We start from the raw sequence: 72089 nt of genomic DNA on the forward strand, positions 1-72089 counted from the left end.
AAAAGCAGTGATGAAAGCTGCTCCTTGTGAAACGCAGATGGATTCAAGAGAAAGGCTGAAATTCCCTGGGACAGAGATGCAATAAGCTGCTTAAAATACGATCAAAATATTCCCCCCACTCTACTCCTCCCCAAAGATGCACAACCCAAAACAAACCAGTACTCTAAAGTAAATATTTATATTATTTATCTAAAATAATAAACAAGTGTTGAATGAATACACATTGTTTTCAAAGATGCTAACTGACCCACTTCAGAAAAGTGTGAGTGTGTAGTCGTGCCTGACTCTCTGCAACCCCATGGACTGTAAACCCCAGGCTCCTCTGTCCGTGGGATTTCCCAGGCAAGAATACTAGAGTGGGTTGCCACGCGCTCCTCCAGGGGATCTTCCCAACCCAGGAATCGAACCCGTATCCCTTATGTTTCCAGAACTGGCAAATGGGTTCTTTACCCCTAGTGCCACCTGGGAATCCCTGTCAAATACAGGTTGTAAACATGAAAATAAACTTGTAAAAGACTGTTACCCTTTGAGTTCTAAGAAAAATCATTAATTCTTCATTTATTTTTTATGGTAAATATAAACCCAGTAAGTTAAACTTACTTTTAAGGTCTTATTTATAACTGTTGAATAGAAATAAAGGAAAAAATACTCACTGGTAGGATATCATGGGGAAAAAGGAAAAATAAAAAAAAACAGGACTATGAATCTGCTGAAGGTAAGATAGAATATTGCATAAAGCTAACAAAACATTGAACTTGGATGGAACAAATAAAATATTAAATGTACTGATTGTAGAATTTTTGTCTAGTTATGTGAATAAGAGTAAGATTTCCATTTGCTTTATTTGAGTAAGTATAAAATAAGTCACCCAAAACTCAAGCTTTATAAGGTTTTATGAATTCCAAGGACAACCACTTCACAATTTTGTCAAAATCAGTTCAGTTCAGTCGCTCAGTCATGTCCGACACTTCACAACCCCATGGACTGCAGCACGTCAGGCCTCCCTGTCTATAGCCAACTCCTGGAGTTTTCTCAAATTCATGTCCATTGAGTCAGTGATGCCATCCAACCATCTCATCCTCTGTCATCCCCTTCTCTTCCTACCTTCAATCTTTCCCAACATCAGGGACTTTTCCAACAGGTCAGTTCTTCACATCAGGTGGCCAAAGTATTGGAGTTTCAGCTTCAGCATCAGTCCTTCCAATGAATACTCAGGACTGATTTCCTTTAGGATGGACTGATTGGACCTCTTTGCAGTTCTAGGGACTCTCAAGAGTCTTCTCCAACACCACAGTTCAAAAGCATCAATTCTTCAGCACTCAGCTTTCTTTATAGTCCAACTCTCACACCCATACATGACTACTGGAGAAACCATAGCCTTGACTAAGCAGACATTTCTTGGCAAAGCAATGTCTCTGCTTTTTAATATGCTATCTAGTTTGGTCATAACTTTTCTTGCAAGGAGCAAGTGTCTTTTAATTTCATGGCTGCAGTCACCTTCTGCAGTGATTTTGGAGCCTCCCCAAATAAAGTCTATCACTGTTTCCACTGTTTCCCATCTATTTGCCATAAAGTGATGGGACCAGATGCCATGATCTTCATTTTCTGAATGTTGAGCTTTAAGCCAACTTTTTCACTCTCCTCTTTCACTTTCATTAAGAGGCTCTTTTAGTTCTTCTTCACTTTCTGCCATAAGTGAGGTGTCATCTGCATATCTGAGGTTATTGATATTTCTCCTGGCAATCTTGATTCCAGTTTGTGCTTCATCCAGCCCAGCATTTCTCATGATGTACTCTGCATTTAAGTTAAATAAGCAGGGTGACAATATACAGCCTTGATGCACTCCTTTTCTTATTTTGAATGAGTCTGTTGTTCCACCTCCAGTTCTTCCTGACCTGCATACAGATTTCTCAAGAGGTAGGTCAGGTAGTCTGGTATTTATTTGTCAAAATAAAATGAGACAATTTCACTGGTAGGATGTTAAATGAAATAATCACCATCATGAGTAGCTATACCTCCTCCCAAATATAAAACCACATTAAAATTTAGCATCACTTTACTTTGCTAAACATTTCACTTTGGCATTCATTTATTTAATAACAATTTATATTTGTAGAGTTCTTAAACTTCCCCTTTTAGTTATTCATGATATGTGATTATATACTATTTGACTTTAATAGAATTCAATAAATGTATCTAATTTTAGCTGCTAATAATTCCTGCTTGATTGAGATTCTTTTAAATTGCTTCTGTTTTCTATTAAAAAGTTATCAATATTGAAGGAATGACTTTCCATAAATATAGGCTGTAATTTTTTTCATATAAAAGCACCACTGATCATATAAACTTAGAGGATCAGTCAAAACAGATTGGACAAGAAAAATGCTTCATGGGATTTCACCAGGGAGCAAGGAGATTCTGTGCCAATAATTACCTATGAAAATATGTAAATGTTATTTTTATAGTTTCCTTTTAAATATTTCTCATTAATTCATCCTTAACATTCTTTCCTTCCTATCAGAGTGCTATGAGTGTTTAACACAATGTCTGTGTCTTACTATTGAATAACTTTGGGTTCCTTTTATTCTTATGCAGAGCAAAATTATTATTTCAAGTTAGATTGCAATGTCAGGATATTAATGTTGAACAATACATATGGCACTGAAAAAAGCTGATGGCTAAATCTGAATATTTAAAAATGCACTTTAGAGAGTTATTAATTTCTTTACATATACTCTTCTTATTCTAACAATGCAATGAAGGAAATATTAATAATTAACAAACATGATATTTCCAATCAATATTCAACATTTCCAGTTTTACTGTATCAGGAATGATTTCTGAAAAGGTAATAGGATTGTTAGATTTAGGAAAGATTCACTTAGAGAAAAATTATTCAAAGCCTAAAATGGAGATTTGGTGGGGCAGTAAATGTTAACATCAGGAAGGATAAACACTATCTATCTTACAGTGTCTTTGTAATAAGGAAGCAGAGTAAGTCCTCGATATGACTTTGAATAGTCATTCTTGTGTGCTTATTTCAATAGTTTACAAATCTAATTTTTCCTACTTGTTACTTTTGCTAAACTCAATTCCTGTAAGATAAGTAATGAAATAAAGGATAAAGCTAGTACAATAATATAACTCCTCAGAGAATGTCTATAGGAGACCACCTTTGTCTCCTCAATCACAAGCAATGATTGCTCTTATTTCACCTTCATTGCTATCTATTTGCTGCCAGATGTTTTCATCAGTCCAAGTCATGTCACTTTGGTGTACACTGCGCTGAGGGACATATCTTTACTTCTTTACCAGCTGAGTTACAAGGAAAGCCCTTTACTCCAAAAGGTTAAAATTTAAGCTAGCTTTAGAAGACGAGTCAGATTTTGACAGATGAAAATGGGTGGAAAAGCCTACTAGATATTCTGATATTTTAAAAAATTGACACTGCAACATTTTTGGCAGCTTTTCTTTATTAATATTTTTTCCCTGAGCTCTAGTCAGACATTTAGCAATTAATCTTGTGGAGTTACAGTGAAACAGGCGAGTGTGATTGGAATCATGAAAAGCTCTGCGTGAGGATAAAAGATAAGAAAGACAGAAGTGACAAGTCTAAGACCATAAAAGCAATCACTCATCAGAGATTAGAATTACTAAATTCTAAACTTTACTATGTAGGCCTTAGTCCAATAGTAGATGTCACTGGCATTCTTCCATTTACTTGCCATGATGGTGTCTCAGGAAAGAAGAAAACTATAGGATTTTAGTCTTTTATCAAGTATACTACAGTCTAAAATACTCTGCTTCTCTGAGGGGATTAAAATAATATTTTCATAATGTTTATTTATTATTTTATTATTAATTAATGCAAAATGCATTCTTGGTAAAAGTCAAAATATCAGGCATTTGTTAAAGTCAGGACAATATTCTCTAGAATCAGTTAAACCATAAAATTATACATATATGTACATATATATATGTATATGCAAAGCATGCATTTTTTAAAATTCACTGTTAGTAAAGGATCAAAATACTATACACATTTTAAAATAAGAACTTGAAAGAAAGCTCCTCTTTTTGAAAACTGTAAGAAAAAGACACAATATAAAGAGCAAGTAAAGTTAGTGTTTCACATTTGGGCTATATAGCCATTGTATATGCATGCATATGTTTATAACAACTTGGAATAAAAGACATTTGACTACTCTGTAAGTTATAATAAGTATTATCTTTTCATTATTTTCATTCCTAGGAAAGCCTATCATAAGTCCAGGTCAAGAAGCTGAACTTCACTAAAGAGTAAAAATATCAAAAACTAATAAATATGATTCATAAATTTTAAACAGGATCATGTAGATAAAAAGAGATGTATAGTAGAGGTTTCACAGTCACGGAAAATTTTAGTTAAGGATGTAAACAAAGTTATGGTGGAAGGTCATGGACTAAATACAGAAATCATTAATATAAAAGCAGAAAGTGTCTTTATTGGCTATAGTCCAAAATAGACTGTCCACGTTCCCATATTCAGACCCAAGAATAGAAAGCACAAAGTAAATGTTAAATGGGTAATACTGATTGTTATAATGGAGGGTTAAAGGTAGTACACTAGCTATTTTAAGTAAAATATTCTAATTTAGTAAATTCAGAGAGACATCCATTATCAGAAGAACTTTGTAAAGAAACCAACAAATGAAACAGAGAAACTTCAGAATAGTTCTTACTTAGTAACACAAGAGTGAAGTGATTTGGGATCACGACTGAAGTTTGAGTAAGTGTAGTGAGAATCCACTTAATATTGGTGTGTGAAACGTCCATCCTTGTTGTCAAAAATCTGATTTAGATCATTTAAAAGTTTTAAAAATTCACACTTAAAGACATGCAAAGATTTCCATTTTGAGGTAGACCTGTAGAATATTACAGAGTGGATTTTTGCAATGAATGAAGAACAAGATTATGACCCGGGCCAGCAGTAGAGAAGAACCCGGATGTTGTACAAGCTGCAAATCTGATCTCTGTGCTCTGCTCCATCACAGCTGTGTATAACTCAGCAGAAGTGTGTATATTTGTTCAACAAGAAATATACTAAAAACGTTCAAGCATAACAAATTGTAAAATCTAAAACTGGAACCACCCAGTTCATCTGATGTTCAGCAGAACGGCTATAATGTGAAGTATTCACCAATGGGACATTTTTCCAATCATACTTCATGGTTGCAAAGTATGAAAATGTGCATAAGGAAGCATACTAACAAGTTCAGAGCATCATTTTTATCATAAGACCAACAAGAACCCAACGAGATGCCCACAATAATAAAATGGAAAATTTGTAGAATATCTATATGATAAAATATTATATAACCACAATTGTGAATGGATCAAAGCTACAGGAAACAACCCAGTGGGTTGTAAAAGCTTTAAGGTTTAGTAAAAAATTAAATGCTATATATTTCCACTTGCATAATTCTATAATAGTTAAAATGGAACCCTATTGTAAAGTATAGAGAAAAACAAGGAAGTGGTTTCTTTAAAAGTCAAGTAGTACTTATGAAAAATACTTATGTATATAACCCCAAAATTTAACATATGATCATGAAAAAGAAAACACAGCTTCAACTAGTATATAAATAACAGCATCTGTATCCATGCCAAAAATAACTACAGCCAATGGTATGGTTTCTAGTAGGTAAAATTCTAGTGGAAACAGAATCCTGGCATAGTGACAAGCCACATTCTCGGATATTTTACAGGTTACGAGTTCAATATTGAAAGAATTCTTTGTGGCCACATGCTAAGTCACTTCAGTCATGTCCAACTCTTTGCCACCCTATGAACTGTAGCCCTCTAGGCCCATGCATGGGATTCTCCAAGGCAATACTGGAATGGCTTGTCATGTCCTCCCCAGGGAGTCTTCCCAACCCAGGGATCGAACCCAGGTCTCCTGCATTGTAGGCAGATTCTTTACGGAATAAACTGCCAAGTCTCTTAAGTCTCCTACATTGGCAGGCGGGTTCTTCACCACTAGCGCCACCTGGGAAGTCGTCTGTAACTGAATAAGAGGAACTAAATTTTTGCATTTCCAACCTTAAATCTCAGGCTTTCACAGTCTCTTGATTTGAAATCTGTAGTCCTTTGGCTGCAACAATTGACTGGGAGAACTTCAATTTCTTAGGAATTCTGGGCTTTTTAGTTTCTGGTTTTTTACTTTAACACGGAGTCTGTGAGTGCATGCTTCCCAGGTGGCACCTGTGGTAAGGAATCTGCCTGCCAACGCAGAAGCAGGTTCAGTCCCTGGGTCAGGAAGATCCCCTGGAGACGGAAATGGCAACCCACTCCAGTATTCTTGCCAGAAGAATCCCATGGACAGAGGAGCCTGGCAGGCTACAGTCCATAGGGTTGCAAATAGTCCAATACTACTGAAGTGAATTAGCATGAATGCATCCTATTAAATGACCACAGCATACATTTTAGCTTTAATTTTAAATTTCTATTTTTATACCAATACATTCATATATTTAATTTTCTTTTTTGAAATTAACATGGTATATTTGTTCTGTGACAAGTCAAGTTAGATAAAATTTATAATTTTCACAAGTGATAAGTTGAGAGAAATGGTGATTTTATATTTTTGTTAAATAACTTAAAATAATAAACCATGATGATTCACCAGGGAACTTTTTTCCTATTCTAAGGACTTTTTAAGGCAAGATGATGCTTGAATATGCTTTCTGAAATTTGGAGAGAATATCAAAAAAGGATGGAAATCAAATATATAGTGATTTTTAAGCATCCTTCAGAACCTACAACTCATATGCAGTGGCTGCAGTAAGACTGACTGGGAACATTGCTCTTCATTTAAAGGTCACTCTCAATCAAATGCAGTTTCATGCAAATCCTTGCTCCACTCTTAGTTTTCTCTCTCCAGAAGCAAATGACTGTACTTTTTCTTTGCTAATTAGTCAGAGAGAGAAAGAGAGAGCAAGTTAGCTCCCGTTTATTTTTGGAATATGTCATTTTATGCCAGATGCTTCTTGAGATCTGTGCCATAAACATCTGAAATTTAATTAGAACATTCATCCTTTAGATTATATCACTGTGATTTGCCCTCTTGTACATTTCATATGCTATGTATCTGACACAGAAAAAGGGAAAAAATCATTTTGGTAGTGCAAATACAATTCTGTTGCCATTTAGAGGTATGGGATAGAAGACACCAGAGAGATAATTGGCTGAACAAATGCTTCACTTTAGAGGGTAAACAGTCAGACTGTAGAACTGAAGTGTCAGCTCACCAGACATTAAATTTTCTTACAGTTAGCTGGTGATTACAGCATATGTAGTCATGATTCATTATAACATGGCAGTCTTAGGGAAATTGTTCTTCATGTTCATATCTCTCAGTGACTTGAATGCAATTGCTACAGAACAAAGTAACAACACAAAATAGTCTTTGAATAATTTTTAAAAATCTTAATATTTCACATTGCAGAAGCAGCTTGTTTTATGACCAAGACCCTTTGGAATCTGTTTAATGATGTTTCAAGTTCCTGCAGTCTTGGGAGGTTTGATCACAATTGAAGCCACAGCGCTATGGAAAAAAAGCTGCCACTGTTAATCTTGACCCAGAGGAAATATTCATATGATGTAATGTGTCCCTAGATTGCCTGCCTGCCCCCTACAACCTCAGAAATCACCTACCTAGATAAAGGCTCTTACCTTCACGGCTGAATGAAAGATTTAGGAGAGCCAGCTAGAAGCAAATGGGCTACTTATAGTCCCTTGGGTTAGAGGAAGCCAGGCAAAAGAGAGTTAGTCCCAAGGTTATTGAGATTGACTTTTCCAAAGTAGCCATAGAAGCAAAACACTGAGATGATTTGTTATCAGAACCAAAAACTATTGAAAATGTTTAGAAGGGTCATACCTCTGAAATGACAATGAGAAACCTTGTTTTAAGTAGCTATACAAAAGCTACCCCATCTTATTGTCTTGGCGGGATTACATGTCACATTAAATGGAATATCTTGGACCACTCTGGGTATTTGATTTATGAGACTATCATATGCTGGAATAATTGGGAGAATCTCAAGAATATATGAAGGCTTTGGGTAAAACAAATAAAAGAATTCTTCCCTCCTAAGTTATGAACATTAGACTGAACATTCATCATTGTGGGCATCTGCAGATATATTTCTGAATCATAGAACTACTGCTGTCCTAGCAGGCCTGTTGCCATGTGGAATGGGGAATTTTGTTTCCATTAGAATTAAATTCAAAGATCCCAGGAATTTTGAGGATTACAAGATTTGAGAAATACAACATTATGAGGATACACCTGTTACCTTCTTCTTACACCTGAAGGAAACAGTATTAATATTAAAATCAAAGAAGGCACCAGCTGAGAATCAGCATGATGTTTTCATTGCATGGTAGAATGACTCTCAGAGCCCATTTCTGAAGAGACGCTAGTAAATTGAAATATTAGCTTCTGGGATTGCAAAATGATGCAAATTTTCATTTTACTTTTTGCATTTTCTTTTTACTTTTCTAAGTTTTAAATCACAAAATTGCAATATAAATCTACAGATAAATTCACTTTCACTGGTGTTATATTTTTGTAAAGGCATTATGCTTATACTTTTACATTAATTGCTATAAAAGATCAAATGTATATAAATTTATATAATTTAATTTATAAATTATAAACTTATTTTATACTTATACAATTTAATTTATAAAACTTTATACATTTATATAAATTTATGTAATTTAATTTACAGAGGATGAGATGGTTGAATGGCATCACTGACTCGATGGACATGAGTTTGAGCAAGCTCTGAGAGCTGGTGACGGACAGGAAAGCCTGGCATGCTGCAGTCCATGCGGTCTCACAGAGTCAGACATGACTGAGCGACTAAACTGATTGGACTGAAGATCAAATATAAAGAAGTACCTGAATATTTGTTGTAACTTCTTAAATGAAACTCTAAATTATACTACCTATACTTCTTCAGTTTTAATGACCTCATTCAAAGAATCTGTGCAAATTATTCCTCCAAATCTTTTGTTCAGTTCAGTTCAGTCGCTTAGTCACGTCCAACTCTGTGACCCCAAGGACTGCAACATGCCAGGGTTCATGTCCCTCACCATCTCCTGGACATTGCTTAGACTCATGTCCACTGAGTTGGTAATGCCATCCTCTATCATCCCCTTCTCCTCCCACCTTCAATCTTTCCCAGCATCAGGGTCTTTTCCAATAAGTTAGTTCTTCACATCAGGTGGCCAAAGTATTGGAGTTTCAACTTCAGCATCAGTCCTTTCAATTAATATTCAGGACTGATTTCCTTTAGGATGGACTGGTTTGATCTCCTTACACTCCAAGGAACTCTCAAAAGTCTTCTCCAGCACCACAGTTCAAAAGCAACAATTCTTCTGGCACTCAGCTTTCTTTATAGTCCAACTCTCACATCCATGTAAGACTACTGGAAAAACCACAGCTTTGACTAGATGGCAAAGTAATATCTTTGTTGGTAAAGTAATGACTCTGCTTTCTAATATACTGTCTAGGTTTGTCATAGCTTTTCTTCCAAGGAGCAAGTGTCTTTGAATTTCATGGCTATAGTCACCATCTGCAGTGATTTTAAAACCCAAAATAATAAAGTCTCGCACTATTTCCATTTTTTTCCCTTCTATTTGCCACAAAGTGATGGGACTGGATGCCATGATCTTAGCTTTTTGAATGTTGAGTTTTAAGCCAACTTTTTTACTCTCTCTTCTCTTTCTCTTTCATCAAGAGCTTGTAGTTCTTCTTCACTTTCTGCCATAAGGGTAGTGTCATCTGCATACCTGAGGTTTTTGATATTCCTACCAGCAATCTTGATTCCAGCTTGTGCTTCATGCAGCCTGGCATTTCACATGATCTACTCTGCATGTAAGTTAAATAAGCAGGGTGGCAATATACAACCTTGACATACTCCTTTCCCTATTTGGAATCAGTTTGTTTCATGTCCAGTTCTATTCCATCAAATGTTTGCATTTAAATGCAGTATTTTGCACTTACTATCTTCTTTTTGCTTTGAGAAAAAATTAAGCCATATTGAGGTCTTGGAATGTATTAGCATAAAAAGTAAACAAAAAATACAATTTATCTTTACATATAGTATTTAAAAACTTTAAACCAAGTGAAAAACTTTTTTTTTCAAACAAAGAATGGAAATTTCTGTTGATAATTTTGTTTGGGTAATTGCAAAGGTATATCATTTTTTATTATCAATTTTAAAAATGGACAGTACTAAATTTAGGTAAATATTTGTTGACTTTGTCTTAAGCTTTGTGAGAAGTATACCACATTTATAAGGATGCTTCCATTTTTGTAAATGCATGAATAATTTCTATAGCAAATTTAGCTATAACTATAAGCTAAAGGAAATGAAATTCTAAAAAGGTATGATTACATTAATAAAGTCAATCAAACATATAAAAGTACTATATCACTTCTGTACTTGATGATAGCATTAATATTGCTTTCATTTAAATACTTTAGTAGCTGACTTTCTAGAATAAAAATTCTATGAGCAATTTATGTTTAATCTTTCATTTAAATAGTAGAAGGCAATTCGCGAAAAATCATGGATCAAGATTTATTTCCACAAATAATTTCACAGCATGTCTTGTGGATGGTGCCTATGTGACCTAATCACTTTCATTTCTATAACTATATCCTGTACTATGAGAGCTAAGAGGGAGAGAGAGCTAAGTCCTCAAAGAATGTAGCAACTTATTTTAACAGAATTAACCACTATGTCATGAAAAGCAACAATTTAATTTTAATAAGACTTTCAAAATAAATTTTTAGGGGGAAGTCTTTTTTTTTGGTTAGTTTCCCCCAAAATCTAATAAGGAAATTCGACCCTATTGCCTGATCCAATATAAGGTGATCTATATGTCCCCAGCAACATCTTCATCTCATGATATGCCCGCACTGGCACTTTTAGCACCTACCATTTGATCAGGAAGGGCTTCCCAGGTGCTGCAGTGGAAAGAATTCACCTGCCAATGCAGGAGACTCAAAAGATGTGGGTTCAATCCCTAGGTCGGGAAGATCTGCTACAGGATGAGATGGCTGCCCACTCCAGTAATCTTGCCTGGAAAATTCCATGAACAGGGGAGCCTGATGGGCTACAGTTCTTGGGGTCACAAAGAGTCAGACATAACCAGCATGCATACATTTGAGCAGGGCTTCTTATCCCAAGTGTTGTCTGAGTGGTTTTAATAAAAGTTGAGGAACAGCGGCTACAATGTCATAGTCAAAAAATGTCTATGTTCTCTGAAGAAGAAGAAATGTTTGTTATCAACATTCTCATTGCTTTTCTAATGAAAAAATTCATAAGATTATTTTCACTTTCAAAGTTCAATATAGCAAGACTCCAATAGAATGAGAACATAAAAATTGTATATCTTGGAATAGTTAATTAAAGTGATATAATTTTATTTACATGAATACATAAACATAGTGAAGGATCTCCACCATTGAGTTAACATGTCCATCACCTCATGTCTATACTTTTTTCCTTTTTGGTGAGAACACAAGTCTATTCTCATAAATATTCAGCTATACAATATAGTATTATTAACTATAATCATCACGTTATACATACGATCCTCAAACATTATTCACCTTATAGCTGAAAGTTTGTATCCATTTATCAGCCTCCCTGTTTGCTCCATCCCCAGCATCTTGCAAGCACCATTCTACTGTTTCTATGACCGTTTTTTTCCAGAATTCACATAGAAGTAATATCTATCACAAAATATTTGTAGCTCTCTGTCTTATTTATTTCAGTTGGCATAATATCACCAGGGTTCATCCATGTTGTTCTAAATGGCAGAGTTTCCTTCTATTTTAAAACTGAATAATGTTCCACTGTTTACATATAGAAAGCTTTCTATATCCACAGTCACTTAGATTATTTTCATACTTTGACTATTGTGAATAATGCTGCCATAAACACGGGGTACAAATATCTCTTTGAGGTAATTGTTTTGTTTTCTCTGGATATATACCCAGAAGTGGGATAGTTGAATCATATGGTAGTTTTATTTTTAATTTTGTCAGGTACCTTTATACAGTATTTCATAGTAATTTTACCATTCATTCCCACTAACAGTGCACAAGGGTTCCTTTTTCTCCACATCCTAATCAGCATTTACTATCACTTGTCTTTTTGTTAATAGTCATCCTAACAAGTGTGAGATGATGTCTCATTGTGGTATTTATTTGCACTTACCTGATGATTAGTGATGTTGAGTGTTTTTTTTCATTTTTGGGTTTTTTTTTTTTTTTTTTTTATGTACCTATATGTCTTCTTTGGAAAAGCATCTATTCAAGCCCTGTGCTCATTTATAAATGATTTGTTATTTTGCTATTAACTTGCTTGAGTTCCTTGTATATCTTGGATTTAAATTCCTTATCAGATATTTGGTTTTCAAGTATTTTCTGCCATTCTTTATGTTAACTTTGCGCTTCATTGATGATTTTCTTTGTTGTGCAGAAACTTTTGAGTTTGATGTAGTGCCACTTGCTTATTTCTCTATGTTACTTTTCCTTTTTGTGTCTAACCCAAAAAATCATTCCCAAGACTATGGTGGCTTTGGTGGAAACCTTTTCTTGTAATAAGACAGAGTATTCAAAAATAAGTCTGTTTTATGTCAGTCCTATAGATGTCAGTCCTATAGATGTCTAGAATTTCCGTATTTCTTCTGAAATTTGTAAATAATTTTCATGAGTTTAAAAAGCTATATTAATTTACATGAATTTTAATGCTATTAACATATTCAAATATTTTGAACACTAGTTTTATTCTTACTGTTTCTTCATTCTTTTAGCTTTAGTTACCTAATATAAATAATGTGATTTATGACAGTGCTTTCCTGAAAGGATCACATAGTAATTTACATAGCAAATTAATTTAATTAAATAATTATGTATACTGTTACACATAATAAATATGAACAGGTTTGTTATACTTCCATAACCATTATTTTTATTTTTGATTAATTTCCACATATATTTTCTAAGATGCAAAGAACTTTAGGTTTTTTAAAATACCCTAAAATTCATCTAGTACTAGAGTCAACTGGGAAGGTATAGACCCTGGAATAAACTTTTTAAAACCCAAAGAAGCAGATCATAGTAATAGTTTTTAATGTATAACTAATATATATGGGATCATCTGTGGTTCTTACTAAAAATGTGGTCTTCTGATCTATGCCATAGATCCCTCTGGAGTTCCTAGGAGATACTGATTCTACATTTTTCAAGAAACTCTCCGGGTGATCCTTAGATTCACCATAAATTGACAATCAACATAAAATAGACTAATCAAGCTGTAAGAGATGTGTTGTAAGAAATGAGAAGTCATAATGGTGGGGAAAGAGCAAATTAGCCAATATGGTGTGTTCAGGCTCTCTTGCCCCACGTTTTGTAAATGACGATTATGTCACAGCTGAGATCACTAACAGCACTGTGGATGCGTCATGAGGTACTGGCTTGGTCACCAGCTACTGTGTGCAGTACCCCTGTATGAGCCTCATCATGAAAGCCCTGGCTGCTTCTGCATTGGAGCTACATTGAAGAGACATCGTGGTTATGTTTACAAGGCTAGGTTATGGCTATGCTATAGCTATGTTATGGCTATGCTATAGCTATGTTATGGCTATAACAGTGTTATATTATGTTGTGTTACAGCTGTGTTACTCTGTGGCTGTTATGTTATTGCCATGTTCTGTTGTGGCTATGTTATGTTATAGCTATGTTCTGTTGTGGTTGCTTCTATGGCTGCAGTCCCAGCCAGGAGAGAGAACTGTGTCTGCAGTTCCTATGGCTCCTCGGGTTCTTCCAGCCTCTTAGCTCACACCTTGCCTACCCTGGGTTCAGCGAATATTGTGAACAGCAAGACAGTTGGTGTCAAGAGCAGGGTCAGCAATACAATGGGGGAAAGATTAAAGAGTATTGCATAAGCAAGCATTCAATAGAGGACAGAGTGTATGGTTTGTTTCTTCTAAGAGTACACAGCATTTGCAGAAAAAGCATTTTTTTCCCCCCATTTGTAAAGACTAAAATGCAGAAATAGGGATTTCCTGATTATGGGAACCAGTATGTTGGGATAGAAACACTTGAGATTAAAGTCACTGTGTTCTGGGGACATAGATAATGCTTAATAACTCTTTATCACTTGAATAAATTAATAAGCCCTTAAGTGAAGGACTGAGTTCAAAGGTGTTCTCTGAAATAAACAATATTATTCATTTGTTTCAAATACTTCCTATAAAACCATTTGTATTTTCTTTCCTTCCATGCATAAAAAAACTCTCAATGTGAATAGATACTCTCATAAATAACAGAATAGTAAATTCAGGCTAAGAAAGATTAAAGTAACTGACTTGACTTCCTGTAGCTACTCAGTGAACCCAGATTTTCTTCCTTCCTTTGGACATTGCCTCTTAAAATAAAATAATCTCTACAGCTGGACAGCATCCTGTGCAAAGTAAATTTAATGCTACAGTGGTCAACACTATCTGGTTCTTTGTGAATCTTATTTTCTAAATGAAATTGCTTGTGTTCCTTTAGAATACATATTGTTCTATAGGAATTAATTTCTATTTTCTGGGGAAAGAAAAGTCTAGTTATTTCAATAAAGGCTGTGTTTATATTGTTGCATAAATATAGGAAATGCTATTTGGTGTTTTTTGTAAGTTTATACTGGAAGCTTCAAGTCTCTACATATAATCATGACATTGTTTTTAAAAGTGAAAAATTCTTTTATCTTTCCAAAGCTCAGCCAGTTGATCTTAAGCCTGCACTAACCAACAATCTATAATTATTTTCATGATTGGTTTGCTCAGAAGCTTAGAAAATTACTCTGAGGTGAGGATAGTTAATGAGTACAACATGTTAACCTATATTTAATGCTTCTTTTCAAAAATGAGATTGTGATTTCAATTTAGATTACAATCACCAGGTCTGCACATCACTGAATCATCATCAACATAATCTGCACTGATAGCCTCAATGGTATTAAAACAACAACATTTCTAAACTGAGACTTAAGAGTCAGAAATAAAGTCTAAAATTCTCATATTTCAAAACTGCAATTTTAAGAAATGAGAAGGGCTTAAAAACTATTATCAAGCTGAACTTTGTAATTTAGCCTACTTTATTGGTTTTCAAAGTTTCTCCCATCATTTTTCAATAATTCTCAAATTTTTCTCCAGGTAAGTTATATACTAGTTCTTATTACAAAGCAGAAGGAAGAAGGGAAGGAAGGAATGAGTGAGAGAGAAATGAAGGGAGACATACTAATGTGCTTTTTATAGTATTCAAAAGGCTGAATCATCTGGATAATTAGTAACTTTTCACCATCAGTTCCTCTTGTTTCCTTGTGGCTCAACTGGGAAAGAATCTACCTGCAATGTGGGAGATCTGGGTTTGATCCCTGGGTTGGGAAGATCCCCTGGATAAGGGAAAGCCTACCTACTCCAGTATTCTGGCCTGGAGAATTCCATGGAATCCATGGAGTCACAAAGAGTCAGACACAACTGAGCAACTTAAAAAAAAAAAAAAATCAGTTCCTCTTTACAACTTAGATGAGTCCTAAAGAATTCACACCTCAAAAACTAAACAGAATTGAATTGTTATAATTCTTCAAAACATGGTCAAAAAAAAAAAAATGATGCTTCTAATTACTGGAATACCTTACTGGTTGTCATCTTTTTTTTTTTTTTTTCTGTAAGTGTATATAGAATTAAATTTGGAACCATAGCTAAATTACCTGAAAGATGTTACCTCATGTATTGAGGGCAAGGAAATATGTGCATATTGTATTATTTCTTGGTTTTAATCATGGCAGAAAAGATCAAAATACCTCAAGGTTTCAGGATATTGACTAATTTGGAATATATCATATATAAATGCTTCAAGAATGTAGTGATTTCCTGAACAATAAAGATAATGAAAACAACATAAGACACATACAAATTTTCACTTTAAAAATCACACATCTACAATATTTTGCTGAAAGTATGGTGAATTATTCAGACAGTGGCTTCAAATCTTCATTTCGGTTTTCATATGTAAATAGCATGTCAATTTAATTTTTTCTCAGTCATGATTGCCTATGTGAATATGTATTCAGATATGCAAAATCTCTACCCATAACCAGGAAATAAGGTAGAAATTGAGGTATTTCAGTAATCAAATACTGAGCAAAGTATAACATACAAATGATTTCTTCAGATTTTGTGAATAAGATATACCAGAACACTTAATAAGATAAAAAAACAATATTTTAGTAATAGTGAAAACAGAAAGATATAAATTGTTGAAGGCAGAGAAATATTAAGGTTTGTTGATAGAATAGAAACAATTTATGCTGGCATGGTGTATTTGAAATATTTTATATCCTTTGTCTATTAAATTGAATAATATATAGACATTAAAATCTAAGGCAATATTTCAAATACCAGCTTACAGGATTTTGTTTATTTCATATACTTTAATAATCTATGTGGATACAAGACCCCTGTAAATAAGAACAGGATAATCTGTATTGTCAGTGCCAAGAAAGAAAAGAGGCATCAACCAACATTTGCTGACATGGATTTTAGAATAGAACCCCAAGATGAGAGAAGCTCAGGTTGACCCTAGGCTAAATTATACAGGACATGTAGTTTGTCTTACTACCTCTCCTACCTTCATTTTTTTTTTTTTTTAATACTGGGAAGCTGTATGTAACTTAAAATTTGCCATCTTATACATTTAAGTGTAAAATTCAGTGACACTGAAGATGATATCCACAATCTTGTGCTACCATCATCACTATTTAAAGAATTTTAATCCCACCAGAGAGTTGCACCCACTAGACAATAATTCCCCATTTCCTGTACTCCTAGCCCCTGACATCTTCTAATCTGGATTCCTACTTCATTTAGATTCATGGATCCAATTTCCAGTGTGAGGAGGGGGACACCTCCTATTCTCTGGACACCGGGTGGAAACCCTACAATTGAGCTCAATCCTCTTGCTGTCTGCCTAGGCATCCTATCAGGCATGACAGGTTAAGGGTTCAGTACAAGACTGTCTACCCCACCACCACTTCAGATACCAGTCCCCAGCGCAAGTTACCCCTGTGCCTTTGACTTACGGGCTCCAGATCAGAGATTCTAACAACATGTGCTTTGGACTTCAGGCTCCATTTGCAAATCCACAGTGTCACCTGTACTAGCCAAACAGCTATAAATCAAAACCTCCCATAATGTCTCCCTTGGGTTTGATTAATGTGCTAGAGTGAAGAGGAAAAGTTAAAATTTTACGTAACCTTCTTCTCCTTCTGCCTCTGTAACTCAGCTTGCCCCTTGCAAAGTCTAGATCACATAGGTCACCTAGTCTCAGAAAGTGGGGACTTGCAGTACTAGGAACTGGAGGTTATCTCACGCACCCTTGTCCTGCTCTTTGCAATCACCCAGCCCCTGCAAGCCTGCTTAATCATTCCTGTCCAGGTCAGACATCCCCTCCCATCATGACTGCTATTCCCCTGCGTGAAACCCTTTCGTTTAAACCAGCGTATTAACAGCTAGCGTTGCCCACTACAGTCTGCCTGTTAAAACTCTGTAATCCCTTTGTTTGGGGCTCAGAGCTTGGAGTGTTAACTCCTCCGGGCCCGCCGGCATAATAAACCTGAATTTTCCAACTCTCCAAGTGTGGTTTTTGGTTTCTGCAACAAGAACACCTTACAGAACTCAGAGAAACACTTTAATTACTAAAATATTAGATTATTATAAAATATAGATTATATTTTATATAAATATAAAAGAATATAATGCAAGAAGAGTCAGCTGGAAGAGATACACAAAGCGAAGTAAATGGGAAGAACCATGGAAATTCCATGGTCCACTTTTCCCACATCTTCGCCTGTTCAGCAACCTGGAAGCTCTCTGAATTCTGCTATTTGCAATTCTACTGAAGCTTCATTATGTAGGCATAACACATTAAATCATTAGCCACTGATCCAGACTCCAGCCTCTCTCACCTCAGGAAGGTCAGTGCGGGACTGAAAGTTCCAATCCTCAAACCCCAGGGCTCTGGCGATCAGATTCCACCCTTAGGTGAGGTCCAAATTCACCTCATTAACGTATCAAAATACAGCTTTGCTGCTCTCCACATTTAGGACTTTCCAAGGAGTTTGGACATGCTGAGTGACTAACTTCTTTCTTTCAAGGATTTTAAGAACGCTGTGTTCTAATGGAAAACAAAATATGCATTTCTTATTAGAAATCAGGGTCATATAATGAATTTGCTATTCTAGATATTTCCTATAAGTAGAAACTGTATTTTTCTTAACTTTCCATTTTCCTTCCTTTTCTTTCAGTCACTTAAGTCCACATTCAATAATTGTTGTAAAATCTCCACATGTATAGTGCCTACTCCATCCCAACCACCCAAAGCTCCAGATGGAATAATCAACCATTTAACTCATGTATTTGCCACAAAAGAATCTGTCTTCAATCAAGTTGTGTGAAATACAGGCCATTGTCTTAAATTAGTGTCTACTGAATTGAAAAAAAAAGAAAAAGTGAATTACATTATTTCTTCCAGTTTTTAATTTGCTCAAAATAAACATATATATCCTTCTAGATGTGCCTGTACCTCAATTCAAGAAATAAATCACTTTCTGTTTTTGGTTTGTTTTTTTTTTTAATTTTGTTGGATGTGTTCATCAGCATAAACAAGATTGGTCTAGTCATTTGTTCAATGGCCCCATTTCCACTGAGCTTCTGCCTCAAAGGTATAAGTGTTGCTCTTACTGGAAGTGTTTACCAGCATGGACAAAGCGGTCTTATTAGCTGCATCATTCCCAGCTGGGCTTCCCTGGTGGCCCAGCAGCTAAAGAATCTGCCTGCAAAGCGGGAGACCTGGGTTTGATTCCTGGGTTGGGAAGATCCCCTGGAGAAAGGAAAGGCTACCCACTCCAGTATTCTGGCCTGGAGAATTCCATGGACTGTAGAGTCCACGGGGTGGCCAAGAGTTGGACATGACTGCATGACTTTCACATCACAATGCCCACTTCAGTGAATATTGTACTGATGTCTTGGAAGCTTCATCTTAATATCCCATCAACTGGACCTAAAGTTAATGGTCTACATCTCAATCTTTTTATGTAGTGACAAATGATGCATAAACTATTGCTGAATATTAGAATTAGAATAAGATCTTCCATTTCAATATGGGAAAAGTCCCAGATTGTTCCTCTTATTTGACAGATTTCCAGCAATGTTTCATTGACAATCATCATTATTCCTAAAAGTTATTTGCATATAGTCTTCAAATACCTCCCTGTTATTTTAATTAGTGTTTTTTGTGCACACAATAAAAATTCAGAATACAGATGTTAGATTCATGCAGTTAATTAATAATAGCGATGATGTGGAGAAAGCAAATATTTTGAAAGACAAACCTAGAACATGCACTGGTAAACGGTGGAACTAATGTGGCACTGCTATATATCTGCCATAATGCAGTAAATTCTTGTGGAAATTATTTCAGTCTATTAAGTTTCAAGATCCCAGATATTCTTATTGCATCTGAAGGCTTAGAATAAAGCTTTGGTTCATGAGTCCTAGATATTTAAGTATTACCAATGAATCTGTCATTTGATATTATTTTTTAAAGTTTATATTGATCCAAAAAGCAACACTGAAAAAAAGGACATGCCATCTTAACTTTTTTATTCTAAAAAAAGTAGGGCTCTGAATTGGATTTAATTACCAGAAGATTATTAAATTATTTTCAGAGAGATAAAAAATATTTTTTCAGGGTATGTTGCTTTTGCAATATAATAAATATATCTAGATACTATAACTACATCCTAAATGTTATATATGTATATTAATGTGTATTATGCTAATATGCAACTGCAAGCAAGCATAGCGAGCAACTGCAAGTCTCTCAATCGTGTCCAACTCTTTGTGACCCAGTGGACACCAGGCTCCTCAGTCCATGAGATTTCCCAGGCAAGAGTACTGGAGTGAGTTGCCTTTCTCTTCTCCAGGAGATGTTCCCCATCCAGGAATTGAACCAAGGTCCCTGGCCCTGCAGGCAGATTTTTTACTGTCTGAGCCATCAGGGAAGTCCTGAGCTAATTATATCAATATATTTAATATAATATTGATATTATTATTATTGCCAATAAATAGCATTATCTATATTATTTTTAACAATATATAGTGCTCTAAATATGCATGCTTATAAATTCCTGTCTTTCAAAGGAAATTTTTACAAATATTGGCACTATAAGATGAATTGTCATATCTGAGCTCAAATTTGTCAATTAAGTTTAATTCTGTCATTATATGTTATTTGATTTGCCTATGCATAGAAAATTATCTTAGTCTAGTTGATATGTAATATGAAGTATTTGATATGATAACCCCCACATAAAGAAAAGTATATGATGTTTCTTTATAAAACTTACTAAAGAAGTTTTTTAAAGACTATTCATTGGCTCCAAATTTCTTCTCAGAACAGTCTTCTTTTTCTGGTTCCAATCTTTATTGCAATTTAGATTTCTACATCTAGCAAAATATAAGCAATCCATAATAGGATTTCCTTACCAACTTGAAGAGAAAAGAGAGAATTTTGCAAGAGCAAGTTTTGAAATGGAATGGTAATTTGATAAAGAGGTATGTCTTTGCTCAAGATAACCAGCCAAAACAAAAATTATGTATGCTATTAATAAACATATCTAGTTTTTAATTCATTGCAGAAAAATATGAATATAATTTATTTTGTTTACTATCCCTACTAATATGAAATTTATTAAATGACAATTATCATATAAGGTTTATTTCTATTTGCTTTTAATTAAAGAAAAAATTTATATCTGACTTGTGAGTTAACTTAAATGACAGTTTGACTATTCTATCAAAGAAATTCAATATTCACTTAAAAGTCTCAGGAGAGAAGCAGTATAGAGGTATGTTCTCAAACTTTGTAGATTGTATTCCCTGCTTGTCAAAGCTCAGACTGCTGAGCCCACTGCCAAAGTGTCTCATTCGGTAGATTTGGGGTGGAAACTGAGAGTGTGAATTTTCCCCAAACTGTGAGAGATGCTAATGCTGCTGACCTAGGCTTCAAACTTTAAGAACACTGGATTAGTATAATTAAAAGTTTGCCTTTATGAAATGAAAATATCTCCTGCCATATCAATAAACAAGAAATGTCAAAGCCATCAGCGATTTCTGGCCTCTGAATGTGTGTGTGTTAGCCATTCAGTTGTGTTCAACTCTTTGCGACCCCACAGACTGTAGCCTGCCAGTCTGCTCTGTCCATGATATTTTTCAGGCAAGAATACTGTAGTGGGTTGCCATTCCCTTCTCCAGAGGATCTTCCTGACCCAGGGATCTAACCTAGGTCTCCTGCATTTCAGCCAGTTTCTTTACCATCTGAGACACAAGGAAAGCTAGGGCTCCCTAAACTGCAACCCAGCAGATGCCGCCAACCTCCACTGTGATTACTGAGGAGCTCTTGGGAATTTACGAAGTAACCATCTTACATTCCTTAAGCTGAAAAATGAAACAGGATTTGGCCCCAAACATCTGAGGTGCCTATGAAAGGAATGAATTCACTGAGCCCAGAGGCTTGCATCTTCCCATATACAGAATGCTAAATTCCTTAACTTGATATCTGATCTTTGATGTTCAGACTGCTTGCTCCCTTAGTTGCAAACTTGTATATAGCCTGACTATCCCTCTGGCCTCCTTGGAGAAGTTTTCTCAGAAGTATTAAGATGCTGTCTCCTGGTCTCAGAGTCCTAAACAACTATCTTCATGAAATAAAATAACTCTACTTTCAGGTTGTGACTGTATTTTTTAGTTGACATCTTCGCACTTTATAATGCAAAATGTTTTTGTTTTTAGAACAAGTCATTTTAACATTGGGGTCTATTCCCAGGTGGTTCAGTGGTAAAGATTCCACTTGCTAAGGTGGGAGATGCAGGAGACAAAAGTTCGATTCTTGTGTCTAGAAGACCCCCTATAGAAGGAAATGGCAACCCGCTCCAGTATTATAACCTGGGAAATCCCATGGACAGAGGAGCCTGATGGGCTACGTGTTTGATGTGATTGAGCACACATACATTTTAACAGTAGACATTAATCTAGAGTTATAATATCTGTCTCTGTAATCTCTGTGCCAGATGAAATTTATATTAGATGGAATCCTAACTAGTTTGGTATCTGAAAATGTTAAAGTAATTTAGGTTGCTCTTAAGTTACTCAAGTTTGAGATAAATGGATTTAATATTTGATCATGAGATTATTTGATATTTATGAGGAATAACAGATACATGGAAATTCAGATTATCCAAACCATTGTATTTGCTAGGGTCCACAAGGGGCTCATGCATATTATTTAGAAATGGCCCACTGTGGTGACCTGACAAACGAGGGATGAAGTCACAGTGCCAGATTGCCCTGGTGGCGTCCTGTTTCTTCCTTAAGATGATATCCTATTTTCCCTGCTGGTGCCAGCTTCTCAGGACTATATGACCCCCTGAGTGTGAGACCCCTCTGACTACGTGATCACAAGACCCCAGCTACGGGCTAAAGATAAACCAAGGCCCCTCCCTTCGGGACACAATTTCCCATGATAGGGTATAAGAAGTATTGGCCCTAAAGGTCGAGAGCCCTGGTTTCTCTCTAAAGCCAGTCACTTTCTTTCTTCCTACAATAAATCATTCTCGGCCTGAATGCCTGACTCACTGTCTTCTTCTCTGTGTTCGCCTTACGGTATTTAAGCCTGATATTTCTTCAAAAATACTCAAAGTTAAGTTTTCTTAGTCAGTCCTTATGACTTTTGCTCTTATAGGACCACACTGGCTCATTTGCTTCATCCTTAGTGAGAGCTCGTTCTTACTGAGAGCTCTTAGGCACTTATAGGAAACATCTGAAAAAGAGAAAGGAAGGAAAAGGAAGGGAGGAAAAAGAAGAAAGGAAGATTGATTTTTCATAAAACACAGGATATGTAGAAAATGCAGCATCAATGAAACCTCACACCTAAAAATCAAACATCCTTGAAGTGTCTTTCAATTGGTGGTACCATCTTGGTGACAGAGCTGGCTTCATGGACATGTGACTTGTATAGTCACACAGGGCCTCCTGCTCTGAAGACCCTTGTGCTTGGTTGGATGATCTACTTTTTTTTTACATTGGAACTCTTAATAATTTACTTAAAAGGGCTTCATATTTTCCTTTTGCACTGTAGCCTGCTCTACATTCAGGTAATACAGTTAATTCAAACATTGTCTTTACTTTTCTCCCAATGTAAACTTATACTTGGTAAGCATATGTCTAAAAGTTTAAGCAATAACTCTTGGTATATTAAAGTCACAAATACTTCTAAGCATATCTATGCATAGAAAATGTACTAAGTATGACAAAATAATTATTATAGAAAATAACTAAACCTGGAGAAAAAGAAAGTGAGCATGTGTGCCGTGGGAATAGATTCACAATGAAACTAATCCAAAAAGAGAAAGAAGAATTTGAGCCCAAGGACTTGCAGGCTTTTGAGGGGCACTCCATCTCTGCCAGGGGAAGGAAGTCAAATTCTTGCTTGAGTGGACCATATTGTTGAGCAAACTAGGTTTTGGGTGTGTGTGTGTGCGCTAAGTCCCTCAGTTGTGTCTGACTTTTTGAGACCCCATGAACTGTAACTTGCCACGCTCTTCTGCCCATGTGATTTTCTAAGCAAGAATACTGGAGTGGGTTGCTATTTCCTCCACCAGGGGATTCTCCCAACCCAGGGATCAAACCCACATCTCTTCTCCTGAGTCTCCTGCATTGGCAGGCAGATTCTTTGCCACTGTGCCACCTAGCAAGCCCATTAGCATTTAGTCTATAGTGAAATACACACAGGCCAATCTAATACTTTATAAATTGAGCTTGGAGAGGTTTCTGGCCTGTATGACCATAGATAAAATCCTCCTAAAATTAAAATCTACTTAATCCATGTGGACCTGGCTTCTATTAGGAAATCCTTGTTAATTATTAAATTGATGCATATTCTTGTGACCCAGAGGAAAAACATTTAGCTTAATCAGATTGCACAAGTAGTCAACATCAAGAGACAATTCAAAAAATATTTGTGCTATTTTCAAAGGATCACCTTAAGAGAATATCTCCATGTAGGACAGGGAGGCAGAGTTGACAGATTTAAACAGATATTTTGTTGAAATTATAGTGAAATTTCAAGTCTCAGAAAAGCAAAATGTCTAATACTTTCAATAACTTATCCTTTGTTTTAAATAATAGCAGAGTAAACATGAATTAACCAAGGAAGAAAATTTTCTAAAATAGAAATTTGTTTCTCCTGTTCAGGAAGGAATTATTATCATTAGAAATAAGTAAATACAATATACTGAATTAAAATTATTCTAGAAGTTGAATAGAAAAACTATAATCAATTAGCAACATAGACGAAAAGTTATTCTGTGAAACATCCTACATTCCTATGTACATAAAAATTTACAAATAAGATTCTAAAACTTCTAAGTTTTAGGCAATATTAATGCAAAAAATAATTATACTAATTCATCTATATTATTGTTTCCTTGAATCATGAGACTGGAGAGCAGGGTATATAGTTTTTATAAAATTAAGCAAAATGTACTTGAGAGACAAATACTTGAGAAGCTGCTAGGGTTTAAATCCTGACTCTCTCTCTTTGTAGCAGTTGAGTTTGGGAAAATGTTTACATTCTTTGAGTCTCGCATTGTTCATCATTTGCTAATGATAATGGTAGCAAAATTCTCATCGGACTTGTCTGAGAATTAAATGAATTTGCAGATATAATGTGCTTAAAATGGTGTCTGGTATTTGGTTAAAAAAAAAAAGGTATTATTATTGTTTTATTATCATAATATAGCAGACCTTGAGACTAACATAACAATCATGAAAGGCCACCCAGAGGAAGTGATTTTTGAAACTGAAAGTTAAATCACCCAACAAATGCTACATGCACGTGTACTATAACATACGTTGCTTGACTGGCCTCATATATAAGACTTGCAGAAAACAGAGTCTGTGCTTGACTCACCTTTGCATTACTTATGCAAACTTCCGTCTCTAAAAATACTGCTAAATTGAAATTTCCATATGACTGCAACTATCTGCATCCTTGTTTCCAAGTATTACAGAAAGGCTATTTCCTTCCCAAGCGGCTCAGTGGTAAAGGATCTGCCTGCCAATGCAGGAGATGCAGGAGGCACAGGTTAGATCTCTGGGTCCCAAGAGCCCCTGGAGGATGAAAATGGCAACCCACTCCTGTATTCTTGCTGGAAAAATCCCATGGACAGATGAGCCTGGTGGGCTACAGTCTACTGGGTTGCAAAGAGTCAGACATGACTGAACACACACACACAGATTCTTTAAGAAAGGGTAAAAGAAGAAGTCATTAAGATTTCAGTAAGATGAGGAAATCTGACCAGAGAAGTGAAATTACAGGCCAGAATCTCTAGTTGGGAATGCCTACACCGAATGCTTGCATTGAGATAGCAACTCAAGTTTCTTAATCCCCTCATCAATGAAGCTCAAACTAACACTGGGGATCAGGAGAACTTCTAGTTTCAAATCCCCACCTGTACAAGGATATTGTCTTTTAACATTTATAGTAATAACTTTCTCTCCACTATTAAAAAATGCCTAATAAAGGGATAAATCTCCAACCAGTTGCCTTGCTCTGCTGTTAGAAAAACGACACCTTTACTCTCTCAGAAGTTACGATCATTTTTTTAAAAAGGAGAATCGATGTCAACCTTACAGAGGAAATGTCATCCAATTATATTTCATCATTTTAAGTGTTATGGGTATAGGAAATCAAGTAAAAGCCATGAAAATTATATAAAAGTTATAACTCTAAACATTATGAAATTAGGAGTCGAGTGAATAAAAATGTGATGTCATTTTTTTTTCAATAAAAACATTGTGTCTTCGCCAGGATCCAATTAGTGTTAGCCATGATGATGAATGTTTGCTTGAAACCCTACATCTTCTTCTGATGACTAAAGGACATTTTGCTTTAGAGTCTACATATATTTCTAAAATCATGTACTTCCTTTTAGTACAGATCCTCACCTCTCAAACAAAAAAGAAAAATCTTCTCTATGACTCTTTTTGATATAAATAAGTACCCTGTTTTTGCAAGTTGGAAAAATAAATTCTAGAGTTATAAAATAAACATTTGGTACAATGCCTATCAAATTAGGACACATCTAAAAGCTTTGAATATAGTCCACATACACAATGAAATTCTCTTCTGCTCATGTCCATTTTCTTAAAATAAAAACAATATAGTCATCCAAACCTTAGCAGGCTCTACTGAGATGCCTATCTCTCTGGGGCCCCTATTAGACTATACCACATTGACAATATAAAACCTCTAGTTCTTCAGTGTATTTCCAACTTTTAGTACAATACTGGAAAATGGTGAGTATTCATAAGCATTTTTTAAATGAATGAATAAAATAAATGAATGAACGAAAAATCTATGGAAATTATCTCAGTGATGAATAATTTGCAAGTATTGTGCTGAAAACAAAGTTTTTAAATAAAAGTCTGATCTCAACTCTGGAAAGATAATAGATAATGAGCTTCGGAATTTTTTTAAAGAAAAAAAGTTAAATAATAATATGCATAATGTAATACCCTTGTGTTTAAAGAGAGAGAAAATTGAGGCAAACAGTTACATTTGATATTTACTTATAAGATATCTAGAACTATTTCTCAGAACTTATAGAGATTTTAAGTTAAAATTTTTACAATAAGAACTTTACAAATGGAAATAAAAGTGTTACCTGCATCTGCTGAGTGAGAGTGAGGAATGTCCATGGAAACACGCAGATGTCAGGGAAGGAAGATTCTACTTCTTCTATCTTGATTGAGGAAGATTCTAGCTCCTCAATCAAGATATGTAGAGTTTGATTTATTTGGGGTATGTTTCTAAGAGAAACACTTTCACAAACAAATTTAAGCTACCATCTACTGCATAGTGACTTTTGTATAAGATTACCCTAAGGTTCTTGCCTACTGCTCCCAGAGACCATTCATAAATAGGTTTATTTTTTGTGTGTGTTCTGATAAAAATAGTTTCCCTCTGCTAATCTTTACGTAATTGCTCCCATGTGGATTTCTACAAAAGTAGCCATCATATCTCTCTGTAGGCTACAGACACCTCCTAAGAATCACCAACCTTACTTTGTGCACTGGAACCTTGAAATACAAATAGAAGAGTTTTGCACTGCAGACCACAAAGTAGACTAGATAATCCAGATAACCAGATGAGAGCACCTACAGATTTTATGTTTTAGGTAACAGAATTAACATTTTTTACAAACTTCACTGAAATGCTGTTTGATCAATTGCCTCTTTATGAAACCAAGTAGTACCTTTAACTGAGAAAAAAATTGTTCAACTTGATTTACCACAATTTCAAAAGACAGCACGATTTAATGCAGGGTTTCAATCACATCAGATCTTACAAGAGCTCATTTGTGCAACTTCATTGACATTATAAAGCATTGAGCAACCCTTGGCCCTGGAGGAAAAAAGAGACTTGGAAATAAGCTCTTACATGGACCATAGTTCTTCATTCTATTTTAAAGAAATTTTACATGAAAGAGACAATGCTTATTGCTCACAGTTTAATGCTCTTTGAAACAAATGAATTCACTTTGTATTGACCCAAACAGAAGTTTACTTATTCTTTTTACTCTGGAACTTCACTCCTCCCAGAAAAGGGAACTATGTTTAAAATAGATTTTTGAGAAAACAAAAATTTTCATATGTTTTCAAAAACATTAATTTAAAAGTAATCTAACAGTACAGAAATGCTACTTATCTGACTGGACCATCTGCTCTAAACCATATTTTTTTGACTTTAGGAATACTATATAATTAAAACATATTGAGACTGAGAATCCAAAGGGCTTTTGTTTACATGGATTATGTATACTATTATCTACCATGTTAGTAATAAAAACCAAGACATTAAAAGACATTTATTTATTAATTCAATTTAAATAACAATAAAATACATTTCAGGTTAATGTAAATAATGTATCTTTATTTAAAAGTACCATAAAATCACATCAAAAAAGAGGGAGAAATTACAAGTTTGCACATCTCTTTAAAGTGTGGATTAACAGACAACAGCAGGATTATCATATCTGCTGGTACATTCCATCTGTTGTCTCCACGTAGACGTACCTGGAAGAATGTTTTAAACAATTTTTAGATAATTGTGGGTATTCTTGCTTGCTTTCACAACAAAGTCTGACAGCTGTGATTTGTTAAAGGTTAACTGCAATGTGGAATCTGAATTTGATCTATGTAGTTTTTGTTCTCTACTACATGAGTCTGAGCAAGCTCTGGGAGTTGGTGATGGACAGGGAAGCCTGGCATGCTGCAGTCCGTGGGGGTCACAAAGAGTTGGACACAACTGAGCGATTGAACTGAACTGATATCAAATGCATTTTTTTTAGTTCTGAATGAGTCATTTACCCATGTACTAAATCATGGATAACATCACTTATTGGTCATTTAGAATATACTGGTTCACTTAATTACACAGATGAGCAAAATGTTGACACATTTTATTATACAATATCAAGACATCACATTTGTTAATATCACCAATGACCTCATCAGAAAAGTATTTGAGATAAAAATCTCTCAAGCACATCATGATGGATACCAATTTGGGGAAATTCTAATTTTCATTTGAAATGTCCAGTATAATCATTTGGCAACATATATTGTCAGTTATTGTCCTTGAAGTAGCAATCTCACTTTGCTGATGATTTCAAAAAGCTACCTTTTGAATACCTAAGTTGGAATAATTATTGTGTCACTCTTTATTTTAAATACATCTTATGTTCCATGTCAGTCACTGTTTGAAATAAAAGTATTTTTTCATGAAAACGAAGCTAGGGTAACCTTAAATCTCAAGTAGTTTTATAAATACTTCTATTCAAGACAAATATCATATTTCATTTTGTGACAAATGTACTTAGTCTGTACTTTCCATTTTATCACACAGAATTTTGAAAAGACGTGTACTCAAGGGTCACACACTTGTTACACTTAAGAATAGTAAAGGGAAGAAAAAGGAAGCTTCTAATAAAGCAGAGTCAAAACATGATAAAGTATCATTTCATAAAGTGAAGTTTTCTTTACATCTCACTTCATTACTTTATATGATATCTTTGGTTCCTACTTTGTCAAAATGTGTTTCTGAAACCTACCTTTATACAGGGAAATTTAAATTTTAAATTTTTATCAGAATTGCTCAATTGTCTATCATGTGAATGGAATGAAATATTCCATTTCTTAAAGTGATTTAATTCTTCTTTACCTGGACCATAGAATGCAGGTCTTATTTTTATATTAGCCATTTATCATGAATATTATTTAGTCCTCTGGGTCATTGTATACATATAATTTATATTGTCTTTGCACATTTTAAGACCTGAATGTATGAGATTAAATGTTGAGAATGAGCAAATATTTCTAGTTAGCATTAATTTTCCAGCTACCTTCAACTGAAGCCAAAACTCACTAAAGAATTTCATCAGTATTCAAAAAAATATTGTGTGGATATCTTCACAGTTCTTTCACAGTCTATTTGATTAGTTGCTTAGTTTAAATTAAAAAAAATAAATAAATACATAGAAGTGCTCAGATTTATGTTGAGATAAAATGAATAAAATAAATGTGTAAAAATAAACAATTGTGTTGAACACGGGGCAATAGAGTCATTTGTTATAACTTTGTTAGTTGGTTCAAAATATCTATTTATGTCATATGATGGTCTGTTTCAGTTCACAAAGAATATGAGAAAACTGCAAAATTATATTCTTGAGAAAAAGGAAAGAGTTGAAATCAGATAATGAGTTAGAGAAAAGTTCACAGATAAGTTATCCTAGGAAGGAAGTGTAGGTGGAAGAGAGTTGTTTATTTGCTGAGTCACATTGGACTCTTTTGAGACCCTATAGACTGTAGCTGCCATGGGATTTTCCAGGCACAAATACTGGAGTGGGTTGCCATTTCCTTTTCCAAGGGTGCTTCCAGACTCAGATATCCAACCCTCCTCTCCTGAGTCTCCTGCATTGCAGGCAGATTCTTTACCACTGAACCACCTGGGAAACCAGAGGGGTGCCAGGATTTGTACAATTCTGACTATGGACTGAAAGGAAAAAGCAGGAAACTTCTACTACCATGTGCTAAGGCGCTTAGTCACTCAGTCACATCCGACTCTGCAACCCCATGGACTGCAGTCTGCCAGGCTCCTTTGTCCATGGAATTCTCCAGGCAAGAATACTGGAGTGGGTTGCCATTTCTTTCCCCAGGAGATTTTCCCAACCCAGGGGTCAATCCCACGTCTCCTGCCCTGCAGACAAATTCTTTACCATCTGAGCCACCAGGGAAGCTGCCATGCTAGGGTTAATTGAAACAAACAGGAGGAAAGTAAGAAAAAAATGTAATCACAAAACACTTTAATATTTTTTCCTCTTAAATGACTTAAATCACATCAGGTTAAATGCAGAACACATTTCTTTGAAGGCATAGCAGCAAGGGCACACAGCAACAGAGGTTACTTTAAGCTAATAGTTATAAATAATTTATTATTTTACTGAATTGTTGGCTAGGGAGTTAATTTAGAAGAGTATTTGTCTGTCGGTGCAGTGTTGGCGAGAATCCCCACGGATGAATTTAATAGAAGAGGGTCTCGCTGGGAGGCAAATGAGTTTATTCACTGCTCCAGCCAATCAGAATACTCCCAACAGCCTGAGTTCTGCCCAAGGCTCACCAGGAAGCAACATAACCATGGTGCAGAATGCTGAGGCTTCCTTTTGAGGCGATAATTAGTCATAAAAGTCACACTGGAGGAACAGTAATTAATGATCAGAAATACTTTCAGGCTGCTTCATTTGGGAAGGGGAAACCAGAGCAAGATGCTGGGTTTAGGAACTGTGTGCCAAGTGTTCATCAGCCAATATCCAGATTACATTCTCCTTGGAAGACTTCTGATCATTTGAGCCTTAAACTCTCTAGTCCTCAGGAGTCCCCTTATGTTGTGGTAATGGCATTTTTTTCCTCTTCTGTCTCCAAGGTAGGTTGCTGAAAACTCTGAGAACTCCAGAAAGTTACCTAAAAGGCAATCATCTCACAAAGCTATCTAGTAAAAACAAACTGTCTAAGGACCAGGGAAAAAAACTTTTTTTGTAATTCTTAACAAGGAAATATAACTAAAGTTACATGGCACCAGCTTTATTAAATGGGAAGAATATGAACTCAAATTCTAAACGAATAAAAACAACAATAATAATATGTTGTATCACACATAATATATATTTTTATTATGTTTCTTGTTAAGGGAAAAGTGCACTCCTGGGGCATGTTAAGAGTTTTGTTAAATAAAATTTTAATTTTAATATACAACTTCTGTTCCATAATATCTAATTTTGTGCTAGTTTTTACTTATAATTTAGATCATAAGTGACCAGTAAGAGCTTCAAGAAATGTAAGAACCATGGGGTCATTTAGGTGTCTGCTGCTGTTGCTCAATCGTGTCTGACTCTTTCACAACCCCATGAACTGTAGCCTGCCAAACTCCTCTGTCCATGGGATTTCCCAGGCAAGAATGCTGGAGTGGGCTGCCATTTCCTTCTCCAGCTGAATCTTCCCAAATAAGGGACTGAACCCATGAGTTCTTTACCACTAAGCCACCTTGGTAGCCCCTAATTCCCCAGAAGTCAGGCCTAAGAGGAAGCATGCTGTTTTGCTTGTGTGTATGTATGCTAAGTCACTTCAGTCATGTCTGACTCTTTGCGACCCTATGGACTGTAGCCAACCAGACTCCTCTGTTGCTGTTATTTATTCTTACCCAAATACTGCCTAATGTCCATATATCACATTCAACTATCTCAATGGGGAAATATTTACTTATTCCTCTGTAAGTGGTAGCTCATCACTAACCTGTGAAAATAATCTCCATCACCTGCCTTTTGCATCCCACCTTCATCCATCAGTAAATCTCTTTGAGACGAATCCTTACTGAACTAGAATATCACACAGTCTTGCAATTCCATGTCTGCTATGTTTGCCACCCATTTCTCATCCCAAGGCTTTACAGATTACATTTAATCATGATTAATGTATTTCCGTTAGTACTAATAGAAAAATATACCATTTTTTTAATAGCTCGCTAGAGAAGACCATAAATTATAGGATATAAGATGTTTGTCATATTCAAATTCACAATGGTTCACATGTCCTGTTATTGTTTTCCTTGGTGACCCTAACTTAGAGACATTTTGTCTTTTCTCCAAGTGCGGTTTACATCTCTGGCTTCCAGCATAAACTTAATTACACATATTTAAATTCTATAGTTGCTCTCTGAGTAACTTATTTCCTCAACAGTGCTTAATCTTCTAGTCAGTAGGACCTATATTATTTTTCCTCTGCTTCCTATGAAGTGCCTAGAATACTACTCAGTAGGTACTTGAAAATGTGGATAGATTTGATTTAGTAATGTCATAAAAGGGAAATTATACAGAATATTGAATCTCTTCAACTTTTATTTTCTAGACTTGAGCTCTAACTTGTAACTATAAATATTTTTCCAGAAATCAGAGAATGCATCCTGTTGACATATGCACCCCCTCAGCATCTATCTTGGTGTTCTTGAAGTTATAATGTAAGTTAGACGAAGCCAGTTATGCTGACTCTTTATTTTTTTAATTGTTTTGGAGTATAATTGATTTACCATGTTGTATTTGTTCAGGGGTACAGCAAAGTAAATCAGTTATACTTATACATGTGTCCATTCTTTTTTTAAAGATTATTTTCCCACACAGATCATTACAGAGTATTGAGTAGAATTCCCTGTGCTATACAGTAGATTTTTATTAGTTATCTATTTTGTATATAGTAATCTGTATATGTCAATACCAATCTCCCAATTTATCCTCCCCCCTTATAGCTTGGTGATCGTAAGTTTGTTTTCTACTTTCAAGATTCTGCTTCTGTTTTATACATAAGTTCATTTGTACCCTATTTTAAATTCCACGTGTAAATGGTATCATACATTATTTGTCTTTCTTTGACTTCACTCAGTATGACAATTTCTAGGTCCATCCACTTTCCTGCAAATGACATTATTTCATTCTTTTTTATGGCTGGGTAATATCTCATTGTATATATGTACCACACCTTCTTTATTTATTCCTCTGTCGACAGACGTTCAGGTTGCTTCCATGTCCTGGCACGGATATTGATGCTTTCATTCACCTCTGCATCCTGTCACGTGGTATAGGCCCTACATAAATGCTTATTGAATGAAGAAAGTGAGTTTTATTAGAAAATTTCTGGGATGTCTTCCTAGTCCACATTCAGTTTTTCCTTGAATCCTTCCTCCCTAACCAAAAGTAAGTTCCAGAGGCATTAATGTCCCTTCCATTTTTGCCATAACTGATCAGACTTATGTGCATTTAGTACACAACTAGCCGGCCAGAGTCCCCCGAATTCTTGCTGGAATATTCCTTGGTGGCACTGGAGTACATTACAGCAATGAAAGCTTGTGAGTGTAGTGGACTGCAGGGCTGAGAGAGCCACATGCTACTGTGGCTACAGATGGAATAACTCTCAAGCATGATGGCCCTGAGGAGCAGAGAAAGAGAGAGAGAGTGTGTGCAGAGAGACAGATGGAGCAAAGGCCAAGAGGAAGAGAGTTAAGGGGCAAGGATGGAGAAGTTTGCACCAGGCCCTTATGCTGGCCCTGCCTCTAACTGCTTGAGAAGTTGGCTCATCTTCTACCCTATTTCCAGGAATGTGTCCTAAGAGGTAATAAGCTAGTCTTCAGGGCTTCCTGTTATTACATAAGCACAGACATTCTACTAACTTAAAATACTCAATTAGAACTGTATAATGGAGACTGACTTGAGAAGACATTGAGGGTATTTTGGGGGCTACCCTAGTGCCTCAGCAATAGAGGAATCCACCTGTAATGCAGGGGATGTGGGTTCCTCCCTGGTTTGAAAAGATCCCTTGGAGAACGAAGTAGCAACCCACTCCAGTATTTTTGCCTGGGAAATCCCATGGACAGAGGAAGGTTGCAGTCTATAGGGTCACAAGAGAGTTGAACATGACTGAGCAATTAAACTACAGCAACAACTGAGGGTATTGTAACTGTTGGGGGACTTGGACTCTAGTTGCAGCTCTACCACAGGCTGTGAGTATCATCTGAGTTTCTCTGCTCATGAGTAAATGATGCTGAACCAGATGATTTCCCTTAATCCTCCTAACCCTCAACTTTTGTGATCCTTCCATGATACTAGTCACTTTGATAAAAACTATAATATTCAATTAGCCAAGTATTTCCAAGTTCCCAGATATTTTATCGCAAAAGAGAGACTTACCTAGATATTCATAACATTCTTTAGTTTTCACCTAGATGTTTGAGGCTAAATTGGTGTAGTCCCCTTTCAAATTCACTTTTTTAGCTCTTTGCATTCATACAGCATGAGGCTTTATTTCTTCCATTCTGGGATCCTTCCAAATAGCATTCATGAACTCAAAATTAAGCTTGAATAGATTTTTCTAATCCATGTGCATGGAACACCTGTCTTTTTTATATCTACAGAAGTCTGTCTCACATGAAAAATTTAATATCACAATTTTAAATTCTTTCATTCTGAATATGTTAAAATAGATTTCCCAACAAAATTTACAAGATTTTCTGAGCATATGTAAATATAGAAAACTTGGTGCAAGGCCTTGTTTCAATCGATACAGACCCAAGGGACAGAAACTGGCAAGACAGTGCATTGCAAAGAACTCAACAAACATTTATCCTTACATGTTAGTAGCACTTTCATGTTGACTGCATAAGAACTTCTCAATTAAATTACAGTAGCTAAATGTTGGAAAAAAAAACACACCTTGAAATTTTGAAATTTAATTCATTTGGTGCTTTTCTAACTCATTTGGTTCTTTTCTTTCTCCCGTTAATCAGCTATAGACTACGTCTCCTAAGTATACATGAAGTGAAGTGAACTATTAATTGCTCGGTAGTGTCCGACTCTTTGCAATCCAATGGACTGTAGTCCACCAGGCTTCTCTGTCCTTGGGATTCTCCAGGCAAGAATACTGGAGTGGGTTGCCATTTCTTACTCCAGGGGATCTTCCTGACCCAGGGATTGAACCTGGGTCTCCTGCATTGCAAACAGATTCTTTACAATCTGAGCCACCAGGGAAACCCAACATTATATTTATGTGACACAACAGCATTAGCTGCCTAAAATGCTTGAAACAGCCTCTCGTAGATTCATTCAAAATACTAATTTTGTTCATGCAGTTATCACTGTATGTTTTTCCAGGAAAACTCATGTTAAAAAGATGGCAGAATTATCTTCCTGATACTGAGCTCCTCACTAAAACCAGGGCACAGCCCAATGACCTAATCCATAGTATGCTACCACTCATCTCCATGCTTATAAATATATAGTCAGTTAACAAACTTACCCAGACATAAGTCTGTTTCTACCTGTTGAGAGCCAGTCTGAGCACCCAGACTCTAAAATGAATAGTTCCATGGGTGACTGACATGAAGAGTGTGGGAAGAGCAGCTGACTACAGTGTATGAGGAGAAAGACCAAGAGATATGTCAAAATGAGATTCAAAGAAATCATAGCAAACATGTGCAAAGAACACCAAGTTTGGTTGAGTTGTCATTGCATGAGGCAGAAAATAAATCCAGCAATTCAGATTGGTACCAGATTATAGATAGTGTTGATAGACAGGCTGAGGAAACCAAAACTCAAACTATACCTAAAACACCAACTGACAATTTTTAAGCAGAGAACTGACTTAGAGTCATAGAAAGAGTGACAATATTAACTTCAAATAATATGTCACAATCATCTACATTGGTCATGGGACTGCATGAAAAATTAAGAATAAGGCAGGCATAGTTTCTGCCTTTAAGAGAAAAACTACCCACACATACAAAGTCAAATAAAGAATAAAATAGACTTAAACCCTAAGGCAGAAAATGTTAACTTCTATAAGAAAGGACCAAAATGCTTTGGGAGTCTTAACAGCCTCATACATTCCTTGCCTTTTATGTAGGAGTTATTTACCTTGAGCCTTTGACTGTCTTTCATCAATACATTGATGATTCTCAGCAATAACAATCCTATTTCACAGAATCACTACTTCCTCCAAACCTATCATGCAACCAGCACATTGCCTTTCACTACTATTGCATTACAGTTCAGCACCAGTGAAAGTTGAATGTTCATACCACAACCACATGCCATGACCCATCAGGGCTTCATACTCCCAAAGGAATGAGACTTCCATTGCCAACTGATCACTGGATAATCCATCTTGAAAATCCCATTGTAAACTCACCTTCTTATGCCAATGAAAGTGAAAATGAATAGTTGCTTAGTAATGTTTGATTCTTTGTGACCCTATGCACTGTAGCCCATCTGGCTCCTCTATCCATGGAATTCTCCAGGCAAGAATACTAGAATGGATTGCCATTCCTTTTCCAGAGGATCTTCCCAACTCAGGGATGGAAACTCACCTTTCTATGCCAATAATGGGCACCAATTATCTTAATAAGATTCCCAAGAAATAATCTGGAGAAGGAAATGGCAACCCACTCCAGTATTCTTGCCTGGAGAATTCCATGGACAGAGGAATCTGGCAGCCTACCATCCATGGGGTCACAAAGAATTGGACATGACTGAGTGACTAACACACACACACACACACACACACCAGGAAATAGATGCTAGGTCTAAAGTTTGCATGCAAGTGGTTTATAAAAAAGAAAGTAGTTAGTGGTGCAGGACTGGGCAGATAGATTGAACAGTGAGGAAATTTCAGCAGAGAATTCAACTGGATATTATGGAAAACTGGAGCTGGGAAGGCTCTTGTCCTGTTCAAAATGAGGCTAGGATGCCATGACTTTTTACTCCTACATCAAGTCATTGGATACAGGCTGACGCCAGGAAGTGAATTTAACTTAGGAAACACAGCTTCCCTCAGCCAAGGGCAGTTCCTGGAGAACTGGGCTACAACCATTCAGTAGATAAGACTACCAGCAACTGTGAGAATTCATGCTTAGTACTTGAAGAAAACTACATACCAGGATAAAGTCCTCACTCACTTCCAGGAACTTTCCTCTAAATTGATATTGATTAGTCACTTTGGTAATGGTAAAGCTCATTTACCCCCTTTAAAACCTTTTATGTAGAACCCATATCACTCTTTTACCCCCAAAACTGTCTTGACACAGTGAAATACAAGTTTTTGATCCCCTACTGCCTTCTCTTGATAAAACTGAACACATAAAATGTAAAGAAAATATCAATTTAGTGCCTACAAAAGCTCCAATAAAGAATATTAGCTGTTAAGATTTAATGAATTTCTATCACTTGAACATCTCTGGTCAGCAACAATATATTCATTAATAATACAAAAGATCTTTAGTTTCTCTGTAAGAGGAAGGCAATATTCAGTAATTAATGTTTCAGTATCTTATTATATTGGGAGTGATCTAACTGCTTAATAAATTTCCATCACCTAATTTAATTTAGCACAACTTTAGAAATTTAATTTACCAAAACCTAGAGAGACTAAAATAGACATTTCTTGTTTTCAGTTCCTCTGTTGTCTCCAAATCTTTGCAATGTCACGGACTACACATGCCAAGCTTTCCTGTCCTTCACCACCCCCAGAAGCTTGCTCAAACTCATGTCCACTGAGTCAGTGATGCCATCCACCTCCTGCCATAAATCTTTCACAGCATCAGAGTCTTTTCTAATGAGTAGGTTCTTCGCATCAGGTAGTCAAAGTATAGGAGCTTCAGCTTCAGCATCAGTCCATCCAAGGAATGTTCAGGACTGATTTTCTTTAGGATTAACTGGTTTGATCTCCTTGCAGTCTAAGGGGCTCTCAAGAGTCTTCTCCAACACCACAGTTCAAATGCATCAATTCTTTAGCATTCAGCCCTTTTTATGGTCCAAATCTCACATTCATACAAGACTAATGGAAAAACCATAGCTTTTACTATATGGACCTTTGTTGGCAAAGTAATGTCTCTGCTTTTTAATACACTGTCTAATTTTGTCATGGGCTTCTCTGGTGGCTCAGACAGTAAAGAATCTGCCTGCATTGCAGGCGACCTGGGTTCAATCCCCGGGTCAGCAAGAACACTTCGAGAAGGAAATGACAACCCACTCAATTATTTTTGCCTGGAGAATACCATGGACAGGCTAGCCTGGTGGGTGCCAGTCTATGAGGTATGAGAGTTGGACGCGACTGAGCGACTAACACTAACACTAGGTTTGTCATAACTTTTTTCCAGGGAGCAAGTGTCTTTTAATTTCATGTCTGCAGTCATCATCTGCAGTGATTTTGGAGCCCAGGAAAAGAAATTTTGTCACTCTTTCCGTTATTTCCCCATCTATTTGCAATGAAATGATGGACCGGATAGAGCATAAGTATTCTTCATGCATGCTCAGTCGTATCCACTTGTTTACAACCTCATGGACTGTAGTCTGCCAGTCTCCTCTGTCCATGGGATTTTCCAGGCAAGAATACTGGAGAGGGTTGCCATCTCCTTCTCCAGAGGAACTTCCTGACCCAGAGATCTTGTGGTTATGTACTTTAAAGACAGTTTCATGATTTCATGGTCTTCAATTTCAAGTTTATTAAAGAAGAGAAGTGAAAGGCAAAGGAGAAAAGGAAAGATAAAACCATATGAATGCAGAGTTGCAAAGAATAGCAAGGAGAGATAAGAAAACCTTCCTAAATGATCAATGCAAATAAATAGAGGAAGACAATACAAAGGGAAAGACTGGAGATCTCTTCAGAAAATTAAAGATACAAAGGAAATCTTTCATGCAAAGATAGGGACAATAAAGGCCAAAAACAGTACGGACCTAAAAGAAGCAGAATATAGTAAGAAGACATGGCAAGAATACACTGAAGAGTTATACAAAAGAGTTCTTAAATGACCCAGATAACTATGGTGTGATCACTCACCTGGAGCCAGACATCCTGGAGTCCAAAGTCAAGTGGGCCTTAGGAAGCATCACTACAAAGAAAGCTAGTAGGGGTGGTGGAATTCCAGTTGAGCTATTTCACATCCTAAAAGATAATGGTGTGAAAGTGCTGCACTCACTATGCCAGCAAATTTGCAAAACTCAGCAGTGGCCACAGAACTGGAAAAAGTCAGTTTTCATTTAAATCCCAAAGAAAGGCAACTTCAAAGAATGTTCAAACTACCACATAATTGCACTCAGCTCACATGCTAGCAAAAAAATGCTCAAAATTCTCCAAGTGAGACTTCAACAGTACATGAACCAGGAACTTCTAGATGTTCAAACTGGATTTAGGAAAGGCAGAAGAATCAGAGATCAAATTGCCAAAATCCATTGGATCATTGAAAAATCAAGAGAATTCCAGATAAATGTCTACTTCTGCTTCATGGACTACATGAAAGTATTTGACTGCGTGTATCACAACAAACTCTGAAAATTTGTTCAAGAGATGGGAATACCAGAGCACCTTACCTGCCTCCTGGTAAATCTGTATACAGGTCAAGAAGCAATAGTTAGAACTGGACATGGAACAAACTGGTTCCAAATTGGGAAAGGAATATACCAAGTCTGTGTATTGTCACCCTGCTTGTTTAACTTATATACAGGGTACATCATGCGAAATGCCAGGCTGGATGAAGCACAAGCTGGAATCAAGATTGCTGGGGAAAACATCAATAACCTCAGATATGCAGATGACACCACCCTTAGGCAGAAAAAGAGGAACTAAAGAGTCTCTTGATGAAGGTGAAAGAGAATGAAAAAGCTGGCTTAAAACTTAGTATTCCCCCCCCCCCCAAAAAAAAGCACACAAAGATCATGACATCTGGTCCCATCACTTCGTGGCAAATAGATGGCAAAACAATGGATAAAGTGAATGACTTTATTTTGGGGGGGCTCTAAAATCACTGCAGATGGGGACTCCAGCCATGCAATTAAAAGACACTTGCTTCTTAGAAGAGAAGTTATGACAGACTAAGACAGCATATTAAAAAGCAGAGACATTATTTTGCCAGAAATGGTCTGTATAATTAAAGCTATGGTTTTTCTGGTAGTCATGTGTGAGTCAGAGAGCTGGACCATAAAGAAGGTCGAGTGCCTAAGAACTGATGCTTTTGAACTGTGGTGTTGCAGGAGACTCTTGAGACTCCCTTAGACTGCAAGGAGATCCAACCAGCCGGTCCTAAAGGAAACCAGTCCTGAATATTCATGGAAAGGACTGATGTTGAAGCTGAAGCTCCAATACTTTGGCTACCTGATGTAATCAACTATTAGGAAATATCCTGATGCTGTGAAAGATTTAAGGCAGGAGGAGAAGGTGAGGACAGGATGAGATGGCTGGATGGCATCACTGACTCAATGGACATTTGTCTGAGCAAGCTCCTGGTGATGATGAAGGATAGGGAAGCCTGGTGTGCTTATGGGGTGGTAATCTATTGGTTCCATGGGGGTCACAAAGAGTTGGACATGACTAAGCAACTGAACAACAACAAATTTCATGGCAGATCAGGAAAACACATTTTGGAGGAAAGAGCTTCTCAAAATCAGAAATTAACAGCATCTCATTTAGAAAGGCCAATCAGTAAAATTTACCAACTTCATTCTTTAATATTCACTTGTTGACAACAATGCACAGGATACTATGGAAAGACAGGTAGCACACGATAGGACACTAGGTCTTTGCTCTAACAAACCTCATTTCATAGAAACAAACTTCATTAGATGGGAAAAAATCATTATTTTTTTCCAATCAGCGTTTGTGGATCAATGCCCAAATGTCAGTCATTGTCTGGGCAATTTAGGTGATACAGAAATAAACAACATTTGACCCCGGAGTCTGAGTTTGCAATTTAATTGGTTTAGCCTGAGAAGTATAAAGCTAACTACACTAAATGACACAGTGAACTAGGTAGTTTAGAAAATGTGCAAGTAAAATATTAGGCAGAGAAGAATGAAACAAATTCATTTGAATTTTGAAGTCTCTGGGACATACTTAACAGTTGTTACCTTCATCCATCAGAGAAATTCCTAGATAATAGTTCTCCATATAGAAGCATACAGAGAACTAGGAATGTAACAGACAATGAAGTTGATCTCACAGGCATATGGGTCAGCAGCTCATAAAGTCTGTAATCAATACCAGAAATTGAAGTAAATATGCCTAGAAAATAACCCATCAGGGAATAATGAGAAAATAATACTTCTTCCAAAGAGTGAGAAAGCTATTGTCTTTAATATTTCTGCATGTATTTGCTTGTTTTATCTCAACTGATAAATGCATGACAGTTTTCAAATGGGTAAAAATACAATCCATCTGAAATATAGGTCACAGACAGTAGGTGAACCAGAAAATCAATCCCCTACATCCAAGGAAGTATTGATTTGTTTAACAAAAAAGGGAAAAATACAATGAGGCCAAAAGTTGAATAGAAAATATACTTCATACTGTTCCTGAAAAATGGCAATACATGAGCTCTGAAACCACAAAGAAAAGCTAATACCAGAGAAATTTCAAGCAATTTGGTTTGAGAAATTCATATCAAGAGTTTGATGATGAGAGGATTATGTTGGTATTCGTTTGCTTATTGACTGATCGCTACATTCCAACTTCACAAATATTTATTAGTGCAGGAGAGTATAGATTGCTCTGCTGAGTACAGGATTTTACAAATGGTGAAGTGTAAATTTTAAAGTATAAAATAGATGCATCTGTGAAAAAAGCATGCATATTCATAACATTCTTAAAATGTTGCTTTCATGACTAGTTCAGTTCAGTTCAGTCCAGTTCAGTCGCTCAGTCGTGTCCAACTCTCTGTGACCCCACAGACCACAGCACACCAGGCCTCCCTGTCTATCACCAACTCCTGGAGTTCACCCAAATCCATGTCTATCGAGTCGGTGATGCCATCCAACCATCTCATCCTCTGTCATCCCCTCTCCTCCTGCCCTCAATCTTTCCCAGCATCAGGGTCTTTTCAAATTAGTCAGTTCTTTGCATCAGGTGGCCAAAGTATTGGAGCTTCAGCTTCAACATCAGTCCTTCCAGTGAACACCCAGGACTGATCTCATTTAGGAGGGACTGGTTGGATCTCCTTGCAGGCCAAGGAACTCTCAAGAGTCTTCTCTAACACCACAGTTCAAAAGCATCAATTCTTTGGCGCTCAGCTTTCTTTATAGTCCAACTCTCACATCCATATATGACTACTGGAAAAGCATAGCCTTTAGACAGTCCTTCAAATGACAAACATAGGCATGTATTCTTTTCTGTTGTCCTAATGCTATTAATTTTGCCTAAAAAGTCAGTCATCACTGACTGAGACATCATTTTGCAGACAAAGTCTGTATAGTTAAAGCTATGGTTCTTCCAGTAGTCATGTATGGATGTGAGAGTTGGACCGTAAAGAAGGTTGAGACCCGAAGAATTTATCCTTTCAAAACTTGGTCTGGAGAAGACTCTTAAGGGTCCCTTGGACAGCAAGGAGATCCAACCAGTCCATCCTAAAGAAAATTGACCCTGAATATTCATTGAAATTCATGAATGAATTGAAATGTAGATCCAACCAGTCCATCCTAAAGGAGATCAGTCCTGGGTGTTCATTGGAAGGACTGATGTTGAAGCTGAAACTCCAATACTTTGGCCACCTGATGCAAAGAATTGACTCATTTGAAAAGACCCTGATGCTGGGAAAGATTGAGGACAGGAGGGGAAGGGGATGACAGAGGATGAGATGGTTGGATGGCATCACCTGCTCGATGGACATGGGTTTGGGTGAACTCCAGGAGCTGGTGATAGACAGGGAGGCCTGGTGTGCTGTGGTTCATGGGGTCGCAAAGAGTCAGACATGACTCTGTGATTGAACTGAACTGAATTCATTGAAAGGATTTATGCTGAAACTGAAGCTCCAATACTTTGGCCACCTGATGTGAAGAGGCCACTCATTGGAAAAGACTCTGATACTGGGAATGATTGAAGGCCAAAGGAAAAGAAAGTGGCAGAGGATGAGATGGTTGGACAGCATCACCAACTCACTGGGCAATAATTTGTGCAAACTCAAGGAGATAGGAAGACAGAGGACCCTGATGGGCTGTAGTTTATGTGGTCACCAAGAATCAGACACAACTTAATGACTGAACAACAAGAAAGTCAGTCAATATTTCTTTCTTTTTGTTTTCTGAGCTTTTATTTAGTTTCCTTTATTTAATATATTTGTCTTGTGTGGCCTGAATAATCAGACCTCTTTCAAACATTGGGCATATTTTAGCTCTTGGGGAAAAATGGAGAGCCCCTGAGTATCCAGCATGTTGAAAATCTAAAACCAGTATTTCACATATGAAAAAAAATATCTTAAAAAAGGATGATTATATATATATATATATATGTGTGTGTGTATATATACATATATATATATATATACATATATATAGCTGCATCATTTTATTTTACACCTGAAACTAACAAAGCATTGTGAATCAACTATACTCCAGTAAACTTTTAACTCAAAAATAAATTAAAAAAACAAAATTTAAAAAGCAATATTTTCTATTGTCTTTCTGAACCAAAACTGTTGGAAAACACAATGAAAAGGGAATAATTTCAAAAGCAAAAAACAAACGTGAAATGAATTGAGCCTGCTTCTGTTACTTTTGGCCTTCTAACCAAACTGACCCATATCCTTATGTTTCTGATCACATTTTTCTCTCCAAACTTATTGAAACATCCAGAGATTCTATTTTGGTCCAAAACTTGAGAGAAAATACCTGAACAGGCACCCAGCCAGAGAATACAACAGGGTACAGACTGTGCTTCTCACTGAGAGTAGCTCAACTACTCAGAAAACTTGAAAACATATGTTTAAGAGCATTTATTCAAGGTTAAATACCAAGAAAGAAGAAACGTTGGCACCTAAATCATTCAGCTCATGTTTGATATTTCTGTAGTAAAGGATGATTATCTTTGACTGTAGATTTCACATCTTGATTATAACCTTCATAATGTGACTGTTTAAAAAATTCTCCAAATTAGCAAGTCTTCTCAAACTAATCCAAAACTTCAGTACTGTATTGACTTCATTTGAATGTTCTGATTATACTCACCGAATCTCAAATTGGGACCTCAGTTCTAGTTGGAAGTTAACATAAGCTTTACAATAATTATAATACAAGAGCTAAATTAAAAAGCAAACAAAATGTAGGTCTCATTAATTTTTAATCAATTTTTTGTTTATCCTACCCTCCATTCATTCACATGCACTGAGCTCTAGAGGAACGCATTCACTCCAATATAGTCGAATGGGGAACCTAATTTCTTGCATACAGTTTTGCTTTAAATACATCTTTTAGAAATCTAAATATTATGAAAGTTGATTTTCACTGTTTTTTTTTTTTTTTTTTTTTTGGTTAATTTTTCTTAAAGTTTTTCTCAAATTTGTTACAATACTGCTTCTGTTTTATGTTTTGGATTTTTTGCCCAGAGGCATGCAGGATCTCAGCTCCCCAACAAGGAATCAAACCCACACCCCCTGCATTGGGAGGTGAAGCTTTCATCTCTGGACCATCAGGGAAGTCCCTCACAGTTCTTTTTGTTATCGAGAGCAAATAACTCCAATCTAAAGTTGCTGTAGACTATGAGAAGGATCTACTTACAAAGCCACCCTTTTATGAACAAATGCATAGACTTGGCTGTTGTTATTAAAGAGTGACCAAAAGTCCTTAGTACCATGAATGAAAGAACAAAATGCACAGATGTGTTACATATATAGAAAAATTAGAAGGTGCGATGCTCTTAAGCCCAGGTTACTTGAACAAGAGAAAGTTAGCATTGTTCCAAAAGATGGTGCACGGTTGAAGGGTGAGAGTGTGGAGGGTGAGTAATAAACTATTTTCCAAAAAGCAGAAAAATCACTATTCCTTCTATGATACATTTTCTGAAGTTTCCAACTACAGAGATGATAGTTACCTAGCAATACAAGTCTTCCTTTTAGATCAAGAGTCTGCCTCACAGAGTGTATAGTCATGATAAACACAGTGATGAGTTATTGGTAAGAAAGTCTGGGCTAGAGAATGGCCAAGTTCAGTAACCCCTGTAACTTTTGCTTCCTCCTTTGAATTCTCAGCTCTAGTCACAATTTCTATCACTTCCACAAACTTGGAAGATTTTTCTTAGAATCTTCATAAATATATAAAACTTCTGCTCAATGTTAACAAAACGTTAACCAAGAACTTATTAAGAACCCACTTAACAGCACCTTTGTGTAACAGAAATCTGAAAGTAGTTTTCACTGAACAATCTCTTCATTATTCCAAACTCATACTTTCTGAAAATTTAGCTCTGTGTGAGGGAGGTGAAGGGATTATATGAATAAGTTAAAATTTTCTAGTGTAGTAGAAATTAAGAAAAGAAACTAAATTAAGTTGGAAAATCATCTATGGCTATGTATATCTATGGTTACCTAAGAAAAGTTGGATGTATAGATAGATGAGCCAAGTCTTGATGTTCCTGGAAGCTGTCTGGGATCCACTACTAGATATCAGTGTTCTCCTCTTGAACATTAACAATTTCACAGAATATTAATATCAGACAAAGCCACTTTGTGACCATGATGGATATAAAAAAAAAACAAAAACAAAAACTTGGATGTTGTCCAAATGAAAAAAAGGACCAAACATCTCCTTATACTGGCTGGTTTTTTTTTTTAACCAGTTGCATATAAATTTCAGTTTAGTCTTTCTTTCTTCTAGATAAATTTATTAAGGTACCCGATCACAACAATACCCTCACCTCATGACAGCATACAATTCATAGCAAAGCCCCACTTCCTTAAACTCTCCCGAGGATCATCCAACTCAAGCCCAAATCCTTTTAAAAGCTTCTTGCTGAGACATTCCAGAGTGGCCCATGGTGTGCATTCTCCCTTGTTTCAATTTGTAAGAAACCGACTTGTTCAGCTGCAGGTAAGTTCCTGGTGATCTTTTTGCCGCAGGGCATTGACACAGCTGTTACCCACACAACACACTGCTGCCTTTTTCTTTTCATTCTAGCTGACATGCTGCTACTTTTAATATGCTAAAAATAGAAAATGTATAATCTTTTCACATCGAAACCTGGATGCAAAGCTTCCCCTTGAACGCACACATTATAAACTGTACAAACAAGAGGTAAAATGAAAATATAAAACTAAATAATATTAGGGAGAAAAATGTCCACCCTTATCTAGGTTATTTCAAATACAGATTTAATGGGAGGCACATACATAACCATCTATCATGATTGCCTCTTTCTGCATTTTTGCTCTCCATGTGCCTGGTGGATTTTTTAAAAATCAATTACAGTTTTAGTCTCTGAAAAATGATCCCTCTCTGGGGAAACTTTATTGTTGGGCTTGTGATATATGTTTTTGTTATTTTTCCTTCAGAACAGAAGAAAATTACTGTATATTCTTTAATATGGAATGATTTATTTCTTCACTTCACTAGCCAAAATATTTGGGAATTGAAAGAATTACTCTGCATGTTGCTATTCTAGCCTCCAATAATTTATGTACTTTTTATACTGAACCAATTGATCAATTTACATATCATTTCATAATTTTTGTTTGCCTCTGAATTTACCATTGTAATGTCCAACATGATTCATTACACATACTTTATAAATTGTCACTCCTTTGAAAGAATCTCAAATAAGAGTCAGAGGGGAAAATGATATATTTCATACCTAACAGTTTGCTTTCTCCAGTTCCATATATACCCACCTATGCTTTGTCGGGCTGTAAACAAATATTCATTAAGTTTCAAACATATGTTGAAATATTATTCTAAATTAGCAATCATGCATTTGGAAAAAAAAAAAAAGGTGTTAGTTACCCAGGCGTATCCTACTCTTTGAGAAAGCATATTGTAGACCACCAGGGTCCTCTGTCCGTGGGATTTTCCAGGCAAGAATACCAGAGTGGGTAGCCATTCCCTTCTCCAGAGGATCTTCTTGACCCAAGGATCAGACCCAGTGCTCCCACATTATGAACAGATTCTTAACTGTTTGAGCCACCAATCATATATTTAGGTTTTCTGAATTTGATATATCACTTCTATCACTTACATATAACATCACATCAACAATTTAAAGTCATTCAGAAGTCAATAAAGCCAGTCCTTGAAACTTTTCAATTGATACATTTGAAACAGAAGCACAGAATTTGACATCAACGAGAATACAGGTATAACAGAATATTAATACTTATATTTAAATGGCCATCTATCGGGCAGCAAAAGAGAAAAAAGTAGTCATAATCTCACATTGTCCATTTCTAAAAAATAATTGGAATGTAATAGGTGGTTTCCAGTTTTAGTGTGTTAACCTGGGTAATAGGAACAGAGGAACTAGCAGCCTTGGCAACAAAACCTTATATGTAGTGTTATGGAAGTCAAGAGATTTTTAACTCTTATTATCAGGGATCCTATGCAATAAATAAAAAATTGTTAAGGACCAAAAAGAACTCTTGATGATTTATCTTTCAATATTTGCTGCATTAATTATTAAAACTGAGACAAGTATTTTTATTAATTCACTTCAAAATAATAATCCTATTACACATTAACATAAATAACAAGAAATCTATATATTATGAAACAAAAAATAATAGTGAAAAGAGTAATACAGAGTAATATAATTTTGCATTTTTGAAAATCTCTTTAATGCCTGGCAACCAGCCTCTTGCAATATGTGGCTTTGGTTAGAGTAACTGAAGATATAGATATCTAATAGGCAAGAAAGAATGTTAATAGTCTTTCACATAATTGTGGATATTTCTGTTGTTACCACACCAAAATTCACAATGACTAGTTGCAATATGAAACCTGAAATCATATCAATTAACTATTTGCCCTCTGCTTCATTAAAATCTATTAGTGGTTTTAAATTAGTGTGCTTCTGTACCTTAAATAGGTCTTTTGCCCATTGAGAGATTCTGTTAACACCATGCAATGATCGTTTAGAAATCATCAAATCCTTCAGCTAATGTTGACTGTCCAAATATTGACACGTTTCTTTATGTAATATCAAAAATCACATTTGTCAACATCACTGGTAATCTCACTAGAAAAGTCTTTAAACTTTTGTAAGCTGGTAGTAATCAACATACATTTTCCAAAATTTTAACTACCCTTGAAAGTTTGAATTTTTCTATTGGCCTCAAATGCTCTCAGTCATTTTCCTTGGGTAGCAGTCTCATCTTGTTCATTTTTGAGAAATGTTTGTCAGGAACTCAGGTCTGAAAAGTCATCATTTGCTTGTCAGTTCTTTTTTCAGATGAAAAAGGTGCTCCATGAGAAGAGCATTTAGATTAGTTCATAACTCAAACAAACACACATGTGTTTTTTTTTTTTTTTTTTCCTGGAGACAACCATCACCTTTCAGTAGGCAGCAGAATTGTTTGGTCTCTCCTTTCTGTGTCATCACCCAAAATATTAGAAGGAAGAGTACTTAATAAGGAATAAAAATTAAAATTTGAGCCAGCGAGATCTTCCTCAACTGTTATAGGCAACATTTCCCATTACTTCTTTACATTTTTACTTTTCTATTGCAGTGTCCAGGCATTTATTTACCAAGTTTACCAAGTATGCGTGGAGAAGGAAAAGGCAACCCATTCCAGTATTCTTGCCTGGAGAATTCCATAGACAGAGGAGTCCAGCAGACTACAGTTCATGGGGTCGCAAAAAATTGGATATGACTAAGCAACTAACACACACACACACACACACACACACACACACACATACACCAAGTATCTGTAGTCTAGTCATCACAGAGGTGCTTACCTTCCTCATAAGATGCTAAATTTCTCAAGGTTTTAGATAATGTCATTCATGTTTTTGTCACATAATGCCATTCGCATTGATTATATTCTTTGCAGCCTATGATGGAAAAGCTGTACACAATAAGCAAAAACAAGACCAGGAGCACACTGTGGTTCAGATCATGAACTCCTTATTGCAAAATTCAGACTTAAATTGAATAAAGTAGGGAAAACCACTAGACCATTCAGGTATGACATAAATTAAATTCCTTAAAATTAAACAGTGTAAGTAACAAATAGATTCAAGGGATTAGATCTGATAGATAGAGTACCTGAAGAACTATAGACAGAGGTTCATAACACTGTACAGGAGGCCATGATCAAAATCATCCCCAAGAAGAAGAAATGCAAAAATGCAAAATTGTTGTCTGAGGAGGCCTTAAAAATTGTTGAGAAAAGAAGAGAAGCTAAAGGCAAAGAAGATATATACATCTGAATGTAGAGTTCCAAAGAATATCAAGGAGAGGTAAGAAAGCCTTCCAAAGTGATCAACGCAAAAAAATAGAAGAAAACAAGGCTATATATTGTCACCCTGCTTATTTAGCTATATACATCATGATATACAGAGTACATCATGTGAAATGCCAGACTGGATGAACCACAAGCTGGAATCAAGACTGCAGGGAGAACTATCAATAACCTCAGATATGCAGATGATACCACGTTAATGGCATAAAGCAAAGAGGAACTAAAGAACCTCTTGAAAGTGAAAGATGAATGAAAAAGCTGGCTCAAAACTCAGCATTCAGAAAACTAAGATCATGGCATCCAGTCCCGTCATTTCATGGCAAATAGATGGGGAAAGAAGGAAAACTATGACAAATTTTATTTCCTTGGGCTCCAAAATCACTGCAGATGGTGACTGCAGCCATGCAATTAACAGACACTTGCTCCTTGGAAGAAAAGCTATGATCAACCTAGACAGCATACTAAAAAGCAGAGACATTACTTTGCTGACAAAGGTCCATATAGTCAAAGCTATGGTTTTCCCAGTAGTCACATATGGATGTGAGAGTTGGGCCATAAAGAAAGCTGAGAGCCGAAGAATGATGCTTTTGAACTGTGTTGTTGGAGAAGACTCTTGAGAGTCTCTTGGACTGCAAGGAGATCAAACCAGTCAATTCTAAAGGAAATCAGTCCTGAATATTCATTGGAAGGACTGATGCTGAAGCTGAAGCTCCGATAATTTGGCCACCTGATGTGGAGAACTGACTTATTCGAAAAGACCCTGATTCTGGGAAAGATTGAAGGCAGGAGGAGAAGGGGATGACAGAGGATGAGATGGTTGGATGACATCACCAACTCAGTGGACATGAGTTTGGGCAAGCTCTGGGAGTTGGTGATGGACAGGGAAGCCTGGCGTGCTGCAGTCCATGGGGTCGCAAAGAGTCGGACACAACTGAGCGACTGAAATGGATTCATGTATTTGTAATTGGCACTTAGCAAATCCTTTGGTCGATAGTAAGCCTTTGGAATGGAGAAGGCAATGGCACCCCACTCCAGTACTCTTGCCTGGAAAATCCCATGGATGGAGGAGCCTGGTACGCTGCAGTCCATGGGGTCGCTACGAGTTGGACAGGACTGAGCGACTTCACTTTCACTTTTCACTTTCACACATTGGAGAAGGAAATGGCAACCCACTCCAGTATTCTTGCCTGGAGAGTTCCCAGGGACGGGGGAGCCTGATGGGCTGCCGTGTATGGGGTCGCATAGAGTCGGACATGACTGAAGTGACTTAGCAGCAGCAGCAAGCCTTTGGAAAGAGGAGAAAACAGAAATAATTGTGTTTTCTATAACAATTTATTAAATGCCATATAATGAAGACTGCAGATCCTTGTTAAAGCCCATGGAAAAACAGTATAGGAATTCTTCAGAAAAAATAATAGAATTATCATTTTTATCAAACTCATATCTGGGTCTATTTCCAAAGAATTTATATTAGGGTCTTCAAGAAATATCTTCTCATGTTCATTTCAGCATTATTCACAATAGTCAGGATATGGAAACAACCCAAATTTTCCACTGACATTTAAATGCATAAAGTGAAGTCACTCAGTCGTGTAGGACTTTGCGATACCGTGGACTGTAGCCCACCAGGCTCCTCCATCCATGGGATTCTCCAGGCAAGAATACTGGAGTGGGGTGCCATTGCCTTCTCCAGGGGATCTTCCCGACCCAGGGATCGAACCCAGGTCTCCCACATTGCAAGCAGATGCTTTAACCTCTGAGCTACCTGGAAAGCCCACTTAAATGCATAAGGGAAAAATATTATATACATGTTTTGGAATCTTAGTATTAAGCCTTTAAAAGGAAGGAAACCATTTGTGACATGGGTGAACGTGGAGGACATAATGAAGAGTAAAACAGACCTGTCACAAAAGGGCAAATACTTCATGATCTCACTTATATGAGGAATCTGAAATAGTAAAAAAAAAGTGGAGAGTAGATTGGTGGTTGCCAGTTGTTGGGAAGAGGGAGAAATCGAGAGTTGTTCAATGGGTATAAAGTTTCATTTATGCAAAACTGAACAATTTCTAGAGGTCAGCTATAAACATAATGCCTGTAATTAACAAACCAATATTTTGCACTTAAAAAATTATTAAGAAGGTAGATCACATGTTAAGCTTTCTTATTACAAGAAAAAAGGACAACAGTATATATGTAATTTACCTCACCATCATATTAAATAATATATTGCATGTATTTTTAAAAAGAGAATGAAAATTATTAAACCCACCAAAAGAAAACAAGACATATTTCCTACTAACTACTGTGGCAGATTTTTGTTAGTGACAAAGATGCTGGAAAAGCATATAATGCTATCTTTAATTCTGAGGGAAATAGTCTATTAACCTAGGATTTTATTTGATGACATTATTATTTAATAGTAAGGCATAATATTAATAAACAATATTTTCAGATATAGAGTGGCAAATAATATTAGTAGTTAACAACAAATAATATATTGAGATATATTGCTTTTCTCAAATGCAAGTAATTCCCATATAGTTCCCTTTCACTGATGAATAATGTCAGGCACAAAGGGGTTAAGTAACTTGCCCCATAATATAGCTACTAAGTGGCAAAGTAAGAATTTGAAGCCACATATTTCTAGATGCAGAGTCTATGTATTTAACATAACACTAAAGAGTCTGTTAAAGGATATTTATCAACAATAAGCAAAGTCAAATTTGGAGGTAAGCCATTAAGTGCAGGATGATCTATATTTGTGGAATGCTTCCATCTAACAATCATCTTGCTGACAAAAATCTTTATAACTCAGCACTATATGTCTCATTTTGATAAAATATACTGTATATTTCCCTCTGAGCCTTCAGGGTTCTTGCTTATATTATATTCTATATGAAAATCTATGAAAAAAAATCTCTGAAAAGTGGTACATAAAAGTTGGTCTTTTGAAGACATAAATAACTGTAATAAGACCTAGGTCCCTATTTATCCAGTTTCTGCTTAGAGGCATCTTCAGAGGAAACACACAGATCCTATTTCAGAAACCTTGAGGCATATTGTTGATCTACAAGGTGGGTTTTCTTTAAAAAAGTCCAGGCCAAGAGTTTTACCTATTTTAACAGGCAAAATATTTCCAAAAATCTTCTCTATATCTCATTGTTGTTTGATAGACAGAAAATGAAAGTGAAAGTGACTCAATTGTGTCAGACTCTTTGTGATACCATGGACTATACAGTTATCCAGGCCAGAATACTGGAGTGGGTAGCATTTCCCTTCTCCAGTGGATCTTCCTGACCCAGAAATCAAACTGGGATCTCCTGCATCACAGACAGATTCTTTATCAACTGAACTATGAAGGAAAAAGAAAACTTTAAACACGTCTAAGAAAAGAAACCGACATAAAAACAACACAAAACAAGATATTGACAGAAAGAAGCCCTGGTCCTTGAGGGTTTTCCAGTTCTCAGAATCATCCTGCCTTGTAATCTGGCTTCTCTTTCTGCCTCTGACTTCCAGGAGGTGCTTATGTAGCCTATTTAATGTGTGAAAAAGAGATGGGGTGATTCAATATTTCATGGGATAAAAATGACTCTGAGGATGGTGGAATAACTGAAGCAATGGTAGAGTAACTAAAAAAGTAAACGAAGATCAAGAGACTTTTTTAAAAGTTGGAAATAAGGTTGGTTGTGATATGAAAGATCCTTTAGAAAAGGAGAGGCTGATGGTTCAGAAAAATGGTAACGCCCATAGTAGCAAAGCTCTTGATAAAAGCAGAAGACAATGGAATTGGTCTTTCAGGACTGGATATGCCTCAGTAAGAGAAGATACCAAAAATGAAGAGAGAAGATGAGTGGGAATATAGGACATATTGCTATGTTTTGATCTGACCAGAAGCCTTTTGATGAGGGTGAAAGAGAAAAATGAAAACCTAGCTTAGAACTCAGCATTCAAAAAAGTAAGATCATGGCATCCAGTCACATCACTTCATGGCAAATATATGGGGAAAAATTGTCAACAGTGACATTTTATTTTCTTGGGTTCCAAAATCACTGTGGACTGTGACTGCAGCTATAAAATTAAAAGATGTTTGCTCTTTGGAGGGAAAGCTGACAGCATATTCAAAAGCAGAGAAATCACTTTGCCAACAAGTTCAGAATGTCAAAGCTATGGTTTTTCCAGTAGTCTCGTGAGGTTGTGAGAGTTGGACTGTAAGGAAAGCTGAGCACCAAAGAATTGATGCCTTTGAATTGTGGTGCTGGAGGAGACTCCTGAGAGTCCCTTAGACAGCATGGAGATCAAACCAGTCAATCCTAAAGGAAATCAACCCTGAATTTTCATTGGAAGAACTGATGCTGAAGGTGAAGCTCCAAGACTTTGGCCACCTGATGTGAAGAGTCAAGTCATTGGGAAGGACTGATGCTGGGAAAGATTTAGGGCAAGAGGAGAAGGGGTCAATAGAGGATGAGATGGTTGGATGGCATCATTGACTCAATGGGCATGAATCTGAGCAAACTGTGGGAGGTGGTGAAGGAAGGGGAACCTGACATGATGCAGTCCATGGGGTCACAAAAAGTAGGAAGCAACTTAGGGACTGAACTACAACAGACTCAAGCAGGATCGATGGGAACTATCTGGGTTACCTCTTCTAATACAAAAATTTCTTATTTTTCCTGTTGTTTAAAGATTTTGATCTATGAACAATTGTATAATTATATTTACCGTATGGAAGAGTGTTCAGTAGTGAGATGTTTTTGGTGACGAAGTTACTAGAGAGAAAGGAGAGACTAATATATGTTATTTTGATTTTTCATCCACTCAGACTAAGTACACAGACAGTTTTTTATAAGTCCCTACTTTGCCTGAAAACTTCTAAAATCTAGCTTCCTATTGTTAATTGCCTAGTTATTTCATAATTTCAGTAGTTTAAAATATTTCAGTTTGAAATGTATAGCAATGCCATGGGATACTGATTGTGACAGTCACTAGACTCCTTAAAGAAGGAGATCAAATCCTCATACTAACCTGGGGAAAAATTTTTCAAATGCTAAAGCCAAGTAACAGAGCAAAAAAGAGGTCTGAAGTCTTTAAATTTTATACCTTTCTTTTGCCTTACTTACCAAATACCTGGAGTGAATGTGTATTTTTAGCCTAAACTTTACACCATAATTATTTCAATTCTGGATCACATCACCACTGTATAACTGTTAATATACTACCAAAGAGAAGTTGAAAAAACATTTCTGGTAAAACATTTCTTTACACAGGTTGGTGAAACCCTGTAATTTTCAGTGAGATGATTACATAAAGTCCTACCTATAATTTTATTTAATTGTACCTTTTTACTCCATTTTCTCAACCAAGATCCCTTTCTTTTTTCACCCTTGTCTCAAAAGGAATACATTGAAACTATCTTCAGCACAATATTCAAGGATATTTACTTAGTTGACTATTCTCTATTGTGTCTAAGCTTACAGTATTGCAAACTATTAGCAGATAATATAAAACACATTCAAGCTACTATTTTCCATAATTACAGGTACAGAGAGATCCTCTTTTTTTCAACAAGGGCCATTAAAGCATTAGTCATGGGCCACATATAAGTAAAATTAATATGGAGAATATATAATAATAAAATTAATATGCTATATGGCAACAAATATAATCTTACATGAGCACATATGCTACATAGATGGAGTGTAATAGATAAGAATGTGGATTCTGGGGCAAATATTTCCTAAGTTTAAATTCAGCTCTGCCGATACTTTGTGACTATTCCCAGGTTCTCTACCTTTTCTAACCACTGACTCCTCTTGTGTAAAGTGAAGATACCTGAAAGGATTGATTGAATGCTTAAATTAAAAAGTGCAGATAAAGGATGTAAACCAGGGGTTGGCAATTGTGAGTTGTGAGATCCCTGTCCAGGTTAGCTTTTCCAAATAAATGTCTGTATCATAGAAATATTACTGATAGCCTAGATGAAATTATTAAGTGATTTGCTGATTTTTCTATTATCTCTTCTAGTCCAAACAAAGATAAAGCTCTATCTTCAATCTGTATTCAGCTAAAAGCCTGAGTATTTTATTCATACAAGTCAAAAATTCTAGAGCTTTTGCTGAAGCTTAATTAATAAATCATTTAATTCATGACTTGGCATACTTGTTTCTGCAGTGAGCCAATTGAACAATATATTCATTGTTGCAGGCCCTTTAAGTTTTCTCCCAACTTCTCAACTCAAGTCATTGTAGTATGAAAGCATTCATGAGCAGCACAAACAAACAGACACGACTGTGACCCCACGAGGTTTTATTAACAAAAACACGCAGCAAGTCAGCTTTGTCCCAAGGGTAGTTTACTGACCCTTGCTCTATGCACTTGATAAAATAAAAACAGAATTCTCAAATATTTTAGCACTATTTAAACTTTCTCTTTTCGGCGGCTTCTCCAGTGGCTCAGTGGTAAAGAATCCTCCTGCCAATGCAGAAAACTCTGGTTCAGTCTCTGGTCTGGGCAGATCCCCTGGAGAAGGAAACGGCAACCCACTCCAGTATTCTTGCCTGAGAAATCCCTTGGACAGAGGAGCCTGGTGGGCCATAGCCCATGGGGTCACAACGAGTCGAACATTACTGAGTACACACACACACACCAAACAAAACAAAACACAACCAAACTTTCCTGAGTTTCCAATAAACTCAATTGAGCTACTTGGGTATCATGGTTCTGTGAATATAGATATATACCTAAACTCTAAATTATCTTTCAAATAAAATAAATAACAGTCCAGTGTTTCTTGTTAATAAGTACAAAGAGGAGATATGACAGTTGGCAAAACTTAAAAGCCATGTTTGACTCACCAGTTGAATAAGCTTTGAGTAATTAGAGGAGTTGTGCTCATATATTATTTTTTCTGCTTACCATGTGAAAACAACACACCATATACATGATAAAAGTACTATTATGTGCAACTGATCCTTGAACAACAAGGGTTTGAACGGCCCAGTTCCACTTAATGGGGGAATTTTTAATCCATGGATGTGGAAGCTTGGGGACTTCTCTGGTGTCTCAGATGGTAAAGAATCTGCCTGCAGTGTAGGAGACCTGGGTTCTGCCCCTGGACCAGGAAGATCCCCTGCAGCAGGGAATGACTACCTACTCCAGTATTCTTGCTTGGAAAATTCCATGGACAGAGGAGCCTAGCGGGCTATGCAATCCATGGGGTCGCAAAGAGTTGGACATGACCGAGTGACTAACATTTTTTACTTGGAAAAAGATGAGGAGGAGCTAAAGTGAGGAGAACAGACTATGAATTATACTCAGATCTTCTGCTAGGGGAGTGGGGTGAAGGAAGAAGATGCCCATAAACCCTTTGAGTTGCGCAAGGGGTCATCTGTATTATTAACTTGAGAATGTTCGAAATTCTAAGATAGTGGCATGATAAATTCTCAATCTGTGTTCTTAGTCACTCAGTCATGTCCATTTTTTTGACTCCATGGACTGTAGCCCGCCAGGCTCCCCTGTCTGTGGGCATTCTCCAGGCAAGAACATGGGGGTGGGTTGCCACGCTCTCCTCCGGGGGATCTTCCCGACCCAGGGATTGAACCTGGGTCTCCTGCATTGCAGGTGGTTTCTTTACAATCTGAGCCACCAGGGAAGCCCATGATAAATTCTTAATAATCAATCAAATATGTTTTCTAAAATAAAAAGCAGGCTCCTCTGTCTGTGGGCATTCTCCAGGTAAGAACATGGGGGTGGGTTGCCACGCTCTCCTCCTGGGGATCTTCCCGACCCAGGGATCAAACCCAGGTCTCTTGCATTGCAGGTGGTTTCTTTACCATCTGAGCCACCGGGGAAGCCCATGATAAATTCTTAATAATCAATAAATATAATGTTTTCTAAAATAAAAAGCAGGCGACTCTGTCTTCAGATTTCTCTTCACACCAGATACAGTGTGAGAAGCGGCACTCAACAGGAATGGCAGTTGTATCCTCACACATACACTACCTTCCACTTTTAAAAAAATCTCCATTGTACTCTTAAAACAACTGATTATCAGGTATTTATTAAGTGTATACTTAATATGCATATAATATGTACATGTTGGGCACCTTGGAAAAGCATAAATCTTGATAAGACAAGTCTCAAATCTGGTTAGCTGCATGACCTGCTTGTATATTTTGGAGATTAATCCTTGGTCAGTTGTTTCATCTGCAGTTATTTTCTCCCTTTCTGAGGGCTGTCTTTTGATCTTGTTTATTGTTTCCTTTGTTGTGCAGAAGCTTTTAAGTTTAATTAACCCCCATTTGTTACTTTTGTTTTAATCTCCATTACTCTAGGAGGTGGGTCAATGATCTAGGTGTGATATTTGTCAAAAAGAGTACTATGTTTTCTGCTGAGAGCTTTATAGTTCTTCTGGCCTTACATGTAAATCTTTAATCTGCTTTGAGTCTATTCTTGTGTATAGCATTAGAAAGTGTTGACGGTAAGTGGGAATTTGCTATGTGACACAGGGAGCTCAATCTAGTGTTCTGTGACAACCTAGAGGAGCAGAACGGGGAGGGGATGGGAAGGGTTTCAGGAAGGAGGAGACATGGTGGAAAAAAAAAAACAGATTCATGAGCCAAGATGTAAATCTGTGGGCAGGTCTTCAGGGGTTTAAGAGGAGAGCCTTGTTTGAGTGGTGATTTGTGTGAAGGCACTCACACAATAGGAGTTGCAGATTCCTATCACATTAACAGTGGTTTCTTTTTCCTTTTAATACCCTTGTATTCAGTTAAAAAAAAAAAAAATCTAGCTGGCAAAGCTGAACCAGAGAAGGTATAGAATTCTGGAAAGTACCTGAGCTGATAGTATCTTTTACACATATACTAACATAGATCAAACCAGTCACTCCTAAAGGAAATCAACCCTGAATACTCATTGGAAGGACTGATGCTGAAGCTGAAGCTCCAATACTTTGGCCACCTGATATGAAAATCTGACTCATTGGAAAAGACCCTGATGCTGGGAAAGATTGAAGGCAGAATGAGAAGAGCTCAACAGAGGATGAGATGGTAGGATGGCACCAGCGAGGCAATGGACATGAACTTGGGAAAACCCCAGGAGATGGTGGGAGAGAGGGAAGCCTGGTGTGCTGCAGTCCGTGGAGTTGTGAAGAGTTTGACACGACTTGGCAACTGAACAACAACAGCAAAACTGAACAAAATTCAAGATTGCAGTTAGAAAAATCAGATAATTTGTGTTGCAGTCCAAAGAGTGGGCTGTGGAAGAACAAGCATCACCGGAAGCTGTTGAAAGTTTTCCCAACATTTTGCTTTACCATCTTTAGCCAATGCAGAGCCCAGAAAATTAACAGCTTGGATGTTCATTCACCACACTCTTTATTTAATCTAAGAAAATGTTCAAGCAAACATCAAGACTGGGGACATTTTAGGAAAATCCTTAATACATGCGAAGCCTGTTTTTTGTTTTTCCCCTCTCTCTTCCAGTAGCAGTCATAGAAATGCTCGACTGAAGAATCCCAGATTATTAATAACATCAGATAAATAAAATGTGCTTTTGGAATCTTACACTACACCTCATAATAGACTCTACTTCGCCTCATCAAATAATGAAAAGAGAAAATGAAACCCTTTCCTTGACACAATTTGGACTCAGTAAGAATGTATTAAATCAACTGCGCTGGGACAGAGGGATATTTGTCATCATGCAGTAGATGGGAACTGACAGATCTGAGAGGGGTAAGTGGAACCCTCTTACTGTTTATGCTTCACAGCCTTATCCTGAGGCCAGAGCCACCTGGAGTCCTTCTGCATACACACACAAGACTGACATTTGTTTTAATCTATGAAAAGCCACAGACACCATAGTGGCAATGAAGTCCCAACGGCCCTTTAGTTACTTTGAGACTTTCCTGATGTTATGAGATAGTAACAGAAATAAAGAGATGTTCAAACTCAGTTTCACATTTTAAAACATTCCCATCTGTTAACATTCTTCTTGTTACAGGCATCATCACAGAATCACATCTAAGCAACCTGAAATTTGAGGGGTTTTTTGTCTAATATGTTTGAAATTATTTTAATTTAATCATTTTACCCACACTCTGCATGTTCCCAGTAAATTTCAGATGGTAAAGAATCTGCCTGCAATGCAGGAGACCCGGGTTCGCTCCCTGAGTTGGGGAAAATTCCCTGGAGAAGACAATGGCTACCCACTCCAGTACTGTTTCCTGGAGAATTCCATGGACAGAGTGCCTGGCAGGCTATAGTCCATGGGGTCCCAAAGAATCTGACACAACCGAATGACTAACACTTAAGCCTCCTTTCGTCTCTAAGTAAATTTTTATATATGCTTTCCTGCATCAGAGAAAAAGTAAAATTGTACAATCATTTCTGTCATTTATCATGGATTTGGGTCTATACAACTTAGATTTTCCAGTACTCCTTGTTCTTCACTCAATTATTTATTTTCAACAATAGAGGAGCATTTAAAGTTGAAATGATCTAGTATTAACTTATAAGTTCTGTTAAAATTTTGACATTCATCCAAATGCTCTCATCCTGAATGTGGTAAAATAAATGCAAGGAATAATAATGTGATGAATGTTTTTGACATAGATCATGGTAGAGGCAATACACTGTAACAGGAGGCATGGATTTAAGTAAAATTAACAAGAAATACCAGTTTTTCCTGAACATTTGTAAAACTGAGTTATTCCTATGACACTAATTCTAGAATTCCATTATTATAACATCTTAATCATTTAATTGGATGATCATATACTCTAGCATAAAATCCATACTTGATTTAACTTGACATTATATGTTTACAAAGTTGTATTTAACAATTAGGTGTCTTTTTGGAGCAAGAAGAATCAAATACATAAAAGGAATTTACTAACAAAGTAACTTGACCATTTACATAAATAATACACTAATCAGAGAAAAATTTCTGAAGCTATCCTTGATCCCCTATCCTATTCTTTGGCATTCCAGTTCTGAGCCTAACTATCATAGACAGCAGGCTGAAAAAGTCCCTATTTATCTGTATACCCCTAATACTGCATGCAATGCCTCGCTAATGTACAGTGGACATTACATAAATGTTTGAATGAGTGAATCAACTTAAGCTTTCTGTTTGAATTTGTATAGAAAAGATTACAACTTTCTAACTCACAAAGAAACAAGAAAATATAACCCACTGCACTTTGGGGGTTTGGCTGGGCCCAATACATGTTAAATTTGTGATAAAGACTTAGAGACAAAACTAGGGATGCAAGTACTAGAGAAAATAGATGGAGACAAAACTAGACAAATTTTATTAGAGAGAAAACCAGTCTAGATATATGACTGCTTCCAAATACCCAGTAATAAATCATTGTAAGCTATTTTCTGGTATAATGGTGAATACTTACAGAGGCAAAGGGTTAGAGGCACTCTGTAATGACCTACTATAAGGAAGAATTCATGAACTACCATTTAAAGGGCAGGAATTCGCTAGAATTTTATCCCTAATGAGCTCACCCTGCCACCTGCTGGTGACTTCCCTAAATTGCAGATGTTTGGTCTGGTGCTCAGGGCTGTTTTTAAGGAAGTGTGTTAGTTGCTCAGTCTGACTCTGTGACGCCATGGACTGTAGACCCCTAGGCTTCTCTGTCCATGGGATTTCCAGGAAAGAATACTAGAGCGGGTTGCCATATCCTTATCCAGGGGATCTTTCTGATCCAGGAATTGAACCCAGGTCTCCTACATTTCAGGCAGATTCTTTACTGTCTGAGCCAGCAGGGAAGCTTGTTTTTAAGGAAGTGTGTCCCAAATCCCACCAATACAAAGCGTCGTTGTGGTGATATGAGTTCTTGTGGTCCGTAGGAACACACCACTACCATCACCATCAATCAAAAGATTAAAACACAAACAAGCAAAACCTGTTTTCATTGTTCTGTTCCAAAAACAAAGTCTGGTCTAAAATAAAATTTTGTAACAAATGAAGATTGTGTTCAGTACTTGGCTCATTCCCTTCCTTACCAGTTTTCTACATCTGCCAGTAAAATCATTGCCTTGTTCAGCCCACTAGCCCTTCTGACCACAGCTCATCTGAGCACATCCACTCTGTGCTTGAAATCTTCCCTTCTATACTCTAGTGTAGCTACTATCAATACTACCTGGAAAACTCGTATGTCCAGCATTCCGTAAAAGTGACTCAAGGTGAGTCCTTTGCCAAAGGGCCAAGACCTAGATAAGGACTAGCACAATAAAAGTGTACAAGAAAGTAAATTAATTACTGAAAGCTATTTTGTTTCTTTGTGTACAGTGCTAAGCATTTTTTAAAAAAGGAGTCTCATTGTTCACATTGTTTCAAAATACTAACTGGTACTCTGTTGATTATGATGAGTTATGTTTAGTAAATATTATGCATGCATGCATACTCAGCTTCTTCAATCATGCCCGACTTTTTGAGACCCTACTGACTGTAGCCTGCCAGGCTCCTCTGTTGATGGGATTCTCCAGGCAAGAATACTGGAGTGGGTTGCCATGCCCTCCTCCAGGGGATTTTGTTGACCTAGGAATCAAACTGGTGTCTCCTGAGTCTCCTGGATTTCAGGCAGATTCTTTACCCACTGAGTCACCTGGGAATTCCCAGTAAATATTATAGGGAATGTAAACAGAAACATGTTCATTACCTTTTGCATTTGTGGTTTATGCTCTAAAAATTTTTTAAAGAAAAAGAACATTTATAAACTACCAGCATAGAAGTCCTATTTTCCATAGTCAAAGTTTCATAACTCAGGAAATTAAGCAAGTGTTCAGTATGTGATTAAGATAGTTTAAGAGAAAAAGAATGACACTTTTTGTTAAAGAAAATGGCTCTTTCAAAAAATAAGTCTAATTTATCAGAAAGGTAATCAAGTATCCATGGCCCTTGCTTCCTATGTGTGTGCCTGCTCAGTCGCTCAGTCCTATCTGTCAATTCTTTGCAACCACATGGGCTGTAGCCCGCCAGGTCCCTCTGTCCCTGGAGTTTTCCAGGCAAGACAACTGGAGTAGCTTGCCATTTCCTCCTCCAGCTTGCTTCCTGTAAACAATGAGTAAACCACTTGCTCCAGATGGGCAAGAACAACTTAATCACCTTACTAGTTCTCAGGGCAAAGTCAAGGTCAGAACTTTAAGGTCAAACTCTGGGACTTTATTCAATTACCAAAATTGAGAATTCCTTGTGAAATCTAGAAGGCATGCATCAAAATGGGACTGAGATTTCGAATAAGTTTCTTTCTTTCTTTTTTCTTTTTTTTTTTTTTAAGTATAGTTGCTTTACACTGCTGTGGCAGTTTCTTCTACATAAAAAAGTGAATCATTCATATGTATACACGTATCCCCCTTTTTTGGATTTCTTTCCTATTTTGGTCACCACAGAGTATCTAATAGAGTTCCCTGTGCTATAGGGGAGGTGCTCATTAGCTACCTGTTTGACATATAGTATGGTCTATACGTCAATTCCCATCTTACATTTCATCCACAGGCCCCTTCCCCTTGGTATCCATGTTTGTTCTCTATATCTGTGTCTCTATTTCTGCTTTGCAAATAAGATCAGGTACAACATTTTTCTAGATTCCACATATAAGGATTAATATATGACATTTGTTTTCATCTTTCTGACTTACTTCACTCTGCATGGCAATCTCTGGGTCCATCCACATTTCTAGAAATAGCACTTTTTTTTCTTTTTTAAGGCTGAGAAATATCCTATTGTATATATGTATCACATCCTCTTTATCCATTTCTCTGTTGATGGACATTTATGTTGCTTCCATGTATTGGCTATTGTAAACAGTGCTGCAATGAACACTGGGGTGCATGTATGGCATTTTGAACAAGTCTGTTAAGTACCTTGTTCTCATTTATTATAACATTTTCAATCAAATGTTTATAGTCATCATATTTGATAAAAATTAAATAAGGTATATCATGCCTGAATACCTAAAGATAAGAAAAATTTCATGTATCAGAGATTGAAAAAAAAATGGATAAATGGAGAGAGAGAGAGGGAGAGACACATACTAATTTATAGATTAAAACACTAAAATGTTAAGAATTTAAGCTATATGAAATTAATGTGAGTAGATTTTTTAAATTCCTTTACAGTGAAAATAAGCAGAAAGCATTTATCTTAATTCAACATCCAATTCCTGTTTTTAGCTTTCAGTACAGCACTGATGTATCAGGAGACATGATGCCCCATGTCAAACCTACAAAGGAACAAAGATGAAGCAGCTTCCTCCAAGCCAAAACATGTCTTTCTGTGAAGAAAGATGGAAAATTTGAGTTAACATGCCATGATAGTCACAAGGACTGATCACGTATTCTTACTCACTCGCCTTCCAGGTACATGGAAGGATTACAGCTTCCAAATATCATGAGTTTAGGTAAGATCATAAGACATATGGGTCAATGAAATGTGACAAGTGGCACAGCTATGGGGCTTCCCAGGTGGCACCAGTGGTAAAGAACCCACCTGCCAATGCCGGAGACTTGAGAGATGCGGGTTCGATCCCTGGGTCCAGAAGATTCCCTGGAGAAAAGCACGGAAACCCACTCCAGTATTCTTGCCTGGAGAATCTCATGAACAGAGGATCCTGGCGGTTTACATTTCATGGGGTCACAGAGAGTCAGACAGGACTGAAGCGACTTAGCACAGCACACCCCTGGCCTTGGCTTCACTGTGTGTTTGTGTTTGGTTCAGTAACACGTGATAACACACGGGTAACAAGAGATAGCAGCTGGGTCCTGGAGTGAGGAGAGACTTCCCAGCCAACTCAGACTGGTCTGTAGTGTAAATGATAGTGGTAGTGCTCAGACCTGTCCCACTCTTTGCAGCCTACCAGGCTCCTCTGTCCATGGGATTTTCCAGGCAGGAGTACTGGAGTGGGTTGTCATTTCCTTCTCCAGGGGATCTCCCTGACCCAGGGGTTGAACCCAGGTCCTCTGCATTGCAGACGCTTTACTGTCTGAACCACCAGGGAAGCCAGAAAATGATAATAATTACATTGTACTAACCACAAATTCACCAAGGACTTAGGCTTAAAGTTAATAGCAATTACAATAATAATATTAAAATGCCATGCTATCTGCAACATGAGTCAAAGTATTACCTATGTTTGCAAGAGGCATAAGACTGAGTTTTCTGAACTACTGTATTCCAAGTTCAGATTTCCTAAAGTAGGTGTCATACAAACCAACCAAAGCAATAAAGCAAATTATTATTCACAGTGAAATTGAGGGCACAGTACTTTAAATGGACTCCCCTTAGTTCGAATGGTAAAGAATCTGCCTGCAATGCAGGAGACCCAGGTTCGATCCCTGGATCAGGTAGATCCTCTGGAGAAGAGAATGACTACCCACTCCAGTATTCTTGCCTGGAGAATCCTATGGCTAGAGAAGCCTGGAGGGCTACAGTTTGTGGGGTCACAAAGAGTCAGACACAACTGAGTGACTAAAAATTCACTTCAGTACTTTAAACAATAGCCAAATTGCCAGAAATAACTTCCTGAAATAGAAACTAAGTTTGTGGATAATTCAGGTTTTTGTTTGTTTATTTGTTTTTTAACTAATTCCTGCTGGTATATATATGCTCATTAGAATAGAGTGAAAAACTCTTACTACTGACTTGGAAATTTAATACACTTAATATGTTTTCCTCTATGCTCTATGGCTATTCTATATGTATATAAGTTACAATATACTAAGTTATACCTTGATCAAAAAAAAATCTAATCTCTGAATCTTAGTAGCTTAAAACCAAGATTCTTTGTGACAAGTGTGCTTCTATAGGTAAAATACATTGGGTCTATATATTAGTGATAATGGAACTATTAAATATTATACAGATGCTAATATTATACAGTGTCTAACATTATATTCAGATATTTGATATCATATGGACAGTAAACCTTTGTAGAAACACAGCATAATAGACAATAGAAATTTGAGCCTTTCAATCACACTGTTACACAGATTGTTCTCAATTTCTGTTGTTTCTACTAACTTAGGTAAACTAATGTATATAAGCACATCCTGAACTAGAGTTCTAGCTGGAGTGATCTCATGATTCCTAAATTTGTTTCTTCACATTGAATCTGCAGCAAACCAGTTCTAGGCTATAATACTCTGAGTCTTGGAATAAAATCAAAGAATAAGCTCACTAAAATCATCAGATAAGCTCTTCTCACAAAATTCATCAGTCATTTGGTTAAATACTTGGTTTGACAGGTAATCAGGTTGATGAACCTTTTCACTGACTAGTGGTTAAATTGAACTAAATTTACCAGCTTCTTTGACACAGTTCATATCTCCCTTAATTGATGGTGTGGAAAATATTCCAAATTTATTATTCATTTGAAATCTTTCCAGAACAGATTTAAAGTGTAGCACATTATTATGGCTTTCCTTAACTTATAATGTTTTTGGAGGTATGTTTATTTTCTAGAAAGCTTTTGGGAAATTCATTATTAAAGTTTACACTATCTATTGAAAATAACCACTGTCCTTAGATGAAAGTGAGCACATGGATTTAAAGTATGATTTAAGTGCAGTGTGTAGTTTATTCTCTCAGTTGTTGCTGGGCGTTGCTGTTTATTCACTAAAACTTTTCTGACTCTTGCAACCCGATGCACTGTAGTCCTCCAGGCTCCTCTGTCCATGGGATTTCCCAGCAAGAATACTGGACTGAGTTGTCATTCTCTACTCCAGACAATCTTCCCAACCCAGGGATTGATTTGTGTCTCTTGCAGGCAAATTCTTTACCACTGAACCACCAGGGAAGTCCTTGTTGCTGGGTATCTGAACAGATATTCATGCAGAATGCTGAGGAATGTGTTTTTATATAAATGACACTGCAGTATTGAAAGGAACCAAGCAGATCTCTATACATCATCACATCTTCCTTACCCCATCCTTACCCAAACAGGACAGCATGCAGCCTGGAACCTATAATATGATTACCATTAAGGTTGCAATATTTAGATGCTTGCTTCTTGGAAGAAAAGCTAAGACAAACCTAGACAGCATATTAAAAAGCAGAGACATCACTTTGTCAACAAAGGTCTGTATAGTCGAAGCTATAGTTTTTCCAGCAGTCACATACAGATGTGAGACCTGGACCATAAAGAAGGCTGAGCACTGAAGAATTAATGCTTTCAAACTATGATGCTGGAGAAAACTCTTGAGAGTCCTTTGGACAGCAAGGAGATCAAACCAGTCAATCTTAAAGGAAGTAAGTCCTAAATATTCATTGGAAGGACTGCTGCTGAAGCTGAAGCTCCAAACCTTTGGCTATCTGATGTGAAGAGCCGACTCATTGGAGAAGACCCTGATTCTTGGAAAGATTGAGAGCAGGAGGAGAAGGGGGCAACCAACTCAATAGACCTGACTTTGAACAAACTCCAGAAGATAATGAAGAACAGGGAAGTCTGGCATGATGAAGCCCATGGGGTCACAAAGAGTCAGACATGACCTACTGACTGAGCCTTAACAATTTGGGACATGTGTATACTAAAAAATAAAAGAAAAAAAAGTGTTATTTATCAGAAAATTGCACTTAAATGAATGTTTTGTATTTTATTTGTAAATTCTGATGACAATGCAGTTCCTTGAAATATAATAGTGGTCGAGTTAAATAACTGTTAATATTTCTTCTGTTTTCTCTGCCTTAGAATGAATTATTCATCTGTGCTGAGCAGTGTGCAAGCAATAATAAAGCCAAATTCACATTTCTGTGACACTCCTGACAAACTGCTGGTATATTAAAAAAATAAATTACAAGTTCTGTATTGCTTAGCTACATGGCCCTCATCCCTATTTTTGAGGCATTTCAATCAACCTTGCAATCTTCACCAAGTTGTAAGATATTAAACACATATTTTATCCACCCTGAAGTAGCATTGATTTTGAAACTGTAAGATCTTCTGATTTTTTTTTCCAGATAATGGTCAAACTGACCATTTGGGTTATAAATTAGGTTTTTCATGGCTAACATACTTCACATCGGCACTTATTATACAAGCAACAATTATGTCATCACAAGGCTCTGTTACAACGTGAAGGGAGCGTAAATGTCAGGGTTGATGATGATGGCCCTGAGCCAGCTCATTAAAGGCAATGGTGTGAATAATACAACTGTGTTGCTTTGGAAAGAACCAAGTATGTATAATCCACCTATCACTGCACCAAAGCAGTGTCATAAGCATAGATCTCTAACTGCAGCCCATTTAAATGATGAAAGGGTGTGTATTAATCTATGAAATTGATTTTACCCAGGGGGAAAAAATTGTTCTCTCTATTTATGAAAGTAAAAGCATTCAGTCCACAGAGCAGCACTTATCAAATGAGCATCCGTGTTATGTAGATGCATTTTACTAATGCTTCCTGCTAAGATAAATAGGCTACGGTCATAAAAGATGCTACTATAATTTGCTAGAAATAAAGGAACTAAAAAAGAGCAACATGTATGCAGCTTTTTGTAAAGCATAGAGAGTAAATTTTCTAAATTACTGAGCCTCTGTGTTTGATATATTCAATTTGAAAGTCATTGATGAAACATAACAGTGATTTTATACACATACACAAATAATTCAGTATTTTTTTTTATATTTAGTATTCCCTGCAGGTAATTTGGGCTTCCCTCATGCCTCAGTGGTGAAAAATCTGCCTGTCAATTCAGGAGACGCAGGTTCGAGCCCTGGTTTGGGAAGATCCCCTGGAGAATGGAATGGCAGCCTACTCCAGTATTCTTGCCTGAGAAATCCCATGGACAGTGAACCACACAGTTATCATCAAAGGATTTATTAATTTACCTGGTGTTTGTTTAGTTGCTAAGTCACGTTCCAACTCTATGACCCCTTGGACTGAGGCCAACCTGTTCACAGGAGTTAGTGAAGGATGGGGAAGCCTGGCGTGCTACCGTCCAAGGGGTCACAAAGAATCAATTGTGACTTAGTGACTGAACAACAATCTCTCAACAAATGTATCTAAGCACATCTTCTATTTGCAAATACCCAACTTACAGATTCCAGGGGAAAATGGAATTTCACACAGTATAAGGAAATAAAGTAAGGAATAATTTTACTAGAGAGAAGGTGGCTTTAAACATTCTCACACGTTGAATGTCTGAAGCCCCTCATAACCTTATAAGGTCAGTGTAATTATCTACATTTTTCAGATTGAGACACTGAAGATGCCAAAACTGAAGGTCCCAACACTAATGAATGGAAGAGAAAATATTTGAACCTAAGATTTACCATTTTCTTAAACTTTTTATTTTATACTGGAGTATAGATTAACCCTGGTGGCCCAGCAGTAAAAAGTCTGCCTACAATGCAGGAGACCTAAGAGACTCAGGTTCAATCCCTGGGTCAGGAAAATGACCTGGAGGAGGGCATGGCAACCCACTCCAGTATCCGTGCCTGGAGAATCCCATGGACTGAGGCGGGGGTGGGGGGGTGGGGGGGGGCGACTGCGGGGACTGAGACCCACAGTTCATGGGGTCTCAAAGAGTCGGACATGACTGAAGCAACCGAGCATACGTATAGATTAACGATGTGAGAGTTTCAGATGTACAGCAAGGAGACTCAGGAGTACATATACATGTATCCATTCTCTCCCAAACGCCCCACAGAATAGTTTGCATAACATGAATTCTCTCTGTTTTTTTCTTTTTTCCCTCTGAGAGTGGTTACATCCATTTATCCACAGGAAGGGCTTTCCTTGTGAGTCAGCTGGTAAAGAATCTGCCTGCAATGCAGGAGACCTGGGTTCAATCCCTGGGCTGGGAAGATCCCCTGGAGAAGGGAAAGGCTACCAACTCTAGTATTCTGGCCTAGAGAATTCCATGGACTGTATAGTCCATGGGGTCACAGAGTCAGACACAACTGAGCGACTTTCACTTTCACAGCCAGAGGGGGAAAAAAGGCTGGGAGGTTATCCATCCAAATAAATAATAACAATAGTTATCCCCAGGGAATAACATTATTAATCATTTTTCTTAAATACTGTTTCTATTTCATAGAGCAAAAATACAATTAAAAAAAATTTTAAAGGCTAAGTTGAACACGGAAGAGGAGACCATTGATACTTATTTAGTGCCTATTATGAGACCTGACTTGGGCTTCCTTGGTATCTCAGTGGTAAAGAATCCTCTTGCCAATGCAGGAGATGCAGGTTCAATCCATGGGTCAGGAAGACGACCTGGAGAGGGAAATGGCAACCCACTCCACTATTCCATGGACGGAGGAGCCTGATGGGCTACAGTCCCTGGCATCAAAAAAGAGTTGGATGAGATTTAGCTACTAAACAACAACAGGAGACATGACAAGTACTTGTAATTTTAATTTTAAATACAACCCATTTTAAAAGCTCTATTTTACAGATTTATTTTATAGCTGCAGCTGTAGATGAGCTTTTCCCCCAAATTTTCTGAACTAGTATATTTCTCATGCTGTTTTAAATGATAAGAGCCATCTTCTATTTTTGAATTGATAGAAAATTTCAAAATCCAGCTCATCAGAACCTTTCATTAAATAATTTTAAGAATTTGATGGGTAAATTTGACTGTCATGATGAGTCACTTACACTGATAATAACCAAAAAAAAAAAAAAAAGAACTCTCAGTGACTTAAACTTAATTTGACTGCTAAACTCTTCTCTGTATTTTCTCATTCTTTCCAGAACACAAACTATAAGGGAAAGCCTCTACTTGAATTTGCCCTTTGTCCTGTTAAGTGTAAAGAACTAGAAAGATTTCAGCACTCATCACATCCAGTCATGTGTCATTGGACAAAGCAAGCCACGTGGGCCAACCCAGAATCAACAGGAAGCACTGCATGTATGGCAGGACTTTTCAAGGATGACTAATACTTTTATCAGAAAGATGAGTGAATCCTTGGGAACAATATTGCAATATTCTCCCTAATTAAATTCATTCGAAAATTTTATCTCTAACATTTTCCCTCTTTGAATAAAGGAATTAAAAGATTGTAATGTTTTCAACCTTGAATCCCCAGCATCTACCACAGTGTCTGAAACAATTGTTTGCCAGATGAATTACTGGATGGATGAATGAATGGATAAATGAATAAAGAATAATTCATTTTTGACAGATTACTTGGAACTTAGTCAGAAATTCTTTTCGGCATAGATATTTTATTCAAATTTCTTTCATTTCCCTTCCTGAAACTACTTGTAATGAGCATAGAATTGTGTATGTTCAGAAAATCTTGCTGAAGACTGAGTAAATGAATGATTGCAGTCAATAGACAATGAAGACTCCCTTCATGTAAAAATCACCTTCAGTAATGACACATGTCATATGAAGGAGATATGACACTCAACTAGTTGCACTTTAAGAGAATTCTGGAAAACTACTCAAATTTTTGCTTTATTCAACTTTATTCTTGAAAGCACTTTGTGTATACAAGTTTGGTTTTATATAGGTTTTATAATGGTTTTATAATTAAAATTCAAGAAGGAAGTAATGTCTATCCACAAAGACAAGTGTCTCCTTAAAAATAATGCCAATGTTTATCTCTAGCCTTTAAAAAAAAAAATCCCCAAAGATTATTTGATGACAATTTTCTTAGAACAGCATGGAATAAAGTGAAAATAGAAGCTTTCATTGCAGTTCCATTATTATGAGAGGGCTCAGAAACACTATTTCTGGCTAAGTATTTAAATCTCTGGTGGTTAGTGTTACTGATCGTGAGAAATCTGGGCTGGGTAATCTTCTGTTCTCTTAAGTCGGCATTTAGTTGTCTAGAAAGTGATGATCCTACTTTAATTGGTATAGACATTGACAACCTGCATGAAAACTTCCTGACTTTGTCATTAATTCCATTTTCAACTTGGCCATTCAACTTAAGTTCTTTCGGACTGTCAAACTTCACATCTTACTAAATCTTCCATCACAATTCCAGTAATTTTTCCTACTGTTGGTGCTGTTTTTGGAATATGATTTTACCCACCAAGCTAAATTGAGTATCTGTCTAAAACAGAAGAAGTGTAAGAAATGTTATTAATAATTTGTCACCATTGAGGAGAGAGGTTCTGAAGAAGGTTTCAGAATACCCAAGACTTATTCTCTTTCAGTGTCATCATAAAAAAATAATAATTTTGAAGGAAATATTTCCAAAACATATTCAACAATTCCATATTTTCTTTCAAAAGGATACAAATAGATATTTTCCCTAATGAAGCAGCATTACTATGAGTAGTTTCCATTTATATAAAAAAAAACACTGACTTGCTGTTTTAAAATCTGCTCATTGTTCTATTTTGTTGAGTTTATTTGCCTTTTATGAAATACACTCTCCAGAAAAAATTTAGTTGCTACTTTTTGTCAGCTGTAACTGATAAAAGATAAAACTATGATTGTAAGATTTCTGGGCTTCCCTCGTAGCTCACTCGGTAAAGAGTCTGACTGCAATGTAGGAGACCTGGGTGCAATCCCTGGGTTAGGAAGATCCCCTGCAGAAGGAAATGGCAACCCACTCTGATATTCTTGCCTAGAG

Source organism: Muntiacus reevesi, chromosome 14 (assembly GCF_963930625.1).
Source record: "Muntiacus reevesi chromosome 14, mMunRee1.1, whole genome shotgun sequence".
Taxonomy (NCBI): Eukaryota; Metazoa; Chordata; class Mammalia; order Artiodactyla; family Cervidae; genus Muntiacus; species Muntiacus reevesi.